Raw genomic sequence first — 70804 nt, forward strand, 5'->3', positions numbered from 1 at the left:
CCTGGTGCTCTTTTTTGGGGGCCATTAGGAACTCCTAACACAGTAATCATTTCAAGCTCAGTGTTTATTTCCTTCACATGAGTTGGACGCTAATCTCTCCAAATACTTTCAGGCCATTTGGACTCAGTTACTGGCTCGGGATTGAATGTGTCTCAGCGAGGAGGACCTGAATTTTTCACACCAGGGATAACACAATGCTGTGTGCATCGCGAATCGTTTTTAAAGGCACGTGGCTTCCCGAAGGACTAAGTGGTGCGTGGAAATAAACAAAGATCACCCGATGGGGACCAGCAGAGGCTGGATTGTACAGCCTGCTGTACAATTGTATTGCTCAGCTCTGCTGAGCTCACGGCAGCAAGGGCGCTAGCCACCGCCCCGCGCACTTGGCAGAGAAGCAAGGAAAAAAGGCGAGCAGGTCCGTGGCAAAGCTGCACAGTGGGAACGGTGGAGGCTTCGGGTGTATCCTGATTGGATGCTATCCGGGGGAAGCTGGGAGTGGGCTACCTGGAAGGGGCCATCCTGTGTCATCCGTCAGGGCATCCCATTTGGCTTTCTCCATTTGGTCCCAAATTGCAAACAAGGGTAAGAATTAGGGAAGGTGTCAGTTATGGGTCAAGTCCTGGCCATCCGGGCTCACCGTTTCCTGCAGGCCCTGGATCTGAATTCTGTTTTTATCCATGGTGCGGCCATGGTTTGTACGTTCATTCTCTCGACTGAGACACACTGAAGAGTCTCGCTTAGATCCAGCAGCATTCAAACGGCCAAGTGATACCAACACTTGGTACCTCCCGTCCAATCGGCTGGACGAGCGTTTATTTCCTGTGATTACACGATACGACTTGTCCCATGTCGATTATTATGAGGAAAGTAAAAAACCACAAAGAAGAAAATAATACCAAGTGTCCCACCCCATTTAAAAGAGAACCCCATTGACATGTTTGGAGTGTATGTTTCCACAGTCCTTTTTATATACGAGATGTACAAAAATAGAATTAAACTGGGCATAATTATTTGCAAAGTCTTTTATAACCTGCAAGACACTACCAAGTTCACAAATGTCCTCAGCCTTGCCATTTCGCGATTTTCCCTGTCACTGTTTTAATGACCGTGTTATTTTAATGACATTAACGTTGCATGTACTCTGCGGATTTGAGATTTTTTACAATATTTCTAATTTTTCACTATGATGGGAAAAATACTGCAATGAAACTTTCCTGCAGGTAAGTTTAGAGCCTCTTACCATGAGGCTTTAAACCAACAGATTATCAAAAAAAAAAGAAGCGTGTCGGTGTTGGGACTTAACCAAGAAGTAACAGCATAGAGAAGACCCGTGGAGGTGGGTGGTGTCCTGGCTGTGTGTGTCCCACAGTCCCTGTCCCCAGACCCCCTTGCTTCTCTTCCTGAGCCTCAGGTCCCCATCTGTGTGAGGGACAGGCCCCCAAGAACACAGTAACAACACTGTTTTCCAGCCCTGCATCTGCTCTTCGTGAGAGTGGGGGTGGGCCTGGTGACAGGTGCCCTTGAACTTGAACCCTGCACACCTTGGTGGAGGTAGGTGGCTGGCTGCTCTCCGCTGCCTGCTTCCTCCACCACCACCACCACCACTCTACCCTAACAGGCTCATGAAGGCATCACAGAGTTCTGGGAGCCGTTTCTGGGCCTGTAAATTTCAAAGGGTGTCGGGTGGCAGCCTACCTACCAGCCTGGGGCTGATGGAACTGAGCTCTGAGGTCACGTTCCTGCAGCGGACACACACCGACCCTCCAGGGAAACCGTAGGATTGCGCTGTTTCCCATCAGGTCCAAACGCTCAAGCACAGAGCTCCCCAGGCAGAAACCAGCCCTGCTACTATGCCAGGGAAGCATGCGCATTCAAAAGTCGTGACCGGGCTGGGTCCGGGCAGAGGTCCTGAGGCAGACCCCATTCGGGGTGCCCTTCAAGTAAGATCATATAAAATTACTAAAATTAGCTGTGTGGTGTGTGAACATCAAGGTCCCCAGAAGACCTTGGGAGACCTCTGCGTGCCACCCGGGAGCATGCAGAGGGCTGCCGTGCTGGCCACAGCGAGGAGGAGCGCCCCAGGCAGACAGAATATCGGGAACAGAAAGCAGGAAGGCACGGAAGTTTGAACCGTGTTATTTTAATGACATTAAAGTTGCATGTACTCTGCGGATTTGAGATTTTTACAATATGTCTCATTTTTCACTATGATGGGGAAAATATTGCAATGAAACTTTCCTGTAGGTAAGTTTAGAGCCTCTTACCATGAGGCTCTAAACCAACAGATTATCACCCAGAAGAACTGAAAACAGGGGCCCTAACAAATATGCATACACTCAAGTTCACAGCAGCGCAGTTCGCAGTAGCCAAAAGGTGGAAGCGACCCAAGTGCCCAGTGACAAATACGTGGCTGAACCTATGTGGTCTCCACATACAGTGCAGTACTGCCCTTAGATAGGAAAGAAATCCTGGCACCGGCTACTGCATGAGTGAATCTTGGGGACAGTATGCTAAGGGAAATACCCAGTCTCCAAGGAACAAATGCTGTGTGGTTTCACTCCTAAGAGTCCCCCCAGTAGTCAAGTTCAGTGACAGAAAGTTGGATGGTGGCTGGCAGGAGCTGGGGAAGTGGGGAGCGGGGAGTGACTGTTTATGGGGACAGAGTTTCATCACTGCCAGAGGACAAGAGCCTGGAGATGGATGGTGGGGACATACACACAGGAATGTGTGGCCGCACTTCACACTGCCGAGCTAAGCCCTCGACTCCCTTTGTCCGAATGAACGGCAGCTTGGAAAGGTGAGTTTCCATGTCAGGCGGTGCTCCCTAGGGTTACCTAAAAACAGACAGCTGCAGAGAAAGAGGGTGGGTTTGCCCCACCCCAGCACCCCTGTGGAAAGACTTCCCCCAGCCAGTGCTCAAAATGTACTTCTGTCCCCCACGTAAAGTACAGCACGGGGAATATAGTCCATAACATTATAATAACGGTGTATGGTGTCGGGGGGGTCCTAGGTCAGCTCGGGTGATCACTTCTTAAGTTATACAAGTGTCTAATCACTATGTTGTATGCCTGAACTATATAATATTGTATGATGTGAAGTGTAATTGAAAGAATTGTTTTTAATTTTTAAAGCTTATTACACACGCACATACACACACACACACACATACACACACACACGCAACTTTCCCAGCAAGGCTAAGAGGGCAAGAATTGAATGGAATAAACCTTGAACGTCAGAGGCCCTTCCCTAACGCAGGCCCATCTGGAAGCTAGTCCAAAGACCCAGCTCAGATTTCTGCTGCGGGCAGAGGGCTGGCGGGGTCTGCACCGGGAAGGCCCTGCATCCTGACTCATCACCAGGCTGCAAACGGCAGAAGGAGGGGAGGATGGTGCACTGTGTTCCTAACCCAGTTCCCCTCGGATTTTATTTTTAACGCCAGTGCTCTCGTTCTAGTTCTCAGTGGCCCAACACGGTCCTCAGTCCCCAGCTCTCCAATGACATCCGCAGACATCCGAGGTGCAGACTCAATAGCGAGGCCTGGGACGTTGTGGCTCTGAGCTGAGAAAGGCCTTTGTTTGCGAGAGAGGGGGGCCTGCCCCCACTGCTGTGGAAACCAGAGCCAGAGGAAGGGAGAGGTCAGTCAGCAGGGTGTGGAGACAAGGGGGGGAAATCCCTGGAAAGAAGCTGCCCAGCACTCCTGAAGGTGAAGGTGTGCACACACGCGCACATGTGCACAAACACACACATCTGGCTGTGAAATGGTGCACCTCTTCGCTCCCAATTACACTGTCGGCTCTATAGCTATAACGCTAGCTGAGCAAATGAAACCCAGCGTTTTTGCGAGCCGTGCAAGGGCTGGGCCTTCGACTCCTTGAAGGCATCCTCTGCGGGATCCTTCTCCTTCCCAGATGGTACCAATCAAGAGGACAACCTTCGTCCTAACAGATGTTAACCAAAGAAACCCGATCCGAGGCGGGAATGAACAGAACTAGACCCATTGACTGTACCCGAGGGCAGCAAAAGTAAATATCACATATACAGTGGGCTGATCGGGTTAACCTGAGGGGCGGGTGCTTTGAGCTGCGGCCGTGATTGGCTCCACCCTTTCCCTCGTCTTTGTAATTAGCACACCCACAGCGGAGTGTTTAAGAAGACCTGACTCTGGGAATCCTTCCGCGCACTTCATTTTTCCTCACTATTGTTGCAGAGGCAATTTCCACCTCCGAAATACTTCTCACTGCTCCTCGTGAAATGGGAAGGGTGGCTTTGTAAGATTCTAGATCAAGAATGATGAGCAATGAAGGGTGAAGCTTGCTCCGTGTTGAGATGTAATATTTTCTTTCTTGATAAGATGTTATGTATTTTTAGAGAGGGCGAGGGAGGGAGAAAAAGAGGGAGAGAAACATCGGCTCATTGCCTCCCATACACGCCCCAACAGGGGATCGAACCTGCAAACTAGGCACCTGCACAGGCAGCCTCTTCACTTCGCAGGACAACGCCCAACCCAAAGGCACCTCTCAGAGCGAGATGTGTCATGCAGTGGAAGTGACATCCCCCCTGGCACCCGGGCCCCAGACAGGTCCACTTAGAATGCCCCTGCAGAATGGGGGGCACTCCGTGGAGCCATCTCCCTGTCGGAGCCTAATATTTTCCTGAACAACAGGTGGCAGTAGAGAGACGCCTTCTGTGGGTATTAATTAAAGAGGAGGGCTTGTTCCCCCGACGCTGCAGAAAGAAAACGATTGGATAGCGAAAAAGCACAACCTGAGTCAAGTTTCTTGGCTCACGCTGCTGTTTCTACATATGTTACACCTAGCGCTCAGCTATTCTCTCTGCGCCACCTCCTTTTCTTATTTAAACCTTGGGATAAAGATAGTTTCCTTGCTGGAGAGACATGCAGCTTCTGCAATTAGCAGACCTCCAAGCACCAACTCGCATTCACAGTCTCTCTCTCTATCTCTCTCTCACACACACACACACACACACACACACACGCGCGCGCGCGCACACGAGAGCTCGTCAAAGACACAGATTCCACAGCGACAAAGCCAAGGGGTGCTTTGTGAGAGAGCTACCATATGAGGGGAACATTTGGTTTCTGAACTGCCTTAAAACGGTGACCTTTTCCCCACTGCCAAATAAACATTCTGCAAGCTGCACTCACGCAGAACAAAAGGACCATCCGCTCCCTGGGCGCTCTGATCAAAGAGGGGACTTTTAGATCCTGTCGGCATTTTGACCCGGACAGGCCCTTGCTTGAATTTTGAGCAGAGACGGGGCCTCTTTGCTCTTAATGTATACCTCACATTAAAAAAAAAAATCCTGCAGCCAATATGCAGAGAGAGAGAGAGAGAATATAAAACGCGAGTCCCAGGGAATCCACATGACCAGTTCGGTGTAAGAAATGCCTCAACTGCTCCAGCACATTATGCCTGGAAACATGAGCTCTCGGGAGCTCGGAATTGCCTGCTTCATGGCAGCGCGGCACTCCGTGCCAGCCCAGCTCAGTTCCGAGGGTGCATCCGCCCCTGGTGCCTATCCCTGCAGGTCCCCGGGCAGGACCTCACTGCCCACCCTCTCCCCAGCCTGTACCCACCCTGTGCGGCCTGAAGTCACGTAGCTATGGTCCGCTTCTATCACTACGGATCCAAATGGAAGAAAAGGGGTGCTCTGAAGTCTGGGCTGGACATGGGAGTCGCTGATAGCTCCGCCTGCCACTCTGCACGCCCTGTGTCTTGGTTACCAGAAGGCACAGGCATCTCTCTCTTCCTCAACATTCCCCAGCCCTCGGAAGTGAGCAGTTTGATGTTGTCCCAACACCCACTGCGATCGAGTCACTGTCCTCTAAAAGTGCCTATTCTGAAGGAACAAACCTGGTTCTCCTGCTGTGCCCGGTGAGGCAGGTGCCACGCCGGGAACCTACACATCTTGAATTCCTCCTTCTGCTTCTCCCCAGGGTTCTCTGCCCAGATAAGGACCAATGGCCAACCTGCTAACTAGCGAATATATCACCTGGCTAAGTACCTCATGCTCTTTCTTCCACCAAAGCATCAGTTTCTCCTGCGAGTTGACACCCCCTTCCTCCCCCGAGCCTAAATTAAACCCTGCACCAGCGTATTCCCACAATGCACCACGCCCGCCTCTATCGCAGCAAAGTCATAATTTGTTGTGATTACGACTAGCTACGAGCCTGTCTTCTCTAAGAGGCTGCGAGCTCCTTGAGGAATAATCGGATCCTTTTCCTCTCATCCCAATGTGTGCCTGCCCAGGTGTTGGTTGGATGGACGGAGGGACGGGTATGTGGGCGGAGGGACAGTGAGGTCCTGAGGAGAGGACCCTGGCTTCCCCGGTCCCTCAGCCTTGCCGAGGACACCAGTCCAGATCACATCTGTCGCGAGGACATCCTCAGCCACAGAGTTTGGATGGTCCTTAAAAATAGACTATTTTTAAAGAAAATTTAATTCACATCTAAAAACAGCCCTGGACCGTGATGGCGGATGTGTTCTCCTGAGTTCCCCCAGAACTGTCGCCCAGCCTTGCTAGTGATAGAAACGGTGGCGCCATCCAGTGTGCAGCTGCGTGGGAGGAGAACCCCCAGGGCAGTGAAGGCATCTTCCCCTAGACCTGTTCTGTCATCGTAAGGCTTTGTGACAGGGTTCAACCAACCACGCGCCAGTTTCTAGATGTCCCCCGGGCCTGCTTCCTTCTCTCTGGCTCTGAGGATGGGAGTGCTGGGTCCGGACCAGGGGACGGTGGAAGAGGTGCGGAGGGGGCATGGTTTAAGGGGGCACAGAGTCTGAGAACAGGGCCAGTGCAGAGTCAACGCCTGGGAACAGGGGCTTCCTTAAATTCTGCATCTCTGGTGTCTCATTGCTTCTCCTTAGTCCTGAGGCCGCAAATGTAGGTATTCCTCTTCCATGGGCATGAGTTTGGGAGATGAGTATCTAACTTTTCTCACAGTTACATCAAAGATATTTCTAGGTGGGAGCAATGTGGACTCACAGGGGGAAGAGATGGCAATCATCACAGCAAACGCATAGCACAGCCCCTCACCAACCAAGAGGGATACATTCATCTGAGTGAGGCCCCTTGCATGTGAACTTGCCCTTGTGCTCTTCAGCCACTCCAAGAGCACACTGGAGCGGGCGTGAGTGCCCCAGGGCTGCTGTTACCAAGCTCCACAGACTGGGCCTTCAGCGACAGACATTTAGCATCTCACAGTTCTGTGGGCCAGAAGTCTGAAATGGAGGTGCGTGCCGGCTTGGCTCCTTCCGGGGCCGCGAGACAGGCAGGGTCTTGTCCCTGGCCGCTCTCCTGGCTTCTGGTGGCCGCTGTCCACCTTCGGCATCCTCGGCTTCTTGAAACACCGCCACAAGGTGCTCCCTCTGTGTTATGTCTGTCCACAGTGTCCCTCTTCTTGTGCCACCAGGCATATCGGGTTCAGACCCACCTGGGTGACCTCACTTTAACATGGTACCCTCTAGGAAGACCCCATCTCCAAAGCAGGCCACATCCTGAGGAGCTGGGGGGTTGGGATTTCCAGGACGAAATTGCTGGGATACCGTTCAGCCCACAGGAAGGCACCTGTACACACCTGTGCACTCTCGAGGCCCCTCACATTTCATCTTTGTCTGTGAATATCCTTCTACGCCCCTTCTGACCCCAAACCAACACCTTCCTGCAATCATGTCATGAACTGTACACTCCCTGTGTGCCCCTCTCTCCCACGGAGACAGCAGAGCACACGGCAGTACACGCTGGCTCTGCCACGCCTACCACTAAATCACCACGAACAAGCCCCTAAGACACTCTCCACCCCCCTCAGTGTCCGGCAGCACCAGGTCTAAGTGAATTTCAAGGACCCTTCCTGACCCAAATGTTCATTTTCCGACTTGCTTCACTTCTAGCATCCCTTCCTGGGGTAATGGGGAGACGGAACCAAAGCAACTCAGACCCCAGGGGAACTGCCTTTCTCCCAGAAGCAAAGAGCTCAGGCTGCAGGGCTCAGAGAGAGCACCCATGTGCGCCCACGACAGGGCGGGGCCTCCCAGCAGGAGACTCGGGACAGCTGGGTGGGTCACTAGGCCCGGTCTGCAGAGGCCAACCAGAGTCCCTTCCAACCACAGTACATGTGGCATCTTATAGCAGGAATGATGACAGTGTATAAGCTTCCCAGGAGAGCAGACAGGTGTGAAGGGGGAAGGAAAGCGGGGGCACATTGGACTCCCCAAAAGTGTTGTTGGATGGAAAAGAAACAGCCAGGATAGGTTTGAAACGTCGTTCTTTCCAGAGTGGCTGTGTGATCTTGGGAGGAATAGGTAACCTCTCTGAACCTCACTGTTCCCCTTTACAAAATGGGATAATGGTAGTTGCCACAGGCTTGTTGGAATATGAACTATAAACCCTCCACCACCTGGCACGCCTATTCCAAGAGCAGTAGTTCTCAGTATGCTGTTCCCGGTCCCTCCATGGCTTCCCTGAAGGAGCGTTTGAATGAGACCCTTCTCGAGGAGATGACCCCGAGGACAGGGGTGGGGCAGCAGAAGGGCGCAGAGGTGGCGGGGTCCTGGCTGCTGTCCATGGGAGCGAGCCTGCTGGGATCAAGGGTTGGGCCTCTTGGTACAGCCAGGGCCGGCGGCCAGGATGCGAGAGGCCCCCTTCAGAGGGGCCTGGAGTGGTGCACGATTAAAGCTAAGGATGCCGAGAAGAGATCTCCGGGTTTTCGGCAAAAGATGCCACAAGGCGCCAGTGATTTCATAAACCCAGCTCGGCAGCAAGCCCGGCCGACGCTAGGTGGCGCCGCTCAGCAAGGCAGCCGGAGGCGCGGTTTCCGCGCGGGGAGGGGCGTCCTCCCAAGACCAGTTCCGCGGGGTCCCCTGCCTTTCCATTTCTGTCTGCTGGGTAAAGCACCATCTCGTTTTCTAGCCCCAACAAACACGTACGGGCAAAATTTGATGAGCACAAGACTCTGAAGCATTTATCAGTTGAAATGAGATTTGAAGCACTGGTCACCAGGAGTCCAACGGATATGAAATTATTCTCAATTTTGTGACTCTTGCCTGTGGGTAAAGTCTGGGTTCGACAATAAACATTTATAAAGTGAACATGTTTTTTAAAGAACTAGCTAAAATTTCCTCTATCACTTTCTAATGCAGTGACACAGCCCACCCTGTGAGCCAGGAATTCTGCTCCCTGGGAGGAGTGGAGAGTCCAGGAGAAGTGGACGCTGTGAGAATACTCAAGGCAGCTTCATTCACAAGAGCCCTGGGCTGGAAGTAATCCAAATGTCTATCAGCAGGACAGCGGAGGAACGAAGTGCGGCGTGCTCATAACACGGGGTGACTGTCGGCAATAAACAGGGCTGGTCCGACTGGGGCAACTGCGTGCCTTTATGTTGAGTGAGAGGAGCCAGTAACAGAGCCTAGATAGGAGTCCATTTATATCAAGTTCTAGAACAGGCGACGTAATCTATGGGGCTAGAAAGCAGATCAGTGGTTGCCTTTGGGGTCGCCACCTGCCTGGAAAGGAGCATGACGGAACTTTCCAGAATAATGGAAATGTTCTCATTCTTCATCGGAGTGGTGGCCACACTGGTGTGTATGTATGTGTACATAAGCATGTATACACTTTGACAGGTAAAATTGATGCATGTTACCATAGGGAATTATACCTCAGTTTAAAGAAAGAGACAGACAGAGGAAGGGGTGTGGAGAAAGGTGAGCCCATGCCTGCATTTCCTGTGCTGATTTCCATTTCTAAAACAGCCCTCAGGAGAAATACACCTTGGCCCTCAGTAGTGGCAGGGAAGACAGGTAAGAAGGCAGGCATTTGGGTCAGTTAGCTGGGCATCTGTGGGTGAGTGGCCCAACGTCTGTGACCTTCCTCAGCTGAGCAACAACCCACTCGCCCCCACCACACACAACCAGTGTGGGGACCGTGAGGCCAGCAGAAACTGTTCCGTGCCATGGGAACCAGGCCTCCTGACAGAAACATGTGGTTGGCATGAACCACTCTGCAATGGCAAGAGTTCAAATCATCCCCACCCTGTTCTTACATCCTTGTAAAGGGTTGCTTTGGGCACAGTTTCTTCCTCTCATGTGAAGAATATGGCCTGTTTCTGGCACCGGCTCCACCCCTCCAGTTTTTTGTTTTGTCTTGTTTCAAATAATTTAGCAAAAGTCCTCATTAGTTTTTTTTAAATGCTTATGCCTCCATCTAATGAATTGTCCAAATACCCATCATATGACTTCCGTTGCGCTCATGAGAACCGTACTTGTCAAGCAGCTGAAATGATTCTTATCGTTTATTCTAACTGCTATTAAGAAGGAGTACCAGAATTATACATAATTTATTAGTCATAAAAATAATGAGGGACAGATAAAGTTATCTTCCCTGAAGTTATCTGTGAGGCGCAGGAAGGAGCGTCTTTATGCAAGGCTGCTCCGGGCCACCCTGGCAGGGGAAGCCCATCTCGGAACCTCCACGTGCCTTTCTCATCCTCACTCTTTCCCTGCCCCCTTCAGGCACTTAAGGCTTTCAGAGATCGCCACCTGGTGCTCCCATCAAAACCCACTCTCCACGGATCTGGTGTTGGTCTCCATCTCTCCACGCCAGTGGGGCCCCCACTCGCTACTCCCTCCGCCTCTCCTTGTCAGGGACCCAAGCATTAAAAAAGACAAGAGAGCTGTCTCTCTCTCTGAACACCGGGTGCCAAGCTGGCTTTGAAGGTTAATGGGATAGAAGCAACCAGAGGACAATTAAAACGCGGGTGCAGTTAGCGTGGCTGCCACAGGAGGGCAGTCTAACACGATTCCTGCAAGAGCCGGGGATGGTCAAGGCTCACAAGTGTGAATTCCTCAGGGCTTCAACAAGACCAACATTCCCAAGCCCACCTAGTGGGCTCTACCACTGCGGAAATAATGCGAAATATGACGCTGGGGACACATCTTAAAAACAGTGATTGCAGGAGACCTGTAGGAGAGGAAAGCGGAAGGCTGTCAGAACAGCCGACGATAAAGGAATCCAAGTAAATTATGACATTACCTGAAATCCTGAGCTTGCTTTCATCAAAAACATTAAACAACAAAATGATGGGGTTTAGTTTTAAGTGCTGGGTATGAAGTGCCATGTGTGTGCATTAAGTGTATTTAAGTGTGCAATTAAAACAATTACTCTGGGGGAATAAGGGTGGAAAAGGTAAATATCATAAACCTTTGCAGTATTAAAAAATGAAGTGCATGACAAAAAAAACCTGTAATACACTGCCAGAAATGTAAGTGTAAATTAGAAGGGAAAAGTCAACCATCCAGAAAGTTTTAAACTAGCTCTTAAATTGTTCCTGGTTGCCTCAAAAGCAGAATAACATCGGAATGTTATGCTTTCCTAGATTCAAGGCAGCAAAAATATACACAGCTAAATAAGGAAAAAATGAATGACTTACATCTCATTTGAGAAGCTAAGAAAACCACCATAAAATAGACTCATGTAGCAGATGGAAGTGGAAAGTAAGTGTAAGGGCAGAAATGAAAGAAAATCAAACAGAAAAGAAGAAAACTGAGCATTGTATAGAAAAGAAAAATACAAGGTACAAAGCTTACCCCAAAAGAGGAAGNTTTTAAACTAGCTCTTAAATTGTTCCTGGTTGCCTCAAAAGCAGAATAACATCGGAATGTTATGCTTTCCTAGATTCAAGGCAGCAAAAATATACACAGCTAAATAAGGAAAAAATGAATGACTTACATCTCATTTGAGAAGCTAAGAAAAACACCATAAAATAGACTCATGTAGCAGATGGAAGTGGAAAGTAAGTGTAAGGGCAGAAATGAAAGAAAATCAAACAGAAAAAAAGAAAACTGAGCATTGTCTAGAAAAGAAAAATACAAGGTACAAAGCTGACCCCAAAAGAGGAAGAAAACACAAATAAAACAATAAAGGGGGAAAAGCAACAACAACAATAAAAGAAACAGGAAGTGATTAGAGCAGTCATGGAGACAGGAAAAGCCAGATGAGGTCAATCTCATGCCCCCACTACCAATGAATGACCTTTGTTTGCAAAGGGCTCCTCATAATGAATGATTATCTGGTTCCTTTCCTAATAGGTTCAAGAGAAAAGACCCACAAATCAACAGAATACGAGCTGACTACTTTAGATAAGAAAAGGGAAATGTTCTTTTTCTCTCTCCCATTTTTCCTTCTCTGAGTTTGCACAGACCAAGACAAGCCCCGCCCCGCCCCGCCCCTCCCCCTGCAAGACCACGTGGAGGACCACAGATCTCTGGGGAAAGTAAAAAGCGCGGATCATCATCTCAGTGAGCCAAGACAAATATCCAGACAGAATGCGTCACTTTCTTTAATGCAGCCGAAAACTTCCTCTTCTGAAGAGGCAGTGTTTGATTTAGGGAGGGAAAAAAGGAAAGAGCTATTTGGCCATTCTTGTTCAAACCGTCACACTCATGGAAGAAGAAAATAAAATGAGTGCATTGTTTACCTCTGTAGTTGCAGGATAAACTATCTCAACACGCGTGCCTAGGAAAGAAAAAAAATACCAGCGCACAGGCCAAATCACACGTTTCTGGGCTTCACAGCAGGCCCTGAGCGGGGAGTGTTAAGACATAAAAGAAATAGTGATGAGGCATGCTGTTGGCTTAGTGCGAGGATCCCAGTGATCTGGGCAATGCTAGTGTCTTGCTGCTCCGGAAGATAACCTTCAGATCACGGGTCATCGAAATAGCGACACTTCGGTTCACGGCGGTCCTTTCAAGTTTCTTTCTGCCTTCAAGTCCCCCTGGTCTACTGGCAGCTCACGGGACAGCAGGATGGGGTCACCAGTCAGCACCTGCCTTCTGCCCCATGCTCTTCTCACCCAACTCTGTGAATCCACCCCATGAAGGAGCACAACAAAAGACGATGAAGAATTTACGCAGGAGTTTACTAAACTCTTATTTAAACCCAGTGGCCACAGCAGGCCTGATTTAGTGTCTTTCTTCAAGATTCTGTGTGCTTCTCCTGCACAACCAACCGCACGTGAAGAGTCCCCACAGGGCCACCGTCTCCCCTGCATGCCTTCCGCACGCAGGGAGCGTGTTCTTAGCCATGGGAGATGCAAGTATTTCAACCTTCTTTCCTTGGCCACTTTCTACCCCAGATGACGAAAACGCAACTCCCGCACCTGAGCCGCACGGAGGAGTCTCCCCATGACCCAGTTCTGACCTGCAGAGATGCGAGCCTCTGGCAACTGAGAAGCGAATGCCAGAGAATTTTTGGAGACTCACCCTAGCTACTGCTGAGGGACTGGACCAATGCCTCCAGCTGCCCTCGTCCTAAAACATAAGGAGACCAAACTCCCTGCTTCAGTTACTTTAGGCCACAAGCCAACTGGAGACCAGAGGACACAGGCGGTGGCCACGAGGGCTGGGCTGCACGGAGTTGGTAACGTCCTACTCGAGGCAGGTGTCGAACCAATTAACTGAATAACAGAGCAGGATGTGAAAAGTAGGAAGTTGAAATCGGTGAAAGGCCGCAACACAGAAGAGGAAAGGGAAATTCCCGGTTAGCCACAGGAGCCCAGGAAAGCCGGAGGAGACCGGGGAGCCAACTCTGAAAGAGGAACAGGGGTTTTCCAGGCCACACCCGAACATGCCCCCGCCCCCCACGAGGGCCCAGTGTGCATAAAGGGACGTGGCCTAAGATGGCACCGTGGGCTCCAGAACCCTCCCTGGTGCTTGGAGAACCGGCCTGTGTTGGATGCCCACCATGCCCTTGGCTCCCGCTTGCTTGCATCCATTACCACCCAGCCCTCCCAGCCCCAGCTTCCCCACACCATGCCCTGCCTCCTCTTCCTCACTGGGCTCGTACCAGTCTGCACAGTGTGCACATTCACTCACTGCAAGACGCTAGTGCAAGTCGTTGGTGACTGTGTTCAATAATTGCTGCAGGGAAACGTAAGGATTCCTTTTAGGTGAGTGGTTCTCACCCAGAAAGGACGTCCCTGTCCATTTCCCCCTGCCTCAAGGACATCTGGTCATTTCTGCAAACATCTGTGGCTGTCACAGCTGGGGAGCGGGTGCCACTGGCCTGCGGTGGGTGGCGGCCAGGGATGCTGCCGACCCCCCTACACTGCCCAGGACGGTCCCCAGCCAAGAATGATCCATCTACACAGGCGGCAGTGCTGGGTCTGAGAAACCCTGCTCTTCCAAATAATGTGATGGTGACTCACGGGACGGCCCACACATGGCTTTGTATCACCAAATGGGTCCGTCAGAGGCCCGTGACGGACGGGCAGCAGCACCCCGAGACGATGAGGGAAGGCCCTCGGTAACAGTGGGGCAAACCACTGTGGTTTCCGCTGGAGCTGCGTCAAACCGCACTGACCACCAGCAGCACCATGAATGCCACTGAACGCTCCCGCATCTCCTTATGCCGGGACTTTCGGCCAGCGGGCGGCGAGACGTTTTAAAACACGCAGCACCTGACCGTTTGCCAGCGGCCCTGACCTCTTCTCCCCAAGACTGTCAAATAAAAAAGTGACCACCACAGGCAACACAATAGCCGTCTGGCGTGAACGAATCAGAGTTGTGCTTATTTTTTTTGGCACATCAGCAAAAACGTATTTTTTGGCGTGCCGCAGAACTGGACCCAGTAGTTTATGTGGGCCGTGAGACGGAAAGGCTGAAAATCACTGTCTCTCATACGTATGCATACACACACATTGAAATCCCTCTAATAAGACTCTCCATAAAATAAACACTTGTTTAGCCAGTGGATGAATACACAAAAGCACATCACGTAGGGTTCGAATGCATTTTTTTTTAGGGTGACGTTGGCTGGGGAGGAAGACTCTGGCTCAGCCTTTGCACGCAAGGGCTTTCCATTCAGAAAACCGTTGCCAGGTCCATATTTACGATTTCATTTCAAAGCAGCGCCACGCAAAGAATGAGAGCACCCTACGAAAGCCGACTTCTCAGAAAACTTAAAACTCATGTTGAGTCACAGTGGATGCAGCCTTTGTTGAGAGGCGCGTGCAGACCACAGATGGGCCGCGAGAAGTGTGCTAAATCACAGATGGTCTATTTTTTCCTGTATTTCACAAAACAGGCAATTTCTACCATTGTTTTTTTTTTCTTTTTACATTTTGCTCTTGGTAATCCTGGAAATTGAAAAAAAAACTAAACTAAACTGAAAGGAAACGCAGAAACATTTACTTTTAGTGCTGTTTATAATCCTATTCTTCTGTGGAGAGAAACATTGCTGAATATTTTTTGCCGTAATTTACTTTTAAAAAAACACTTCGATTGTAATTCATTTTAGGTGAGCCATTTGCTTTACGAGCTGTGTGTTTATTTGGGGTTGGGCTGTTTTGTGTGTGTGTGTGTGTTTATTGAGTGCAATAAAAACACTTCTTATCAATTGATTTGTTGTATCAGCAATGGGCTCCTTTCCAGACCCGAACATGACATCTTCCCCGAGGACGTTTCCCGGCATACTATCTCCTTACCGATGTGAACCCCGGTTCATTAGGGCCCACGGGCCCTGCCTGCGAGGACCTAATTTCTAGGATTCCGGCTTGATGGTGCCATTATCTTTTCCCGCACCGAGTGCAGGACGTGCTTATCACATGGGCTCCCTCTTTTTGATGGTTCATCGCGTCCTCAGTTTTGAATTGCACCAACTTTTATAGCAAGCTGACAAAACCGGAAGGTCAAAAGTTCACTGCCAATGCCGTGGGACAGAACATTCAGGCTATAAAGCTTACACATTCTCTAAATAGCTGGTCGCAAAGCGGGGCAGCAAGCAGAGGAATCGGGTTATTATTTGCAGGGTGTTTGGGAAAACCCTATCTCCCCAGCTGGGGGGCTCAGTTGGTTGAAGCATCGTCCTGTACATCCAAAAGGTTCAGGTTCGATCCCCAGTCAGGGCATGTGTGGGAGACCACCAATCAATGTTTCTCTCTCCTCTCTGTCCTCCTCCCCTGCTCCAAAAATCAATAAATATATCCTCAGATGAAGATTTTAAAAAACCCTAAAAGGAGAGAATTCTTAGCTCAAATGTGGATTTTGTACATACCTACGTCATACAAGCCACCTGCCTTCTAGCAGGACTGGTAGGACCAACGCTGCCCTTCGGGGCTGGGCTAACTTACCACGACCCACAGTCCCTGGCAGCTTGCAGGGTTTAATATCAGCACCCTCACGTCAGCGGGGGGTGGCGGGGGGGTGGTCACACTAATCCAAGCCTCTCCAGAGAGAAAAGATCACACTTCCAGCCCTAAATCATGCCCGGGTCAGATCTCACTGAAGCGCCTGTCCCACGTCCTGGGGCTCGTTCTTTGGCACTTTGGGGGCTGGGGGGGACACCACGCGCTCCAAGCGGGAATAGGTGGCGGGTGCGCACCGCGAGTGCAGCGCGGAGATCTCCCAGCTGTGCAGACGACGGGCGCGGGGACATCAACCCGGGAAGCGGTGTCTTTAGAAAAGTATTTCCTTTGAATCCCCCCATATCACATCTGGTGGCATCAAGCTGTCATGATGACACAGTATTTAAGATGATTTAATGGGTTATTGCAGGAGAATCTGGGAGTCGACTTCACTACGGCGCATTAAGGGAATGCAGCGATTTAAACGGTGTTCTGACAAAGCAAATAAAAAGCCATTCTTGCTGTTGAATGGCTTTATGAGATATATATATATATATATATATATATATATACTTTTTTACTGTAATCGGAATAAATACAGATATTCAGACATAAACAGAATATATAGAAAGACAAGAGTGAAAGAGTGGCTCGGTGATAAAAATTCCAAGGGAGCAGTAAATAACGAAACACAGAAAACTATTCACCCCTGAAAATTTGCGAGGTGTGCCGAGGGTGTGTGCACAGACAGGAATACCACATGCAAATGTGACGCCAACCTACTGTCCCTTGTCAGCAGATGCCCCGGCCGGGCCTCTGCCAGCTCTCCACCACTCCCCCACTTCACCGCCGCGTTTCTTGGATGTGGTCACTCCCCTCTCATCACCCAAAACTTCCCCTCTGTAGCCACCACACCCAGCTGCAAAGAGTAGGCCAGGGTGCTTCATTTGGACTCTGAGCCACCTGCCCAGGCAAAATCCCACCATTAGGAAAGAATCTGCCCTGGCCGGTGTGACTGCAGCATCATTCCCGGGTTCATTCCTGGTCAGGGCATGTGCCTGGGGTGCAGGGTTGGTCCTCAGTCGGAGCACATAGAAGAGGCCGTGGACTGATGTTTCTCTCTCACATCCATGTTTCTCTGATTCTCTCTCCCCAGGTGGGGATAAAAAAGAAAATGACATCATACCCCAAACAATATCTGCATACATATTTCCATCCTAATAGCTTTCTGAGGAGATAAGAAAAACTATTTTTGCGATCCCTAATTTTGCAATAGAGAGGTTAAGTTTTTTAAGATTTTATTTATCTTTATAAGGGAAGGGAAGGAGAAAGGGAGAGAAACATCAATGTGTGGTTGCCTCTTGTGCGTCCCCTGCTGGGAAACTGGCCTGCAACCCAGGCATGTGCCCTGACTGGGAATCGAACTGCAATCGTCTGCTTCACAGGCCCGCACTCAACCCACTGAGCTACACCAGTCAGGGAGAGGTTAGGTTTTAAGGAGGCTTCCCCTAAAGTCACGTAATAATGCACAGCAGATCCGGAATTCGGATTCGGTTGGTTCAGCAGCAACGAGGTGTTTTTTCACTCCCCTGCATGGTCACAGAATCGTCAGGAAGGAAGGGTGGGAGGGAGGGTAAAAGGGAGGGAGGAAGGAAGGAAGGGAGGAATGGAGGGAGGGAGGGAGGGAAGAGTCAGGACCTCACTGTTTTCAGGAGCAGCCGGTGAGTTATGCTCAAACTCGAGAATGACTGCATCTCTGAGCCGAGACTCTGCCCCTGCCCCAGGGTCTCAGCGCTGCCCAGAACAAGACCACCTTCTGAAGGCAGAACCTGTCTGGTCTAACCTCAGATGGCAAATGTGGGTTAAAAAGAGAGAGATAAACATAGGAGTCAGAGTGGAGCCATGCACAAAACAAATAGAATTTGGTATTTGCATTTTTAAAGAAACAAATGACAAAGGCCTTAACCATGGGCCGGCTATATTAGTTCCCTTTTGAGGGATATAAACTTGAGGAATTCACATCTGAAGGGTGACCTTGCCACTGAGTCTCCACCAGGGGCCAGCTCGCCTCAGTATCCCATCTTCTTGAACTTACCGATGCCCGTGACTGGCAGGACCCTGTGCCCCAAACGTTGGTTTGAATAGCAAATTTCCCATGAATCCAGGATCTCTGAGAAGATGGCCAAAGACTTTGAATAGCTTTGGGGGCAGAGCAGGGAGGAAAAGGGTTACAAAGCATCAAATCTCTACGTACAGATAAACAGAAAGACGGAGCAGTTACCAGGCACCAAGGCAAATGTGGAAAGAAAAAGCTAGATCAGTTGTTCTTAACTTTCCTGGGGTCACAGACCCAGAGCCTCATCACCTTTGAAAAGTGTCTGAATGCTGCAGACCTGCTCCAAAAACCATTCATTCACAAGGCAATTTTCTCGCAAGAGCTTCAGAAAACCCCTGGATCCGAGAACCTGGGCAGGACTGCTTGCCGGCTTACAAGCCCCCAGTCTCGATAATTCTCCTTTCCCTCAACACACACTCTGTGATCAGTGGTTCCGCCTTAGCCGGACTGCGGTTCCTGTTATCTGGTTTCCATGGATCCCACCCACCCTGCTGCTGGACTCAGCTTTCCTGCCTGCACCCCACTTCCATCCGCTAGAAAACCCCCAAGTCTGAAAGGAAACTGATGCCAATTTGCACGACATCTGAACTAGTGCCCAAACGGCACAGAAACTCCCAAATGGATTTCTAACCCAAGACTGGGTTAGAAAACTCCGTGAGCTCTTGAAGGGCCGTAAAAATTGCTTCTCCACTTAGAGTCGGTGCCTGCGTTTGAACCCCGGTCTGCCTTGTGGTGGGGTGCGTGTGGGTGGTTCTTTAACCTTCTCTCTCCACTACAAAGTGAATGACACCCAATTTCTAAATCAGCGGGACCCCACCAATGGTCTTGATTTCCGGATGGGTTAGGGAAAAGAACGATTCGAAGGGGAAAAAAGGACAGCAAATTCTATACTGCTGCTTGTGCACACACGTGCAGGGACTGAAAACCTCTGATCAGAGGCCTAAGAGACCCCACACTCAATAGTTCGAAGGAAAAGGGTCATGGCGTTGTTGCGACTGTGAGCCCTTCTAAACCCATTATCCTCTTGGTCGTTACGGCTGCGTTCCCTTCACCTTTTCCTGAACCCACTTGAGCAGCTGTGCCGCCATAAACTTGGCCGAGCATCCTCGCAGGAACGGGATAAACGCGGCGCTGCATCCATCAAGCCTAAGGGAATCCGAGGCCTCGTGCCGCCGCCACTGTAAAGGGAGTTTATTGCCAGTTCCTGTTTTGATTTGTAAATTGTCCTTAAGGAAAGCGCAGACCTGATGCGAAGCGAGGAAGCTGAAGGCTGGTGAGGAAGGCGCGCGGGCTGCCTTCCCCGCGGGGCGGGCGTCGGGGGCACCTCTGAACCGCCCTGCCCCTTGAACCTGGACCCTCCAGGCCACACGCCCCTGGCGCGCGGAGGAATCGATGGAGCGAAGCGCGGCTGTTTTTCACTTATCAGCGCTACGCAGAAGGACCCCACACAGTTCCAAATTTGCTCTCAGGAAGGCATTATTTAATCATGAAGCAATAAAATACAAAGTTGCAATAATAGCCCTCAAATACCACTGTACCATGGGGACTAAAAAAGTACATGCCTAAATTATAAGACAGGATAAAATATTTATAGCTAAATGGCAGCGAACACCAAACCTGTGGGTCACAACTAAGTGGGCCCTTTGAGGACAGTCCGCAGCATTAATAAACATGTTGAAAGACTGGGAATTAATGAACGGTACATTCACCCAAAGATGACTTTAAAAAAGAAAAAGAACAAACCCAAATGAGGTAGTGGAAAGAGAATAAATGTGAGAGTGAAAATTCATACTTTAAGAAACATAGAGATGAACAACAAAACCGAAATTTCATCCCTTAAATAGATGAGTACTAGTTATAAGTCTCTAGCAAGGCTGACCAAGAAAAAACAGAGAAGCCCAAATTACCGAAATAAGGAACAGAAAAGAAACATCACTACAGACGAGTTACAGGTTATCCTTACAGAAGTTACATGTAGGATAACTTAGGGATAACCATAATTAGGTAATAAGTTTATATTTTATAATGTTCCTGTGCCAGCACACTAATTCCAAGGTTTTCATCCAGAATAGCCAGTACTGTTGAAGGAGAACAAAGGTGGAGGGTTGATGTTACCCGACATCAAGAGCTACTATAAAAGCTACAGTGGTCAAAACAGTGTGGCTAGGGCGGAAGAAGAGACAGAGAGATCAACGGGACCGGAAATGGAGCAGAGAAATGGACCCATAAACACAGAGTCGCCTCATCTTTGACAGAGAGGCACAGGTGGTACAGCGAAAACACAAGACAGTCTTTTCAACCAACGGAGCTAGAACCACGGGACAGTCACATGGAAATCATCGTCACCATCCTCATCATCGTCCAGATATGGGCCCTCCATCCTCCACAAAACANAACAGAAAAGAAACATCACTACAGACGAGTTACAGGTTATCCTTACAGAAGTTACATGTAGGATAACTTAGGGATAACCATAATTAGGTAATAAGTTTATATTTTATAATGTTCCTGTGCCAGCACACTAATTCCAAGGTTTTCATCCAGAATAGCCAGTACTGTTGAAGGAGAACAAAGGTGGAGGGTTGATGTTACCCGACATCAAGAGCTACTATAAAAGCTACAGTGGTCAAAACAGTGTGGCTTGGGTGGAAGAAGAGACAGAGAGATCAACGGGACCGGAAACAGAGCAGAGAAACGGACCCACAAACACAGAGTCGCCTCATCTTTGACAGAGAGGCACAGGTGGTACAGCAAAAACACAAGACAGTCTTTTCAACCAACGGAGCTAGAACCACGGGACAGTCACATGGAAATCATCGTCACCATCCTCATCATCGTCCAGATACAGGCCCTCCACCCTCCATAAAACAGAACTCAAAATACATCACAGATCGAAGTGTAAAACACAAGCTACAAGCTCCGTAGAAGACGGGGTAGAACAGAGCTGAGATGATGGGGTGGGGGGGGGATGGGGACAGCTTTGTAGATACAGCCCCTACAATTCAACAATTCAAGAAAGAAGGTCATTGCATGCCATTAAAATGATGACCTCCCTGTCCGTGAAAGACGGGGAGAAGCAGCTGACAGAGAAGGCAGAGGCTAGCAGGACCGGTGTCAGCACCACCAAGCAGGAGCACAGGCGAGTGCGGACGTACCGCTGAACTTAGAAAGTGTTTTCCTATTGGGATACAGCCGGCTGTTGTAAGCCACCGAGTTTGACCTCAGTGGGGACAGTGGTCTCCAGGCCACACAGGTTCATCGTGCGGGTCCTGACTTGTGTGTGTGGCTTGACAAAGTTCTGAGAAAAGGAGCAGAGGCTCATGGGACCCCCCCTGGAGTCCTCAACTCAGACGTGGCGTGCCACCTCCTACAGCAAGACCCGGGGCCAGCCCAGGTCCAAGGGTGGGATGTGCACACCTCCCTAAACGGGAGAAACTGCCAAGTCACGTTAAAGGGGCATGGATACGGGGAGGGGGTGATTGAGTCACACTGGCAATCAAGCTGTCATAACGGAGCTGTCACTTAAAACAGTCCTCTCCTGAGTCCCAAATGGGCTTTGACGGAAGCCAGGACAGTCCAACACTCCAGGACAGCCCAGGAGGTGACTCAAGAGGAAAAATGAATGATGTCATTCGGACAATGAGCAGTTTGAAAAGGCAGAGGTTCAGTTTCGGGAGCTTTCCTACTTCCTGTCCCTTGGCGACAGAGAGCCCAGTGACCTTGGCAGCCCCGGGTTCATGGCCACAGTCTCCTTAGGAGATGCCCCCCACGAGCAGGGTAGGAACCAGCCAACGCCACCGAAAAGCACCCAGAGCTCCTTCGGATGATTACTGGCATTTAAAAAAAATACTTGCAAAAATGGGCCAAACATCCTTAAGGATAAATGCAACACAAACACAAGAGTGGTTAATGCCACAGAAACAACGCGGAAACGTCACTTTCTGCAAAGGCTGAATCGACCAGTGGCACTGCCGTGTGGCAGGTCCGCTGCGTGCCAGGGCTCTCTTGTGCCAGTAGAGGCCAGAGTTTTGGGCACCCGGACCAAACATTCATATTCAGGCTTGAAGGCATCTGCCTCTTGCTTGCTGCTTTCTGCTGACATAGGGCGGCACCAGGCCCTGTGCGGTTTGCCTGTCTACCGCAGCTTAGTCTCACAGTCACTCAGCGTGCAGGGCTCGCTTCCCACCGCTCTCTTCCAGTCACGCTTTCTTCCTAATTCGATCTAGCAATTGGTGATGACGGAAGGTACCAACTCCCTTCTCCGGTATTTGAACCGCGCATAGTCATCTATATGCACAGAGTGTGCCCGCGAACTTGGCTTCTGTGGAGCCCAGAGCGCAAATGCTGCCGAAGCAGATGCCTTCTCCAAAATATTTACCTGATGGACATTTGGCAGCTTCTAAGGTAAACTCACAAGTGGTTTTTTATTTTATTTATTTTTAAATTAATCCTCACCCAATAATGTATTTATTGATTTTAGAGAGAGAGGAGGGGAGAGAAAGAGAGGGAGGAAAAAAAACATCGACGAGAGAGAGAAATGCCTTCTATAAGCACCCCCAACAAGGAATGAAACCCACAACCCAGGTATGTACCCTGACCGGGGATTGAACCCGCAACCTTTTGGTATACAGTACGTCATTCCAATCAACAAAGCCACCCAGCCAGGGCTCATTAGTGGCTTATTAGATCAAGTTCCAGCAGCGGTCAGCCGGGGAGGAGCTTAAGCACTTCATAGGTGAGAGACTGTGGACAGTGGTTAGAAGCACAGCCTGTCAATCAAAAAAGTATGAATTCCCATCTCAGCCCCGCCTCTTCCTGTCTGAGCAATGATGCACAAGTTGGCCTCAGTCTCCCCATTGAGAAAACTCCATCTAAAATACTAACTATCCCTCGGGGTTCTTTGGAGACTAGAATGTAACGATATATGTAATACACTTAGTCCAGAGCTTGCAACATAGGAAGCACTGAATGCTCAGTATTACCACTTTTAGTATCACTGCTAACAGTTTAACATGCAGGCGGCTTCCAGGGCCGGGACAGCGAAGCCCAGCAGTACATGGCTCGAGGAGTCCCAATAGCAGAGCTAATGCTGGTCCAGGCAGGACTCGGACCAGTCCCCAAGGACAGTCACTTGAAAAGGTGGCTCAAAGTCCAAAGTCCATCTCTGGACTCTGTCACGTCTCAACTTCTTGCTCCATCTGGGTCGAACCTCCAATAGCAGAAGCCAAGACGGTCTTCAGAAGGAAGGAGGCAAGAACTGAGCTCCAGGCCCCGGCAGATGCTGGAGTCGGGGACCAGAGACAAAAGAGCTGGAAGGGCCGCAGCCTGATGCTCAGGAGAGACTGCACTGGTGGGGGCTGAGGAAGTCTCCGCCAGAAGGAGCCGGCTCCCACTGGGTGGCCAAGGCAACACTGGACTGAAGCTGTCCCTTGACTGTGGGGACACTACCATCTCCCTCTCTGAGCTAAAGGGAGGAATGACACCCTGGTGAAGGGACAGCCCGGAGCCCACAGTGCCCACTGGCACCGAGCAGAGCAGAGTTAGAACCTAAAACGGCGGCTAACACCTGGAGCGTGCTGTTGAGGATGCTCCGGCCCTCAGGTGACACACAGGCAAAGGATCCCAGGTTCAGAATCATCAGCAGAACCTTTTAGGGCCATGCCACTCCCAGTGGTTTTCAGGGAGGGAGACAGAACCCACCACTGGTGCGACCTCATGTTGGTGCGTTCAAACCTATCTGCTCTTTCAAGTTCAGGGGTGCTGAAGGGTTGAAGAATCCCTCATTTCAGAAACTATAGCAGTCTCTTCGTGGTCTGGCAGAGACTTTTGGCTCATGAGAATGTCCCTAGATTGGGAGTCAGTCAACAAACATTTGCTGAGCGCGTAGTGTGTACTGAACTCTGTGACAGGGACCAGAGGGAACAACAATGATGAGAACAAGTTCTGAGTTCCAAGTGTAGGTGACAGACAATATGTAAATAGGTATATAAGGCCCGGATGTGGCATAATGAAAAAGTGCCAAGTGAGCGCACCCTGGAAGCTATTCCAGGTAAATAAAATGGTCAGAGAAGAACAGCCATTTCTGAACTTGAGCCAGGGCTCGGTTTGTGGACTTTTCTACTTTCCTCTTTGAGAGGAGATAAGAAAACTTTGAACTTGTAAAGCCTTGTGACAGCTCCCTGTTAATTGCCTAAACGCAGAGAACAACGGAACAACCTTTACTTGGGGATCCTTAGAGAGAAAAGAAATAGCGACCGCACGCAAGATTTTACACCCCGGTGGGAGATTAATGGTTCTTTAACAGCACGCAAACTCGGACTTTTTATAAGGGACGACTGAACGGGGCTAGAAACCGAGGACCTGTTGGTGGAGATGGGAAGGAAGATGAAACAAGAAAAGGAGACCGAGAACGGGAAAAGAAGTGTGGGCGTGAGCAAGTCATGAAAACAACTGGAAATCGTCGCGGCCTATGATACTGAAGTAGGGCAGAAACTTGCATGGCAGGTGCGGTGCAGAAACTGATTCATCACACGACCTTATTTAGAGAGGCTGTCACCCAGCGGGAGAACCACAGCCCTAATTCCCACCTTAAGAAAGAGTGGGAACTCGGAAACTCTGGAGAAGAGGGTCTCTGGAAGCTGGAGGTTCGGGCGTCCATCTTGCCCACTTAGTTCAGGTTCCGAGGTATTCGGCCCCCAAATCTCACAAGGAAATGCTGCTGGGCTCCATTTCCCTGCACATTTATTTCCCCTGGAGCACGGCAGATGTAATCATAAACACTGCCGGTTCAGCCACAACTTCTTGTTCTTGGACGAACCCAGTGACTCCCCGCGAAGGATCCCCACGCTGCCAAAAACCCCGCCCCCGTTCGTAACCATAGGAACGGTGACACGCCAAGACGGGGATTCCCGGTTCCGCCCCCTCCCTCCCGAAGATTGTTTCCCCACTGTCTGTCCACATGGGCGCACCGCCTCACTATTGGTCAGTGTCCCAGCACTGTGCCTCGCTCCAGCCAATAAGCGGCCTGTGCACGTGCACAGTTGCGTATCCCGATAGGTCACCACTACCTGATCACGCACTGCCTACCTGCCACAGCCGTTTCAAGGGTCTCCAATGAAGTGACTCAGTAGCGACTTACAACCAATCGGCACCAGCCAGGGCTCGCGTCCGACCTATGGGCGCGCGCCGGGGGTGGGCTGTCCCAGCCCGGTTACACTCCCAGCGGGGTTTGTTAAAGCGACAGGAGCCACGGCGCGCTAGGGTTCCTCTGGCCACCGCACAGCTGGCACTGCGGCCCTCCATGTGCGGCTGGTGCCTTTGACAGCGGCGCCCCTTTGCTTCCGACCCCCGATCCGGGCGCTGCCCACCTATCTGGCGCGGGTGCGGCAGCGTCGCCCGGCGGGATGGGCGGCGAGGCGAGGTCCGCGGAGGCCGTGGGCTCCGAGGGTCGCGTGAAGAGCCTGGGTCTGGTGTTTGAGGACGAGCGCAAGGGCTGCTACTCGAGCGGCGAGACAGTGGCGGGGCATGTGTTGCTGGAGGCGGCCGAGCCGGTGGCCCTCCGCGCGCTGCGCCTGGAGGCCCGGGGATGCGCCACTGCCGCCTGGGGCCCCGGCGCCGGCTCCGCGGCCCCGGCCTGCGTCTCGGAGGTGGAGTACCTGAATGTGCGCCTGAACCTGCGCGAGGCCCCGCCCGGTGAGCGCGGCGACAGCGCCGGTGTCCCCTCCCGGCTGCAGGCATCTCCAAGGAGGGGGACGGGGGTGGGGGCGGCCGGAAGATGCCCACCTGCCAGGTGTGCGGCTGCGGGCGTCCGGGGGTGGGGTCCGCCCGCCGGGTGGCCAGAGTCTCAGTTAGGTCGCTGGTGACGCACGGGTAACAATGCCTGCGCCCCCACCTCACAGCTCGGTGGGGGGGGGGGGTGGGGGGGGCAGGGACAGCGTGCAAGTTGGGTGCATGCCTCTTCCCGGGACTTTCCAGGACCGCTCGGGGAGGGAGCCGTTGTCATGGAAACCTATGAGGAACGGTCAGGAATCCAGCCCCTGGGGATCCCGGTCTTGTCCCATCTGGCCAGAGGGACGGAGGGCGGAACCAGAGTCTGAGGGTCCTTGCTCTGGTGCCCCGTGTTTCACGGGCCTCCCCTTCTTCCCGCCCTGAATCTAGAGGCTCCTCCTCGGCTCCTGATGAATTAGCAAAACCTCTGGAAGACGCTAGTGGGTCCGGAGGGGTAGCAGTTCAAAGGAAGTGCTTCTTGACCATCACCCTTGCTGTCCTTTCTCTGGGGAGCACAGGGAACTGAAGGATTCTGCCTCTACCTTACATTCTTTTTATGTGTTATTTTTGCTGCTCTTTCCTTTTCACCCAACCCCCCTCCACCCATAGGCCTTTCCAGACACATGGTGTCTGGGGGAAAGGTCACCGTTCCTTTCCACTCTTGCGAGGGCCAGTGAGTGGTGTAGGGTTCCAGAAGTCTCCACGTGGGGACCCACGGTGTGGGTGTACCACTGAGTGCGTACACTGATTGCCACTAATCATCAGATCAGTAGGAATGTTGAGTCCTGGTCTTCCTGTAGTGGGTGGACCCGATCCTGCCTTTCTGCCTCCTGAGCCCAAGAGTAAAATGCACTGTATCTTTAACCCTTGCTGTGCCTTACACAAAATCAACAGAATGTGTAGCTTTGCCTGGTCCTACTGTGGACAAGGAGGCTGTCCACAAATCAACAGAATGTGTAGTTTTGCCTGGTCCTACCGTGGACAAGGAGGCAGTCCACAGTTCAGGGCTCAAGGGATGGGAGAATAGAGCCATGCCCACAATTGCAGTGAGGAGAGATGCTCTTGGAACCCAAGCCCAGCATTGGAATACCAAGTGTGGGGCGCCAGGGACCCTTGTTACCTGCCTGTGTGCACCTTCATCAGCAATATGGCTCCCAGGCCCAGTCAACTCACACCTGCCCCCAGAGGAAACAGACCACACCGATTTTTGGAGGGCTGCCTGGAGGAAGGGGCCAGGGAGGCAGAAATAAACTGGCTTGTGTCCAGGACTTTGGACTCTGTCTCGGGGCCCAGGGCTACTGAGTAAATAAATGTAAGAGTAATAGCAGTTAGACCTGCTTAGCAAAAAAGTAGCAAAAAAACCCCAAAAACAAAAAAACCTGTTTTGCGAAAATCTGGGCTAACAACTAGCATTTTGATCCACAAGTCCGATCCTGTGTTTTCATTCCAATGGAACAGAATGTCCAAACCTAGACCCCTTGAATGGCTTGCTTTTTCAGAATGGATCGTGACAAATACTGTTTGACAATATTCGTCAAAACTAATGTTTCACTTCAAAGTCCTGGTTTTCATTGATTTCACACAGAGGACGGAAAAAAAGATCACTCCTGTTATCTGTAGCTTGGAAGAAGCAGTAAGTTTAAACAGTTGTAGATTCTCGGGGCCGTTTAATTCCCAAACCTGAGTTTTAATCACCTGAAGAAATGTTCAGGATGCTGAGAGTTCAGGGGAAGGGCAGCTTGGGGATCTGTTCTCAGGTGCCTCTGTGGATCACGCTTTGGCCTTGCTAATCTAATCCCACTGTTTGCTGTCATTGGGATTGAATTGTGGTAGAGAGACCAGGCAGACCAGAGAGTTGGCTTCCGTCCTCGGGCGGCCACCAGCAGTGTGACAGTGCCCAGGAGCCCCTCTCTCCTCCTGAGCCCACCCCTAACTGTGCGGTGGTCTCCCAGCCCCCCAGGAGCGCAGGACCCTGAGCTGATGAACCATCTCCCTGTGACAGGTGGTCCTCAGTACAGAACAAAAGGACACTCGATCCGTCTGGGAGATCCTTCTAAGTGAATAGATGAGAAAGGGAAAGGAAGAAAACAGCCCTGATTCCAAATACTATGACCCAGATGTGTCAACCTTCCCCACTGTTTTTCCTGTTTGTATTTTGCGGTGATCGAAAAGCTCATTTTAAATGTCATAGGCCCCATGTTGATTTGTCTTGTCTGTGAGGCTGGAACCTCCTCGCTCCCTGACCCTCTCTCAGTGTCCTGAGTCACTCTCTCCCCTGCATTGGGCTGTCATGCCCTGCCTCATGCCATTCTGCCATGGCCATGCCAGCCCTGACACCCACCCCTGTCCTCAGGGCGCCCATCCCCACCCCCACGGGCTCCAGGCCTCTTTGGCCCCTGCTTATGCACAAGGGTCCAGCCTCACCACCCCCCACGGCTCTGTTTGAGGCCTGGAGTTACTGATCCTTCTGCCCAGAGTGCCTGACGCCCACGTACCCCATGTGCTGACCCCCAAGGGAGTCTGCAGTTTCTGTCGGCCTGCGCCCAGGGTCTGGCTCTCGCGCTGCCGTCCCCCGTAGGCTCACACCTCGGTGGCCTGTTCCCTCTGCCTCCCGGTCCCCCACCCGTGGACTGGTCCTGTTTGAATGACCTTGAGTGGCAAATCCTTTGTTTCCCCCAGTGTATCATACAGCAAAAACTGGGGACCGACTGGGAAGACAGTGAGCCCGTGAGGTGTGCCAGCTTTCCTGAAAGTACGAGGTTCAAATGCTCACCGAGGTGGTAAAGGTCTTAGGATTCCAGGATTTAGGTGAAAGAAATGCCCCGTTTCACTGGGGATTGCTGCCTCTTAATTCTGTAAATGAATGTATGCAGTGGGCATCTTCATTTGGTACCAAGTGACCAGGCAAACCTCACAGGGAGTGCTCAGTCCACACCGCCCTTTCTCCACCTTCACCATCCCGCCACGAGGGACTTCCACTGTCAACCTGAGTCTGTGGGCACCAGACGAAGGGCAGGTTTACAGGTGTCTCTGTACAGCTCCCCGGGCAGCACTGCAGTGGGGAGCTGGCCCTGGGTCCGAGCAGCACGCAGGGCCTCTGGCCTGGCCGGGTCCTGCCACACCTGGCCACCCAGCCTCCTCACCATCACGGGGATAAGCCACTGTGGGAAAGCAAGCGGAGCTGGCAGACCCAGGGCGGGAGGAAGGGGTCGTGGCCACGCTTGGCCAAGCTCTCTGCATCTGAGTTAACCGCGAAGAGACCCCACACATCCCGAAGACCTTGAGTGGAGTAACTCTTGCTCGTGACTTGCCTGTTGGTTGGCTGTTCAGTATTGTGCTCAGTACGCGCAATATTCGATGTAAAGTTTCACCTCCTTGTCCCCCTGTGCCCAAGGTACATGCAGTCTGGTTTTTAGGGTATATTTGAAAGGAGTAGAACGATTTTTTTTACTTAGCTTTCAGTCAAATTTAATACTGGTGTCTGATGTCAGTATAATAGTGTACTCATCATACTAGTGTGAGAGTGGAATAAACATGTTTGTGTACATGTACATACAGGTGTATGCATGTATTTGTGTACATGGGGGCTCTGCACTCTGACACTTTATGGTAGTTACTTGTGTCATTGTTTGAAGACAGAAGCCTATATACGTGTATATGTGTGTGTGTGTGTATATATAGTGAAACTTGGTACAAACGAATTCAAAGTTTCATTCCCTCAATCTCAGTTTACTGAACTTTTTTGGAGTAGACTAGATGTTATAGCCAGGAAAACCTTGAAAAACACCTGGTTCAGGTGACAAAGGTCTCGACCTAGTGCTAACCTTAGTTAAATAACATGTATTCTCTTTTTTAGGTGAGGGCACCCTCTCGTTACCGCCTGGAAAACACGAATTCCCTTTTAGCTTTCAACTTCCATCTGAGTAAGTGACACCCCTGTAACCGCTGCGATTGCCTCTCCTGCCCCGCGCCCCCCCCCACACACACACACATACACGTATGGGTGCGAGTCTCTTCTGACTCTCGGGCGCGCGTGTTCACCCTGCAGGGCCCCAATACACCAACGTCACTCACACTCGTTTTCCTGTTCACCAAACCAACGAGTTAACAGCCTTTCCCGGTTTTGATGAGCTGACAAGTAAACTTAGGAATTCTTTTCTATGGCTTTGTTCAGGCTGTTAGTCACCTCGTTCACCGGGAAATACGGAAGGATCCAGTACTGCGTGAGAGCGGTTTTGGAGCGGCCCGGGCTCCCCGCCCAGAGCGTGCAGCGGGAACTCCAGGTGGTCAGCCACGTCGATGTCAACACTCCAGCTCTGCTAGTAAGTTTCCCTCCTTCCTGCCCTTCTTCCTGCCCTCTCTTCCTCTTCCTTTTCAGCGCTGGTGCATGAATTTGCATTGGGCCCATTTAGAGCTAGTCTGTCCTGTTCTCTCCGATACAATCTTGTAACCCATAGGCATTCCCTCTCAACGTGTGATTCTGGGTTGAGCAAATGACAGATCACGTGTGTTCATGCTATTGATCGCGTCCCGGCTGTTCTGGGCTGCTTCTGCCAAAAAGTTACACAGGCTGGAGACGCATTAATCAGGCTTAATAATAATGATGCTCACATGCAGAGAGTGGTTACTTTTACCAGAGCGGCCACACTCCCGGGGGCTGTGGGTATTCTAAAGTCTTCACTAATAGCAGGTTGAGGAGCAGTAATTACGGGAGAGTGTTAATCATGCCCAGCCTGCCATTGAGGCTCGGGCCATTATGCTGTGTGTCCTTCCATTCCACCCGTCATTTTAGAACATTAAGTAAGTGCACGCAGCTGTCTCGGGGCCCCTCTCACTGATCATTTCCTTATGACAGATTTGGCCACATGAAAGCATTGAACTTCTAATAATCCCCAGAAATACTGTAGACTGGGCAGAAAGATGAGGCTTTAAGTAACAACAGAATAGGCAAGATGGGAGCTAATGAGTGAGATTCTTTTATCTCAACCCATATTATCAAAATAATATAAAATTATACCTTATACTTTCATGATAGCTACTGGGACCTAATGGTTCTTCATTTAAATATGAATGAATGTGGGGTGTGTTTTTTTTAAACTTCCTAGAAAATGCTGAGGTAATTTGAACTTTCCATGAGGACGCCGATGTTTAAAAAGACGGATTTTTCGTGTCAGAGGTTTCTTTTTCTAGCCAGTGATTTTAAAGATAAGGAAGGGGAAAAGCCTCGAGTTAAAAATTGCTTAGCTCTATTTTCGCATGAGAATGGAAGAGAATGGACCATGATGTTTACCTTTAGGTTATAAAAATATATCAAATAGGCCCTGTTGGCGCATCTGTGGCCCAAACCGTAAAACAGCCGGCACCCAACTGACCTGGTTTCTAGCCGTGACCTGCTTAACACTGGTTTTGACGTTTGACGAGGCCAAGTGTCTTGCATTTTTAAACACTTCTTAGAATTGGGAGGTTAGCTATGACTAAACTCTTGAGGAGGCCACTGTGACAAAGGATTTAAAGAAATTTCTTTTTTGCCAAAAAGAGATACACGATTTATCCTTCACTACCCTTTCTTTAAATAAAAGAGAAAAAAATGGTGACTTTGGATTTGACGATGAACTGTGGTTTGTCACCTGGGAATGTAAAACCTGGTGCCGTTCGGTTTGAGGCTGTGGCACGGAGGGAGGAGGTACTTGCTGTCCTCTTTTGTATCCGTGACGCTGTGTATGCTGTGCCTTCCCTTACACGAAACCCAAAATCCACTCTGAATTGAAGACAGTTGAACTATATGCCTAATGATGCCTTTTGAAATAAGCAAAAAATAATAATAATGTATTTTAAGGTAAGCAAAAAAAATGGGGGGGTCTATTCCACATTTTTAAAATGCTGAAACAAATAGCATGTTCTGATGATTGACTTTTAAGCCAGTTCTCCTTTGACTGGATCTAAATACAGTCTTAAAATAGTGTCTGACACCGTAATTGGCACTACCAGAGGTTTTGATTGCTTTTGTAAAAAAACGGTCTGTCATTTCCCAGAAACACAATGAGCGTAGGGTAAAACTGGGTGGCGTCACCCTATTTGAATCTGATAATTCACCTCAGTTGTCCTAATAAGGGAAGGACTTTGAGTGCACTGTGTTTCAGTAAATATTTCACCCAATGTGTCACATGAAAAAAGAAATGCCTTAACTTGTTTTTTTTAAACATTTCTTCATGGAGAATAACATCATTTCGAGTTTTATGGATTCTTCTAGACTGGTTTAATTGACGTTGTCTTCTTCTTTGAACTTTTCAAGACCCCTGTATTGAAAACCCAAGAGAAGATGGTCGGCTGCTGGTTTTTCACTTCCGGTCCAGTCTCTCTGAGCGCCAAAATCGAGAGAAAGGGCTATTGCAATGGTAAGCAAGCACAGTGTCCTCAGAGTTCAGATGCAGTTCATTAATATCGCTAGTTAACTGTGAGTGACTTCCAGTGGTGTGTTTTGTCAGCGATGCAGTATATATTATGTGAAAGCGCAAACAAATGCTTCTGTTCTCAATATAAATCCCTGATGTGTGGGTAGCTTTGAGTGGATCGGTCCATTCTGGTGAAACCCCCGGCGTTGCGACTTCCATCCCGTTCCCTGAGTGACGAAGGTGGAAACTGGCTGAGTGGGAAACGCCAGAGCCTCACGGGCATGGGCACGGGCACGGGCACGCTGTGAAAGAACGTCCAGGTCAATGCCACTCAGAGGAGAGTGCTCGCCGCAGGACAACCCTGCTGGGCATGCTCACCGCAGGCCGGGAGTGCGGCCTACGGGGCTGGGATGGGAACACTGCCACGGTTAGGCTGATGTTAGAACTACCGTGGGGGGAAGGCCCCATTCTGTTCCGTGGACCTGGGTCCTGGCTCACTGGAAGTGAACGGGACCGGTGGGATGGTGGGTGTGAACCTTGCCCACGCCATCCATGGCTTCCTTTGTCCTTACCACCCAGTCTTTGAGAGCAAAGGCTCGTTCTGCTGTTGGCCCGGTGTTAATAGGGTGGGCACTAACGTGTTGGTAGTGACCTTTGGTACTCAGCAGGATACTCTACCATTTCTTGCATGTCCTACCTTAATTTTTAAAGGTGCTGGTAACTTGCATCACTTTAGAATTGGGAATCTAACGTTGCTGCATCGGGAAAGTGGGCAACGCAGCAATTAGGAACCAGCGTCTGCCCCAAACTGCAGACCTCACCTCTCCAACTTGGATTTACAGGTTCTCTCCATCAGGGCTCCTCGGCTGTTACCGCGCTGTTGCCCACCTTCCAGCTTGACCTCCTGACAGCTCTGTTGCGCTGTGGTGAGAACCTTCTGGAACGTCTCCAAAGGCTTTTTGTTCTCTTTTTAGGAGAAGCTATTCCAATCTATGCAGAAATAGAAAACTGTTCCTCCCGACTGGTGGTTCCCAAAGCCGCCATTTTCCAGACCCAGACGTACCTAGCCAGTGGGAAGACCAAGACCGTCCGGCACGTGGTGGCGCAGGTGCGCGGGAACCACATCGCCTCCGGCAGCACGGACACCTGGAACGGGAAGATGCTGAAGATCCCGCCCGTCGCGCCGTCCATCCTGGACTGCTGCATCATCAGAGTGGACTACTCCTTAGCGGTAAGCGCGGCTCTCCACGCAGGGAAGAGTGTGCAGGATGCGGCGGCACGGGCCTGGGGCAGGAGCGTTGGGCACCTGGGGAAATGTCCTTCCTGGTCCATGGCATCACAGCGGACGGCGGGCCAGACGGAAGTTGGCCTTTGTCTTTAATCACAAACTAGCCCCTGTGGGATTTCATGACCTGGTGTAAGAGAAGCAGGTGCCTTCCGGGTGCTGGTTGTGTGGGAGATGCTCTTCACTTGCTCTAGTCACTGTGTGGGCCACACCTGCTCACAGCGAGGTGCGTTCAGGCCACGCTCCCCATCACTCAGTGTGCCCGGTCCTTTGTGGGCTGTCCCTGGGGTCTGCCCTCATTTGATCAGGCCTGGACAGTGCACAGCTGTTGGGGGGGGGGGCGGGTGACAGAGACCCTTCTTTCTACGAAAAATCATCAATCAGCTCTTCTTACTACGAGGTTTAACTTTTTGTGGGCTTCTCTGTGTCTGTCTGTCTCTTCCCGGCCTGTCAGGTGTATATTCATATTCCCGGTGCCAAAAAGCTGCTGCTGGAGCTGCCACTGGTGATCGGCACGATCCCGTACCACGGCTTTGCCAGCAGGAACTGCAGTGTGGCCAGCCAGTTCAGCGTGGACATGAGCTGGTGGGCCCTGGCGCTGCCCGAGCAGCCTGAAGGTAGAGGTCTGGGGTTCTTCCAGGACGGGCTGTGCACACAAAGAACCTACTAAGTGTTCAGATGTCATCCCACTGCTATTGTAACTGTCCTCATTCCCAGTGCCCAACACCCTCGATCACCCCCCCCAGATGGGCCTCTGGTGGTTGAGGTCATCCCAACCTCGAGGCTGCGGGTGCCAGACCCAGGAGGAAAAACCGCGCTTCCCGGCTGTGATTTACGCTAGTGAGACAACAGTCGGGATCCACGTACAGTGTCCTGCATGTTCTGTAGCCACCGTTCAGTGATTTTTTTCATGTCTCAGAGAGCAGACCATAATCACTGCTGGTAGTTTCGCCAAAGCACACTCTACTAAACAGGCGGGGACACTCACTGGTCAGAGGGAAGACTGCCGTCGTTTTACCATGAACTTGAGAGCTGCCCTAGTTCTCTAGGGTTCGGAGGGGTCAGGGCGGTTGGGTGTTGCGTGGATTTCTCAGCCCGAGCCCCCTCCCTGTTGCAGCCCCCCCGGAATACTCAGACGTGGTGTCCGAGGAGGCGCTGTCCAGGCACGGCCCGCCCCACCCCGCGCTGCCCAGCTGGGGGGCGGCGGAGGCACACTGCCCCGCCTTTGCCTGCATTCCGGACTTCCGCCTCCAGCCTCCTCCTCTTTACTCAGAGGTAAGCAAGGCGGAGGGACATCAATCCCACTTGCATTGTGCTGTGGGTGAATAATCCTTTGTGTCTGTGGCTAATAATCCTAACCAGTAGGGGATGCATGCTTTAAAACAACCTCTTACGGCGATGACAGATTATCACTGTGTCATTCACCGCCGTTTCTGCACCTTCCTTGTCACCTGCGGCCTGCTGTAGCATGGATTGCCGCCTGGGTGTCTGATGAAGCCGTGTGGCACCTGGAGACTGGGAGCGGCCTCCTGGGGCTTAGCAGTGACCCCAGGCTCTGAGCAACTCTGTGCACACCCAGCATGGAATCCAAGATAGAGTCGTTTCTAGGAAGCAGGCGAGGCTGGGGTGCCTGTGGCGGGGATCGGGGACCCACTAGTAATCCGGCCTGCTCTCTCTTTCAGGTGGATCCGCATCCTACCAACGCAGAAGAGACCCAGCCTGTCTCCTTCATTCTGTGAATGTATCTCGGGAATCACTGTGATCGTCCGTCCCCCGGGGGAACCTCGGCTCTTTTCCTCTGCCTTCGGGGCACAAAGGAGGGAAGATTCGCTTAGGAACCCAAGTGAACATCACCAAGAAATTAAAAGAGTACGTGAGCTGACCAGCAGGCTGGCGGGATTGTTGCCTGAATTTGTGGTGGGGCTGTGTGTCTCCTTTGAAGAATGGAAGTGCATGGAAGTCACAGAGTGTCGTGGGAGCCCCGACAGTGACGGAATAAGAGGAGGGGCCTGTGCTGACCACGCTCTGTGTGACCAGGAGAGGCACTATGCAAGGGTCCTCAGAGCGGAGCAGAGGCCACCCGGGCGCCCTGCAGTGGGGGGACCTGACTATGGAGAAGTCTGAGTCCAAATGCTGACTGAGACCCCCAGGGGCCGGGGTCCTCCGACCCCTTCCCTCGCATGTCCCGTAGGCCTGCGGTTCGTGGAAGACCTGTTCCTGAGACTGTGGCGGCCGGAGGCCCTAAGAAAGGGATTCGGCTTCCACTCTTTCTGGGCCCATTTGAAACATAGTTGATACATTGGCAGTCGAGTATTAGGAACCCAAGAAAGAGTCCCTTGAAAGGCATGTGAGTGCGAAGGGGAAAGATGAATTCCCACGCGGGGACACCTTCTGTCCGAGGCTGTGGTTTCTACCCTCTTTAGTACTTGAACAGGACTCGTGTGTGGTTTTTCTCACGTCCTGTTTACCTAAGAGCGTACCAGACAGAGAAGGGGAAAGGTGCACCCTTAGGGCGTCACGGTACCCACACAAGAAGGGGATACAAGGGCTCCTTCTAACCTACCTCCAGTGGGCGATCAGGTGTTTGCAAACTCGGCCCGACGGGTCTCGGCAGAGCCTGGCCCCCGGCAGGGGCGCCTCAGCTCGCCTGTCACGGCACCTCGAACCGGACCGGGAAGCCCCTACAGGGTTAGCATCAGGTGGGCGTTAAGGCAGGTAAACCAAAGGGTACTTCAAAAGAAATGCAAGGCTGAAAGAGGGTAGAAATGCCATTTTTTGAAACAGCGCGGACTGGGTTCCTGCCAGGAGACGCGCACCCCCTGAGGGCAGGCACTGCCTGGTACCTTGTCCATCCAATTCCTTAGTGATTCTCTGGAAACTGTGATTTTATTGTTCTGGTGCAATATTTTATTAGCATTTAACCTCAGGCTGTTGAGACCAACGGGATTACGTTGCTGCCGAACATCCTCCGCCCTCCCGAGCAGAGGGGCTTTGGCCGCCGCCCTGCTGGCGTGAGAGCTGAGAGCGCTTCTGTGTGGGAGCCGGAGAAGCCGGGGTGCCTGTGGCGGGGATCGGGGACCCACTGAGGTTTTCGTTTGACGGAGAAATCCTGGCGCTTCCCATGGGGAACACTGTGCTTCGCTGAACAGAACGGTACATTCGGCGAGAAGGAGGAAAATTCTGCCAAGGTTAAATGTTGTAGTTAAAAATTAGTTGGCCATTAGGCGATCCAATGATCAGGGGTTTTTCTCAGAACAGGAGGTAAGGGGGGGTGCCTCAACCCTCTGGACACACCTATCTCCTCTGCACTGTGTTAGCATCACACCTGTTTCTCGGCATAAGCCACCGTTTAAAGTCGATACTGATGCTCGTGGTACTGAAACTGCCACCCAACTGTTCCCTGCCTTGGTTTTTGATTTTGGTGGTTCTGGTGTGTGTTTTAAAACAGGTGTGGGTACTGAAGTTCCGTCCAAACCGTTTTTCCTTTTAAAAAGACCGTCTTCTGCTGTTGGCTGACTTCTGATTTGTTTGTATGGCTCACGAGACACCGTCCATCCCCAGGACGGGAAGTCAGAGTGAGGGGTTGTGGCGGAACAGTGTGGGGGTTGGGGGGGGAGGAAGTCTGTTCAGCTCCCGGTAGAGAAGCCACTACTTCCTACCGCCCTTCACTGGGCTGGCTCCCTCCCCTTTATCAGTGAGGTCGTGAAGTGAACAGACCCTGGAAGCAAAGCTGATGGACGTGGTAGCTTCTAAGAGAACAGCCAAGTGCAGGTTGCCTTACTGAATTCCCATCGGTGTATCTGACCTCCAGCAGCGGGCTGGAACCCCACCCCTTTTCTCAGTGAAGAAGTCATTTCATGAATGCAGCCAAATCTGCATGAGGACAGAATACTTGGAAATGAAGGCAAAAAATCTAGCTGCTGCGTTTGCTTGCATAGCCCATTGTGTGGTTTGCGAAGAAACCGTGGCCTTAGAACTTCCTTTTCGATGCAAAAATGCCGCGATTAAAACTGTGCAGCTTTGGGCGCACAAAACCCTTCTGTGGGCAGAACCCTGATTTTCGTTTCGTTTTGCACAGTAACAAACTCAGTAGGCAGGGGTTATGTTTTCCGTAAGTTGACCATGAATGCTTTTTTTAAAATTTCTTTTTTTTTACTGAAAATGTAACAACCCACAGGGGGGAAAAAAAGATTGTATTTTGTACTCTTGTTTGAACCCTATGGGTTCCTTTTATCAATAAACCGATCACACTGAGGCCAGGAGTTGCTCGTTTTGTTTCCTGTCGGTGGGACTGCGGCTTAAATTGTTACAGACGGAGGGGAAATCGATACCGTACCAAAAGCCTTACGGCTGGACAGACGCTTTCCTGTCTGGTGCTGTCCCGAGGCCAGACCTCGGGGCTCTGGGCCAGTTGGCTAGGGGGCTCAGTCTCCCCAACATCATCAGCTTTTGGCACCCCATGAAGAAAAAAGTTAGGATGAGTGAATACGCTTAATTAAGCTCTGCTGGTGCTTGGGAGAGTGTTATCCGCTTTTATTCCCAAAGAATCGTGGCCACTTTTTAGTTTCTGGAGTTTTCGTGGTGTTGGACCAGAACCTTTCTGGAGCTGATTTAGTCGGGCCAGTGGGACCTCACTAGCCCGAATAAACCTCTCCTCTCGCCCTGAGCACGCGCACGGCATGTGTGCTTTATACAAGGAATTCGAAAACCACCCAGATCTTCTGTCCTGGGGAAAATTAACCATAACTAACTGTTTAAAACAAAAAGCCCAGTAATGTACTCTCCCGGTGTTTATAACATGAGATCGTGCTAAGTAATAAGAGGTGTTCGCATCTGCACTTGGAATGAACGTGAATTGAGGTAAGTATCTCATGCAGTGGGTATTGAGGTGAAATTCAAGCTTCTGTAGTTCATCCTGTGAAGTTGGGTGGATTATAAAATTTAGAACCAGGCAGGCCGTTATGGGGAATCGAGGCCAAAGCCCTCTTCTGGCCCAGGAAGACCCCAGAGCCCAGAGGTGCACCCTGGAAGTCTGGCCTGCCTGCCCCTGTGAGGGCCTTGCTCACGCCCACACTTCCCGATTCCACGGCTTTGACAGGAGCTACGAGGCAGCGATAGCTTTGCCCAGTGGGAGCCTCGCAGACCCGGACACGAAGCAGGGCCACTCAACGACGTTGAGATCTAAAAGCCCTGACTCCTGAAAGGATGCCCGACTGACCAGATTGCTTCCTAAGTGTGTTTAACTAGTAGCTGGAACCTTTTCTTCAGCAGATTTTGAAAGAATTACAGACTCTGAAGAAGCGGCCTTTTACTAGAGCGATCCTGTGGACCATCACCCAGTCTCCTCCGCAGGTAACGCCTCACTCCACCAGCACATTCTCAACGTCAGGAAATCGATGTGGACACAGTGCCTGCAATCAGCCCGAGCTCGGGGGCTTGCCTGGGTATCCCTTGGTTTTGAATGTGCTCAGAGTTCTGGGCTGTGCCTATGTGTCTAGTTCTATGGCATTTTATCACACGTCTGGGTTTGTATCATCCCCACAATCAAGATACGGGACTCCATCCCCACCGGGAAACGCCCGTGGCCCTGTGCAGTCACACCCTCCCCTGCCCCAGCCCCTCGGCCCACCTGTCCTCCCCCCTGTAATGTCACCCGGAGGACACTAGGTGATAGGGGTCATTCGGTGCGTGCCTCTTTGGTGGGCTTCCCCACTCAGATCTAACAACGTTCAGATCCAGCCGAGTTATCAAGAGTCTGTGCTTTTGTGTTTCAGCTGAGACATTTTAAAAGACACAAACTGACGTCCAAAATTTCATTTTACAACTTGCACTTGCAAAGAAAATGTGTTCACAGTTATGTGCACACGATACCTTTGTCAATAGTTCGGTTTTGAATCCGGGAACTACTTTTCATGTTGAATATGTAAAAAGGCAGATCGCTACAAACTTAGGGGCTTGCCGGGAGCTTGTCTAAGCGCTCTAAGGAATCTTCCTTAAATAGCGAGCTACTGTATGATAAGGAGCAAAATACACTCGTATGCATATGCAAGTATAGACCAAGGAGAAACTGCCTTGGATGGTTGACCCTATCAAGCTCCTGAATAGGGTGAGTTTAATGCAGCTTTCACAGGAGAGAAATTACATTTACCTTTGTGTCTTTTGCACTAAATTCTGTTCCTTTTCTTTGCTGTCTGTTCTTTGAGTCCCTTCTTCCCCGTACCACGTCCTAATACCTGCAGTGAGAAGCCCCCTTGAGAGCTGAGAAAAATGAACTGGAAAGCACACCCTGAGTGTTAAGGAAACAATACTGTGAAACACAGACCTGCTCCTTAACAGTACGCAGCTTTTCCAGGCAGGAGAAATCACTTTACAGAGGCCCTTAACGTACGCATGTAGGGAGTGTTGCTCTCCCACATGACGTGAATCTCAGCCACGGAATGAGGCAGCAACAAACGCTCAGTGAGTGGGGGAGGGCAGACAGAAAGCGGTGATGAGAGCCCGTGCCCAGAATGTCACTGTCACTGAGTCCTAGAAAAATGCTGCCCAGGTAGAGTGCCTCTGTGTGTCCCGCTGGGGGCGGTTCTCCCCAACTCACAGTGTCAAGAAAGCAAGATGCCCTGCATGGGCAGGGCGTGACGCCTGGGGAAGCACCTCTGGGTGAGAATCAGTGAAAACGGAGCGGGTCCTCATACACTGGCAAACGCCCCCGCCCACCCTGTACACTCACACACAGGCACACACACTCAGGCGCCCCAATCGCCAACCTCTCGTCTCACCTTGACCTTCACACCTGGGTCTACTGGTTCACAGAGGAATGTGAGTCCCGTCACACGAGGCAGAAACAGGCGACAGCTCCCTGCTTCCTCGGGGACTGGTGGCCAGCACCCCGTGCCTGTCTCCCCCCCGACATACAAGCCTAGTAGGGGAGTCAGGGAGATTGTGCCGTGCCGGATGAACAAATCGGGGGTAGTGGATGCCAGGAGTTGCTCTTTAAAGAGAAAGTGACACCACGGTCACTGACCCACGCTGCCCGCAGCCCCCTCTCTGTGCAGTAACTGCAGGATGCAGAAGTCCCACACAAAGTAACAGTGCTCATGCAGGCCACATTCAGTGTGCCATGCACACACACACTTCGCCAGACCGTAGGCGCCATCCCAGAGTCCACGTGAGAAACCTTCGAGGTTTGATCACTCGCGGGTATTCATGTCACTCACTGCAGACACTCACATCTGCCCTCACCTGCCTGCACCAGTGTGCCCAGTGGACTCAAGGACAGGACAGAGGTTTGTGGCCCGTAGTTCGTTAGCTTCCTTCAAACCCCGCACAAAGCCACAGACGCTTTGCCTGTCGCGTGGAGACTTCACCCCACAGGCGAGATGGCTCGCCAAACGCCGCTCTGCTCACACAGCGGGGGACTCCAGAGGGGGCACGTGATCGTCACGGATTCGCTCCACTACTAGGGGGAAAACCCCACAAAGCATGTGCCCGATATTTGGGCTAATGGGTGGGGTACTGGTGGGCAGCGAACAGACGAAGGGCACGGAGGCTCTCCTGTATTTCACACAGCCCTGGTCACTGCAGGCCGGGATTCTAAAGCAAAACCCTGGAAGTAAAATGCAGTGGTCCGTGGTGTAACCGGGGGGGCGGAGCCCGCAGGGGTCAGTGGGAGGAGCCTCACTGCGAGGTCGCTCTGGGAGAGCTTTGCTTCCGGGGCATCAGCAGTTCCGAGGGAGCCGAAATGACTTACGGGGTAACAGCTCAGAGGCCCAGCACTTTTCTCCCGCTCTTCTCCTGGCCAACCGAAAGCAAGCTGAGGAAGCGTGGGCGTGCCTACCAGCAGGAGGACAGTGGCACTGAGAAAAAGCCTCCAGGCTCCTCTGTCTTCCTCAAGGGAAGATGAAGTCAGAGATGCCTGGCGAACCTCCGAAGAGAACCCATTCGCCAGAGCGGGGCCTGAAAGCAAACCTCAGCTATTCAACGGCCTTTTCAAGAAATGCAGAAAGTTGGCACCAGAGGAAACCGTAGCGGCCAACACCTAGTTTTATCTCACCCGGCAGAACAGAAAACCTAGGTGAAGGTGTCAGAAGATAGCTTATCTCCAGAGAGTGGCAGGGTCTCCTCGGGTAAGCGGGGCTTCCGTAGCAAAATCGATGGCGCTGCACCCAAACCTGCTTTCCGGCCACCAGCTCCAGCCCTGTCCTCCTGCAAACAAAATGAAGCAAAACGACCTCCCCCTGCCCACGGGAAGATGCCCGACGCGGTGTCTACATGGGATTTTCTGATGGCCCCAGCTCTGCTTCTGGTCGCAACACAGAAGCCTCCTGGGGAAGCACTGAGTAGGTGGGCGGGGGCCTAGCAAACTGCAGGTTAACCTTCCTCGTCCCGCCTCCCCCAGCTGTGTGCACGGGGGCTTCAGCTTCCCCCTGGCCGGTGCAAGGCAAACAGCCCTTCAGCCTCTCCAAGGCCGACGCTGGAGGGAGCTGGTAGGGCACTCCCGGCCCAAGCCCAGTCTGAGCCTGGGCCCCCCAGCGCCCGCCTTGCTCAGCCACTGCCTTCCGCTGTCTTCGCAGGAAGCACTGAGCACATGCTCCCCACTCCACAAGACACCCCCCTGCAACCATTTCCCAAGTGGCTGCATCTGTTAGTGAGCCCTGGTTCAGGGTCAAGCCGGGGTCCCTCTGTCTGCATCACCGTGGGCAGAGTCACAGAAAAGTAGGGCATGTCACAGCGTGACGGAAGCAGGGAGCTCTGGTGACACACTGGGCCGAGGGGCACACCAGGCCTCTGTCAAGTCCGCACGAACCTGTCTTTCTGAGATACCCAAACCCTGTAGGGAGGAAGGAGGGAGAGCCTCTGAGCTCATGGTTCTGACCACAAGGTCAGGGCCAGGATGCCTGCAGGCCACTAAGGAGAAGCACAAGGTCACCCGTCTGGGTGTCTATAGGAAGGAACTGGGCACCGATGCACCCACGCACGGCCTTGCCTTGCACTTCACCTTGGTTCTCACTGCCTGCTCCACAGCAGGCTGGGCTCACGGGGANGCTCCCCACTCCACAAGACACCCCCCTGCAACCATTTCCCAAGTGGCTGCATCTGTTAGTGAGCCCCGGTTCAGGGTCAAGCCCAGGTCCCTCTGTCTGCATCACCGTGGGCAGAGTCACAGAAAAGTAGGGCATGTCACAGCGTGACGGAAGCAGGGAGCTCTGGTGACACACTGGGCCGAGGGGCACACCAGGCCTCTGTCAAGTCCGCACGAACCTGTCTTTCTGAGATACCCAAACCCCGTAGGGAGGAAGGAGGGAGAGCCTCTGAGCTCATGGTTCTGACCACAAGGTCAGGGCCAGGATGCCTGCAGGCCACTAAGGAGAAGCACAAGGTCACCCACCCGGTGCCCCTGCCTGGGGAGAACGATGCCTGGAAGATGGCTGACGTAACTTGGCGTCTGTCTTCTCCTCGCCTGTTTGGCTGGGGTGGGGGGTTCAATCTCTCGCAGAGTTTCTCTTACAAAAGGCCTCCCTGGGCGCTTCGCACAGACTCAGACGTGCGGGGGATTTTTATATTTATTACAGAGAGAGGCAAGCATCCGTTCTGCCTGTTTCCATAAACACAGACTGGCAATTAATGTGTTTGGTTCAAAAGCCTTCAAACATTTGTACATCCATTTGCACGTTTAAATGGCTCTGCAGAACAGTCAGGCAGGTGGTTAACTATATGTATATTAAATTCATAGAGAAACTGGTAATTTTCAATTATAATTGTCAGTTCACAGTTTACATGGTAAGGATTTTTTGAATAGACCCATTAGCCGATTTAGTTAGTTGGGGTTTTTATAAATCACGGTTTATTTGCTTATGCCACTTACGAAGGCGGAATTTTCAGCGCTCTCTCGTGAATCAATAAATGTTTACTTTGGTCTTTATTCTGCCCAAGCGCCAGTTTGACAACAGATGAAATATCGTCAGGTTTTTGTTAAGTAGCTGTTTGAATGTAGCTGGTTTATTAGCCGCGTTCTTTAGTATTATTACTCAGACAACGGTTGAAAAGTCTATTCATTGGCTATTAATGTGTTTTTATAAATAAAGTCGAACCAGGGCTGGATCGTAGCCCCTTGGAATTCTGCAAAGTATCTTCCTTCCCTGGTAATATCTTCCGGCAATAGAAACTTCGGAGCCAGTGAAGATCGGTCCCCTTTTTCTAAATGATATCCTTGAAAAGCAAAACTCGCAAATGGATGGCCCTGGCTTGCGCATAATAAAACTGGATGGTTCTTTCGCCGCGGATGGTATTTCCCTTTCCTAGGCGAGAGAAACCATCTACCAGCCTCTCGTTTGGCTTTTACAGCCCAGAGGCAACATGAGGCGGAGCCGTGGGGAGAGCAGGCTCTGGGGACCAGGAGCGGGGAGCCACCGGCCACTTGGCTCCGCCCTCCCCGCTGGGCACTCCGGCAAGCTGTTACTGGATTTCTCCTTTCGACAGGATCAGGAGGCACTTCCCAATCCCAAGGCACATCAAGGGGGCTGGTGGACCACTTTCTGCTAGTTTCCAAATGCCTGGAGCCCCCGACGGTCTCCTCCTAGCTCCCTAGCTCACTGTGTCTGTGACTGAGTGCCCCTCATTGACATCCCCCTCCTCGGTCCCCAGCCACCTGGGCGGGACCCCTGGAACAATATGAGAAACAGGAGGCCCTTACCCTGCTTCCTGTGGCCCCGACAGACGGTTTCCGAACCAAACAGATGGACCATGTGGTGACAGACCCCCTCGAGAGGGCACTCGGGGGCACGCCCCAGAGTTACTCAGCCACGGGGGGGACAGGCAATGGCAGACGGCCCCACAAACAAGTGTCGGTCTCAAGTCTCGGGACGTCGGGGACCATGGATACCCCCCGTGCTGCCCTCTAGTTTGAGCAAACACGCGTGGGGAGTCTCCTTTCAAAGTGAACGCCCCATGGCTCCCTCCTGCTGGCACCCGAACGAAGCGCTGACCCCACTCGCCAAGGTCGGCGATCCAGAGGTCTCTCTCCACTCGTGTCCACGGAGATTCCCAAGTGGGAAGTCACAGTAGGAAAAGGGTGATGCTCTACTCAAAAGACAGGCTTTCGGGCAGAGCACAGCGGCCACGTCAGAGGGTCTCCTAAGGGGGAGAAGACCCCCCACATCAGAGACTGGGACGTGCCTGCTGGCTCTGCAAGGAGGGGAGGGCCTCGGGCTGCTGGGCTAAGCAGTGGGGGACCGGACGCAGTGTCACGGTGCCCAGGGGGCCAGCACAGACCTCGTACGTGCGGAGGGAGCCCCGTGGGCGCGCAGCAAACACCAAGTCAATCTGGAAAAGTCACGTCATGCGCTCGCTTCAACCAAGAGGAGGGTGGAGTTGGACGCCAGGAAATTTTAACATCCAGGCGTCTCCTCCTCTGCTTTTCCCAGAACTGCCCCCCAAACTACCTTCTCTTCTTCTCCCTCAGCTGTTCTGGGGGGTGGGGGGCAGCGTCGCCATCATGGAGGAGCCTGGTGGCCGACTTCTCCCGGGGCGGAACCACTCAGGGGAGAGGGGGCAGGGGCAGACCTGGGGAGAGCTGCTGTTTATGCTTCTGTAGAAGACTGCAGCTCCAAGGGCGCAGCCATTATCAGCAACTGATAGCCTGTCTGGGTCGGGTAGAGAGTGAGAAAAGAAATAACGCAAAGGTCGCCTTCCATGAGGAAGTACGTCTGCGCTAAAAGATCAAAGCTTTTGAAATAATATTGTAATACAGTATCTGGACTCTCAGGCCCTTGTAGGCGCAATTCCCCTGCTGCCACCCATCCGAGCATATTGCTGGAACATTCCGGAAACAGACATCTGGGCGCAGCTTGGACTTTGGGCAGGCTGGTACCTGAACACAGAGGTTCGGGACATCCAGCTGGAAGAGAACTCGTGAGCAAACATCACTCCACTTTGGGGGCCAACAGCTGATATATTTTATCTCCCTTTAGCCTTAAGACAACGTTGCTGAGTGACTAAGACACGTGTCCTTTCCCACATGAGAAACTCAAAGGGCGAGAGCTTGGGAAACGGCTTTGAGGTTCTCAGAGGTGGTCACTGCTGGAATTTCACGGAAATGCCAGGCTGCGCTGACCTCACCGCTGTGGGCCTTTGCACACCCTAAGGCAGTGCCTCCAGAGGGGACGAGGGTCCGGGAGAGACGTGCCTGGAGAGTGCGGAGCCTTCTGCTGCCCGGCACTCGGGAGTCACCAGGGAGGGAAGGTGGTCCGAGGGCGAGGGGCTCGAGGCCAGCCAACAGGTGCGGACAGTGGCACACAGGTGGCTGTCCCCCAGTGCTCTGGAGGAGGGAGGCAAGCTGCCTGGGGCAGAGTGGCGGCGCCTGGGACAGCCTGCAGGTCTGTCCCGTGAGAAGCCGAGCAGCTGTCCAGGGGCCTCTGCTCCTTAACCTGGGGAAACAAGCTGAGCAACAGCAAAGCACAGATGCGACACACATGTGCACTGGGGAGAGGGCCCGTCTGACTCCAGTTCACCGTGGAAACGTGCTGCGTGGGCGTGTGGGTGAAGGAGGGAAAAAACAAACACAGACGTGCGACTCCAGGAAACCACCCCCGGGGAAGGTCACTTTGGCAGCCAGGAAGCCAGATAAGGCCGCTATGTTTTCCTTTCTCACACCTGTGTGCCTGCCCGTGTTTGCACTGGGGACGGGGCAGAAGAGGTCACGACCGTCACCTTCTGTCTGTCATGACAGTGCCGGGCCTCTTCCTGGGTGTTCTCCCTGCATCAAACATTGGTCCCCTCTCTCTCCTGTCGGGGGCTGGCGGAGAAGGGGCCCGAGAGCCAACGGATGCAGATTTACCCATGAATAGGGAGGACAGCCAGGCTGGAGACGGTTAGGCATCTGCCAAGGTCACGCCCTCCCATCTGGCCCTTCCCACTGCTGAGAGCGAGCTGACCTTTCGCTGTCAGAGCTGCGACACTGGGCGCCAGACCTGGAGGGGAAGGAAGCCAAGGGGCATGGCTGCCTCACAGCACGCGCCCTGATTTTATCGGGAGACCCTGCTAAAGGACGGGAGCTGGAGAGGTGAGGGGTGGACACTCGGACAGACCGAAGGGCAGGAAACGTGCGATGAGCCTTGGCGTCTGTTCGGGAGCAGTTGGGAGATGACCAGGCCCCCGAGTTCCTTGTCTCGGCTGGCCTTGACACAGCGGCCGGGGGACACCCTTGCCCTTTGCAGATGGAGCTCAGAGAGCTGCCAGCACATGCAAAGCCCAGGTGGCCACATGGGTGACCCCAGAGCTCGAGTCCGGGTCTCTGCCGTCTCCCTGGCCCTTTGTCCCCTGTCGCTGTCCCCACGGTGCCCGCGGTGTCCACACGGATCCCTCTCTGGGACCTGAGGACGCTGCTGCTGCCAGGGTACCCTCTCGGTCTTCGCATGTAAAACACCCTCTGACGCCTTACAACCTACGACGTGAGCTTTTCAAAAGTCAAGCACGGGTGTCTGGCAGGCAAAGCATTCAAAAAGAAATCATAGGACAGAGCCATTTCCGGTCAAGTCCAAAGCCAGAGAAGGCTTGAAGGCTTCCAAGGACAGCAATGGAGCGATCTCGTTTGGTGAGGTTATGACCCACTCTTTCAGTCCAAAGAGATTCTTAACTTGATGACATCATGGAGGAGGGCGCGGCGGCGGTGGGGGGTCAGCCCATCCACTGAGAGGAAGGCAGGCACTGGAAGTTTTAGACACTGTTTTTTCCCCTCCCTCACGCTGTCCTGCACAGAGGAGCCTCAGCGATGGCCCTCAGGACCCAGGCGTCCTCCGTCCACGCTTGTATGGACACGGCGTCTCCACGAAGCCCGGGCCATGCCTGGCTTTCCAAGAGCCGGTTTCCACGGCCGAAAGTAGTGTGTGTCCATGGGTGGCTCATCAGAAGTGCTTGCCACCTCGGCCGTTGCTCAAGGGTGAGTTTTAAGAGAAGACATGGACTGAACTTTCGATCTCCCCACAGTGCAACAGGTCAACAGGAACAGAAAGGGCAACCCCCAAACAGGCGGACACAACTCAGCGCACCAGGACTGGCCTCTGGCCTCTGCCTGGCCAGCTGCTGAGGCGTTTCTCCTGTTGCCTGTGCTGATAACTGCCGTGTACCTTTCTTTCTGGGTGCACCACTCCTGTCCCGGGGGGCCACACGGTCTTCCAGGAACCCGAACCATCTCAGGTTTGGGAGGGACGCGCCCTGCTCTCGACTGCCTTTTCTCTGGCTGCCAGGATTCGGTCCAGTTTCTATCACTCCGTCTTCCTACCACCAGCGACCGGATTTCAGCTTCGGTTTCCTCCAGGGACCGTGGCACCAACGTTGGAACGGGGTCACCCTCTGACGTAAATCACCTGTTGTCCTGATGGGAAAGGTGAGCAGCCTGGCTCTCACAGCCGAAGTGCCAAGTCAGGACGCCCGAGCCGTGTCCCCACGGCTCGGGGCCCTGGGAGACGGGCACACTGCACAGAGCAGCAGGCAACAGGACAGCAGCGGCAGGGGCACAGCGGGGTCCAGGGACGCGGGGATTCCCGCGGGCCCGCAGGCACGGCTCACAAAGGGTTTCGCAAGCCCTGCCTCGGACGTGCTTGCAGAGGCAGAGACTGGCCGTGAGAGCAAGTGGCGGAGTCCCAGCAGAGAGCCGCCCTGCCTGCTGAGGCATTACTCAGCTGAATCCTCCTCCACCAGACTGGGCTCCGCCCCAGGACTGGCGGTTTCGGAAAGCTGAAGTGTGAGGGCTCGCTGGCCTGCCAGCAATTCCACCGGGGGACCTTCTGGGAACGGCCCCCCCCCCCACTGTGCTCTGGGCACCCCGCCCAGGGCCGCTCTGGGGAAGAGAGACAGACTCCCGGCACCTAATGAAACCCCAGAGGCAGCCGGGAAATTCCCGGGAAGAAACTCTGACCAGAGCGGCCTCTTACTGTTTCGTTTGGGCAGAAAACGCCTCCACTTCTCTAAGGTAAAGCTTCCTTACATCTGGCGAAAACAAACTCTTCCACAAAACACTGGGGTGGAGGGATGTAAGTGCCGGCTACTCTGAGCGGCTTGTGTGGGCACCAAAACTTGTCAGCCGGGGCCCTGGTGCAGGAAAGCTACACACAGCACACGCCAGGCTGTGTCCCGGCGACCACCCCACTGTGCAGGGACGCCACACAGCATCCACGGGCTGCAGAGAGACAGTGACGAAGGGTGGCCCCGACACCTGTGCAGGAGGGTGCGGGCACCGCCAGGCCCAGTTCCAAAGGGCCGCTCAGGTCTGAGCGGTGGGTGTTAGACCCCACTGGGCCCGGCCTGCACCTCGATGGAGGAGAAACAAAACAGCGTTTCCTCCGGTTTTTCCCTGGAACGCCCGGTGGGAGCGTGAAGGCAGGCTCAGGAAAAAGGCCGCAAAGCCGTGGTGCTGAGGCTCACTCCAACCCGCCCCCCTTGGCCCATGGTGAGAACCTGCATTGGGGCTGCCTCCGGAAGGCCAAAGAGGCGCGACCCGCTGGGAAGCCCCACTCCCACCTGCTGTCTTCCCCGCCCCTGTCTCCGGCCGGTCGCCTGTCGTTCCAAGACAGGGTAAATGTGGGTAGGTGGTGTCCACATCGGGAAATGAATCACAAGCCCAGCTCCCCCTGACCTGTGGCAGTCTGCACCCCGTCCTGACAACAAGGGAGTGGCAAGGATGGGACTAATTAGCGTAATTATCTAAGGGGGCGAGTCATGAGAGAGTGTCACCCCTCCGTCATCTGTCCCCAGGACAGACCTCACCTCGGAGCCCGGCTGCCCGGGAGTTAAAAATGAGTGTGTGCACGTGTGTGCACGTGTATCTGTGTGCGAGTGTCTCGAGGACACAAGCAGGGCTTCCTCTCGACCTCCGGGGTGGGCTGCGGGCTGGTGGGGGCAGGGGGTACTGCTGCTCCCAGGGACCCTTGCTAAGGAGGCCCGAGAACCCAGTCGCTCTGGGCCGCTCCCTGGGTCCCAAGGCAGCTCCTCACTTGCAATCGGCTGGGAGCACCCGACAGAAGGAGGAAGGGGGGGTGAGGGGCAACAGCAGGGACGAAGGATCTCCGAGATGAGGCTGCTGACCACAGGGTGGACAGAAGGCACAGAAGACCACGGAGCCTACGGGCGGAGCAACAGAAAACCATCTCTCAATAGCCCTCTGGGCAGAGGACTCAAGTTCAAGTGCTTTGCTCCTACTCTAGAAAAAACAAGGTTATTCTCCCTTCACTGTGCTCAGGCCGGGCTCTGTGTTCTCGAGGGACGTCCTCAAAGGTCTGACACCTGCACCCCAGCTCCTGCCCCACTGGGACTTGTCACGAGATCCAGGGCTGTGCCGGCGGGTGGGAAAGACTTGCTGACTCGATCGGATCGGGATGTGGGCCCAGGGCCACAGGAGGCAGAAAGCAGTTCAGATCCACAGAAGGCGTGCGTGGAGCATCTACTAGGCATCGGGCCTGCGCAGGGTGTTGGGTACACAAGACAAGGGCCCTGCCCAAGGAGATTTTACAGGTTCGTCCAGAGCGGAAGCAGGGGGGACTACACCCAGGGTGCTGGGGACTAACCCCTGGAGAGCAGCACGCCTGAGTTCATTCCTGACACATGAGTAAGGACCTGCCTCCTAAGGGCAGGGGGCGGGGCGCTCACTGGGGAGAGCAGGGCGTGGGGCAATCCCGACAACCTACCTGCTCCTGTGGGCGGGAACTGCAGCAGGGGGGCTGAACCGAGGCGAAGGGGAAAGAAGGCCCGGCAGGGCACTGGGGGGACACGCAGGTGGCAAAGGTAGCAGGTCGACTCAGGCTCACCTGGGTACAAGCCACAGAGGACGCCTCCGCGTGCCAGCCTCCCGGTGTGCGGGGTCGGCGGTTAATTAGCTACATCTCGGCTGCCGCACAGGGGGGCCGCCCCGCTCAGCGGTCACTCGGGGCCTCTCGCTGTCCCTTCCTGCCAGCCTACCTAGGGGACGAACCTGTCCTTTGAGGGGCTCCTTAAAAAAAGCCTAAAAATTTTTTGTTCAAAAGCTTTATTTTAAGGTAGACTTTCTGAAAACTCAGCCTCCGCGGGCCAGCACGGTACGGCAGGTGCGCCTGCCGTTCTGGTATTTTCTCCCACAAACCGCCTACCTGTGTATATCATTTACCTGTTTCTCCAGCAAGATCAGCTGCTTGTTAATCTCGGTTTCTAAGTGCTCTCTATTATGTTGTGTGCATACCTAATGCAAACATCTTCAAGGGTCATCTCCATCTGTGGTTTTCTTTCCCCTTTTCTTCGACTGGATTTGAAAACACAGCCTTTTTTAAACAATATTAAGTGAAATGGATGGATCATCTTTATGTTTATCTTCTTCGTAGCTTAAAAAAATGAAGCCCTGCGCTTTCACAGGGTCATAAAGATACGTGCTTCTGTGTTTTTATTTAAGGAAGAGGACGTTTTTATTTTCGGACGCCATGTCTGTATTCTGCTTGAGGTGGATTCTTGTATATGGTGTGAGGTCAGGGTAGCTCATCTTTTCCTTGACAGACAGACAGACAGACAGCTGCTCCGAGACCACCTGCTGCGTGGGGCACCCTGTGACCCCGACGGCAGTTCGGCCCCCTCCTGCACCAACTTCTGCCTGATGCAACTTTAACCATCCATCAGGCCAGAGAGGGGGTCGTTCTCCCCTCCAAGGACGCACGTGGGGACAAAGTAGATGGTCAATCAGAGCTGTCGGCCAAACGAAGAATAAGGGGTTCCTTTGGTGCCCGTGTACCCGGGCAGGCAGGCCCCCATCCTGCCTCCCAGCAGACACGTCATGGACACCCTCTGCCCTCAAGACTGCAGTCCAGTTGGCAAAGGGGCCCTGACCGGTGTGGCTCAGCTGGTTGGGCCCCGTCCTGCAAAGTGAAAGGTCGCAGGTTCGATTCCTGGTCAGGGCATGTGCCTGGGTTGCAGGTTGGGTCCCCGGTTAAGGTATGTAGGGAAGGCAACCAATCAGCATCTCTCTCCCTCTCTTCCCCTCTCTCTAGAAGTAAATAAGTAAAATATGTCATTTTCCCCAAAATTAAAGGCCCAGGGGAGCTGGCTGTGCAGCCTCAGCGTTCATCCCTGGCCGAGGGTCCCGCGTCTGTCTTCCTGTGGCCAGGAAGGAGAAATAGGCTGGCTTTGCCCACTTCTGATGCTCACTGCCGTTTGTACTTCCTGCCTGAACGTTTCCAAAATCCCAACGGTTTCTCTCTGCCTGTCACTTGCCCCTGCCTTGGAGTTCCTGAGTGGATTTCGTCCTGATGTACCCCGTGTGTTTTGGACGCCTCCTTGAAGCCCGTTTCGAATTCGGCGAGGGATGAATAAACCTAAGTACTGTCTTGGGCGCCCCCTCTGCGCCCCCCCCAAGTTTAGACTCTGCTGCTGCTTTGGGCCGAAGCCTAGGGGCACACCACTTAGTGAATCACTGCGTCCACGTCTCCTGAGGATGATGGAGCCTCGGAAGCTGTGGATCGGACCACCAGAGGGCTGTGCACACACGAGGAAAATCCAGCCTGACACCTTCTTCCGAATCTGTACTTTCGTTCATGGCTTAGGAAGCACCTTGGGGCCCTTTGGGGGAAGAAAGGCTGCATGAATCTGAGCAAATATTATCACACAGATGACTTGGCGGTTGCTAAAGAGTGTGAGGCCCTCTGGAGAGCCACCGGAGGAGAATGAATTATTTTCTGCAATCTGCACCACTTGTGATCGTAAGAGTCCCTCATTGAACCCCTGGCACTGCCCTAATAGTGCCCGCTAATCCTGTTGCTATGGTTACAACAATTAATTACATGCTTAACTAGCCAGACTAGTACACTGCGGCAGTTCAATTAAAACCTGATTTCATTCTGCCTGGCTTTTCGAGGCTTTTCCTGGGCCTCCAGCTCCGACAACTGCCCACAGCACAGGTGAAAGGGTCCCAGACATCTCTCGATCTACCCAACACTATCCCTGAAGGTGGCCAGAACCGCCCATTGCTGTCTGGCTCCCCTGGGGGCCCTGCGGTCCCTGGCACTGCAGGGGGGAGTGTTTGTTCCCGTAAGCTCAATGACCTTCATCATGCCCCGGTGTTGTCCTCGGCCACTGCGATGTCACAGAGGAGCCCCAGAGTCTCACATTTCCTTCTCACAAACTGATGCTTCCATGTGGGTGGGCTGAACCTCACCAACTGCACTGAAAGAGAATTAGACGAGGAACATGTCCCAGGGACAGCTGTACCTCATGCAATCACCATGGCAACGCTGCCACCACAGGGTGATCTGGCTGGGCCAAAGCAGAGCAGAACACAGGGTGGCCATGGTGGGCGTGTGCCTGCAGCCCCCTCCGCCCCCATGCCGGCCGCTGCAGCAGCCTGTCACCACAGGCGGATGGAGACTAGAGTGCTTTCTTGCAGGCTCGAAGCACCTCCTATTGCTCCCCAGCCAGCTCTCTGAGCACCAGGTCGCATCTTATCTGGGCCCCTGGCTCCCTCCAGCTCTTCACTAGGAGGGATCCTGTGCTGGTGACAGCTGTAGGCACCTGTGTCCCCTGGCAACAGGCAGGCAGGTCCATCCTGTGACCCAGAATGCCCCTCAGGAGCTGCAGGTCAGAAGCTGACCCTACGATGCATCCGATCTCTTCTCTGTGGGTCAGGAGCCACAGGCTGTGGTCCCCTGGCTCTGAGGGTTTTAGAAAGTGGGTCGTCCTCCCTTCAGCCTTCTCTCTCTTTATACAGCCCCCATTCCCCCAGGTGCTGGGGGTGCTCCCAGCTTGAGTCCCCGCCCACCCACACTCCATGACCTGCCTCCTGGGGTCAGTCAGCCTGTGTCTCGCCACTCTGCCTCTCAAGTTACGGGTCCTTTCTTTTAAAATTTTTTTAAATTACATTCATTGGAGGTAACACCGGTTAATCACATATGCTGTGTAGGTGTAGATTTTGTAACCCATCATCTGTGTATTGCCTCACGTGCTTCTGCACGGCCAAAGAAACCAGCAACCAAAGGGCTTCGCTGGCTACTAGCAAATGCAAACCCAAGCCACATGGGATGCCAGCCCACACCTGTTAGGATGACCACTGTCAGTGAGACAAGAAGTACCATGTGTTTCTTGGTACTTCTTGGGAGGAGGCGGCGAAGAAGGCCCCCTCGAGCGCTGATGGAGGGAAGGGATGCTGGGACGGCCCCTGCAGAAGCAGTCTGCAGGGGCCTCAAAGAATTAAGAGCAGAGCTACCCTACGACCCCGCAGTCCCTCTGCTGGGTCCCTGCCGTAAAATTTGAAAACACTTACTTGTAAAGGCACACGCGTATGCCGACGTTCACGGCACTGTTATTCAGAACAGCCGAGCTTTGGGTTCTTTCTCGGGAAGCTCCCAGGTCTTTGTGTAATTAACTGCCCCAGAGCCATCTCGTCGTCTCTTCCTCCCCTGGACCTGTTGAGTCCTTAAGAGAGTATATTTTTGTTACTCCTGACTCAAAGCAAAACTCATCAAAGCAAAGTCCCGTGGCTGGGTGACCTGCGGGAACTTCTGGGTGTTATAGGAAGAGCCGCCCCCTGAGCCTCACGCCTCACAGGCTGGGGCGTCAGCGGCACCCGCTGGTCGGAGGAGAGATTCTGCGTAGACTGAATCAGTCGCATCTCGCCCAGATTCTGACGCAGAGGCCAACCCCAGGGTAACCGTCCCCGGAGTAAGGAAGTCTTTCAGGCTGGATGGGTCTTAAGGGCGGAGCCCTGCCTCTGGGAGGATCGGGGTCCCTAGGACAACAGACACGGGGGCCATCTCCCCTCTGGGCCCTGACAGGATGCAGCTGGAAGGCAGGCTTGTCTGCAAGGGGAGAAGAGAGGCCTCACGTGGAAGTGGGCAGGGCAGCACCCTACCCTTGGACGCCTCGCTGGGCAGCCACTACAACAATGACTGGAACGGACAGTAACAAATCTCGTCTTACGTCTGATCCTCGGGGAAATGCGTTCCACGTCGCACCAGAACGTAAAGTGTTTGCTATGGAGTTTCTGTGCTATAACCTCACACTGTAAGGAGGTGTTTCTTGTTTTGTTTTGGTTTTGTTTTTTCTATCACTTGTTTGCTGAGCCTTATTAGATTTTATCAGATGTTGATTCTGGGCCCATTGAGATCATCACATCATTTTGTGTCTTTATTCTGTCCATGTGATTGATTTCCCCACGTAAAAATGAGTCTTATATTCCTGGAATCAACCCAAATTCAAGGTGACGCGTTGTCTTTTTTTATATATGGCTGGATTTATTTCACTAAGATTTGATTTAAAATCTCTATATCTATGTCCTTGAGAAGGATCTAGAATTTTTCTTCCTTGTAAATGTTCATGTCACGTTTTGGCTTCAGTGTAAAGCTGACCTCAAAAGGCAAGGGGGACGTGTAAGTTGGTACGTGGTGTTTTGCTTTAATCTTTTGGAGAAGTTACTCGTGCTCGCTATTATTTCTCTTTTCAATACCTGCAGGAGCTCACCAGTGAGCTGACCGGCTATGCCCCCCGGACTCCTGGTGGGAATTTTGTTAATTACGGACCCAATCAACACAGAATCATTTGGATTTCAGAAACTTCCTTTGTGTTCTGTTCCGTCCCGCGGAACAGTCAACGAGGGTCCCGAGTCTACCTGAAACGGATGTATAGGGATGGGACAAGAGGCGCGAAGAATGGCAGCAAGACAAAGGATTCTGATCAAGCTGCAAATTTTATTTTGAGCGGGGCTGTTATATAGGGGCAGGGAAAAAGGGGACGTGGTTCTAATAGGTTGTCCTGTGCATGCTCACTGCATGCTCTTAGCGATGGTTGGTAGGTGGGCGCGTGATCAGCATCTTGATTGGTAGTTAGTACTCGTGATCCAGGGATGCCCCCAAGGGTGGGGCCACCTGGCTTGGCTGCAATATCCTGTTTGGGGCTGCCTCAGCCAAGCTCTCCTGGTGCGATCTTCTTGGTAGATTGCATCCGCCGTCTTTAGGCCCCGACAGTGGTATTTTAAAATTCTATTGACATTAAGTTGTTCACCATAGCCTCTTCTTGTTCTTTAAACATCTGTAGAACCTGTGGTAATTACTTTTATACTCCTGATATTGGTCATATGTCTTTTTCTCTTCATCGCTCTTCCTAAGGATTTAATTTTTCAAAGAACTGACTGAGTTTCACCGCTTTTCTGATGTATATTTGTTCTACATTTGACAAATTTTTGCTATCAGCATTCTTACCATTTTTCTTCTTTCTTTGGGTTTAACTTGATAGACTTCTTAAATTTCTGCTCTGGAAACAATCAAGAAAATCAACAGATGATTGACTTTCCGCTTGTCTTCTTTTCTGCTACCCTTTTAAGGATGGTTTTAACTGCCTCTCACCCATTTTAGTGTATCTCATTTTTATTTTCATATAATTAAAATAACTTTTCTTTTTCATTATGATTCCATCCTCGTTCATGGATTATGTAGACACGTATTAATTCTCAAATGTCCGGTGGTTTGCTAGTAACTGTCATACTTGATTTCTAGCTTTATTTCAGGACACTAATTCAACACATGGGATTTTGTGGGGGCGCGATGATGGCCCGTAGGCAGCCAGTTTGGCTGGCCGCATCCACGCCCTCCCCAAACTCACGAACGCTCGGAAGCTGGGGGGCTGCTCAGCCGGTAAACCAGGTCTCTCGGATTTTACCTCGAATGCCTTGTTTCTGCTTGCTCGTTCCAGCAGTTATGGAGACCGTGCCCAAATCAACCACTATGGCTGCGCCGAGATCCTTTTTTTTTCCTTTCAAATCACAAGTTTTGCTTTCCGTATTGTAATGCTGCATTACCGAGTGCATATAATTGAGAAGGGTGGCGTCTTTTGGGCGGATTGATCGCTTGTCACCATGGGAACGCCTGCCGCCTCCAAGTCCGTCTTGTCAGGCAGGATTAGGTTCCTTTTTGTTACTGTCTGTACTTTGTTCATTTTGTCCTAACAGCTTTGTTTTACGTGGTTTCAGAAATTTTTTTAATTTAGTCCATTTACATTTAATATAATTGCTGATATATTTGGGGTATTACCTCCTATCTGTTGCTTGTCATAAGTGGCCTACCTTCCCTTACATGTCCTTCTCGAAATGTTTTTAAATAGGGTATTTAAACATTATTTTCGAGTTCCTTCTTCCCTACTTGGTTAGGTAGAATAACTTTTATTTTCCTTTAGTGGTTACAGAGTGACTAGAACAAACATCCCTGGTTCGTTAGTCCATTATAAATCTGGACTTGCGTCACTGCCCCGGTAACGCGAGAACTTCACTACATTTAAATCGATAATCTCACCGCCACCTCTTGTGTGCTGTTTTATATGTGTGTTGTCCGTGCATTTCACGCCATTCTGTGTAGTCAGCCTTCATTGAGACTTAAGCTACATAGTCCTCTTTTCATTCTCTCTTTATCTCTTTCTCCATGTCCACATTTCCCCCCGAGGTAACTTACCCTGGTTCCCCTTTAGGAAATGTTTTAGCCCTTCTTTTACTCTGTGCTTGAAGGCGACACCTTGTTTCAGTTTTTCTGAAAATGTTATTCCCCCCCGCCCCGCGCCGCGTTTTCAAACGATGTTTTTCCTGGATAGACTTCTGGCTGGCAGTTATAGTTACAAAATCTACTCAGAACGACGTATCTGGGAACTACAGTTTATCTATCCCAAATCTGCTTTGGCGGAGTTTTTCCACGCTCAGGAAAGTCATGGCAACAAGTTTAAAATAAAAAGAAGAGCGAGATGCGCGGAGATACGAATTGCGTCATTATTCGCAAAAGTGAAACGCAGGAAACAGCGTGAAACCCAACCTCTGGCCGCGCTTAGGTAAAGGGCGGCGCGCCCATACAGTGGGGTGTGGTGGGGGTACTCAGATGGCGTTGATGGAGAGTACTTAGTGACGTGAAACGTGCATGTTATTGTTGCATGTGGGGCAATCGAGATGCAAACGTCCACACAGTGTGGGATTTGGGCTAAATAAGAAAGTTACTCAAAAGAAATCTCAAAGGATAGACGTATAACTCAGTGAACTCTCTTTGTTGATAGGTAAATGGGTTATGGGTGGTTAGTTCTCTGTAGTGGAAATAAATGATTTCCGTATGCGGCTTCCTCTTCTTTTCCTGTTCCACTTAAGTTTAGAACTAGGATGGGTGGTGGAAACGGCAGCTCAGTGAAGGACGTTCACTGAAGAGGTTGGGGTTGTCGTAATCGTCTCCCAGGCACAGGACCTCCCATAAAGGAAAACATGGAAATGGACCCAAGAGGCCCAGTTACGCTGTCGTCGATTGTTCCAAGTCTGCGAGCACGCACGGAAATGCTCCTCGCCCAAGTGGCCGGCAGCACCCGATCCTTAGGTAAACCTCCGCGTTGGAAACCGCACCCCACACGCAGTTCCTCTGCAGGCAGAGGATTGCGCCCACCTTCCTCCATCCGCCGTTGCCAGTCGCCCCCGAAACCTCACTAGAGGTGGTAACAGTGCTTCCCCAACAGGAATTAATTGTGTGCTAATCACACATGTCGGCGCCTCCGACAGCCGCTCCACAGGAGCAAGGGCTTTGCAAATCAGTCGCTCTCTTATTTGGGGAAAGTGTGGGGTGGCCCAGAAGCGAAAGCCTCATCACCGGGACTCAGGTAATGTTTCCGGACTTGTTCATTAGCCTCAGGGTTAAGTTCTGACGGCTGGGGCCACAGGAAGTCCTGGGGTCATCAGTTCTGACTCAGCTGATTAACTCAGGGCTTGTCAAATCCTCAGCAAGGCCAAAGAACTGTGTCCTGTGTTCCTCCTGAAGCTAAAATTAGCCGTCATAAAACACTTCCGAGAGACATTCCAGGAGTCTCTTCCCGGAACCGGGGCATCTCTGACCTTGAACCCTTGCTGCCTGCTCTGTGCCGCATGGCCCTGGGACAGGGCTTTTCTTTGTGAATCTAAGGTTCCTTTCCTGGGAGGATGGGAAGAAAAGGCCTCCCCCACGGGGAGGGACAAAGCCCACACTCCCTGAGTTTAAAGACCAGTGAGGAAGGAAGACCGTAAGCAAACCAGACCAGAAAGTGACATGTGCTATCCAGTGCACAGCGAGGGTCCGAGACATCTTCACTTCCTCAGCTCTCCCCTCAACACTTCCTGGAAAATCTTGGCTATTGGGAAGGACTGAGAGAGATTCCATGTCTGAACTAACCGGGCATTTTTGACGCCCCACAGACTAACTGTAGAATGGGATGAGGACAGCGGCGCCAGGAATGGCGACGGATACTCAGGATTCAGGCAAAGCACAAAAACCTTTAAAAAAAAAAGTCCAACAAAGAGATGGTGTGTGTTCTTTTTATTTATTCGAGTAACTGCCGTTTACCGAGCCCTTCCTGTGGGATGGGCACGGTGTGTTTCAGAGCACACGGTGGGGAGCAAGGTGAGGCCCCCATTCTTCAGAGCTCACACCCGCCTGGGGCCCCAGGGGCGGAGGCACAGCAGTGTGGCCTGTGGCCTGTGGGATGCTCTGTGGGCCCGTATGACCTGGAGGGTCTTGGCTTGGAAGAACTTTGGAGGGAAAAAAAAAAGGAATCAACTGTTTCTTTTCTGGGACAGGAGAAAGCTGGCTTCGCCTTGCCCTGCCTCTCCCACGGTGCAAAGCAGGAAATCAGACACATCTTTCCGGCCTGCAGAGAGCTCGGGGAACGTGTCCTGCAGTTTCTGGTCTTTTTGCTGTGGTCAGAGTTCTCCATTTTCCAGTGAAATCCTCCCGGCTATTTTCGGGCTGACCACAAACAAATACGGGAAGAGACTACTGTGTTTTCCCAATAATGTCTTCTAGAATCACCATGACATTTCACTGCAATGCACGTTTAAAATTCTTTCTGGTTAATCCGTACAAAAAGGCAAGCCCACAGCTTTGAGAGAGGCAAAGCTGCTGCCCCCCCAAACGCAGGCTTCAGAAGGTCAAAGTAGGGGTGCTATGATGCAAGAATCACGGAGTTGGAACGGTGGGGGCTAGGGGAGGGTTTTTAAACTTCCATCCCAGGGCCGGGGGAGGGGCAGGAGCACCCACCCGCACCTTGGTGGCAATGGCATCACCCCGCGGAAGGTGACAGGAGCCACGGTGAAGTGTTCCTTACAGTGAGGTGTTCATTTCTCCTTGCCTTCCCATCCCCACCACCCACCCCCCGTTAGCCAGGCTTGTTCACACCCCCCAGGAAGGAACTGGGCAGGGTGAAGGCAGGGTCTCCCTGCGGGGGCCCCTGGCATTCCTCACCCGAGGGAGCCTGGGAGAGTCAGAAATCGCCACACCTTGACCAGAAATGTAAAGGCACACAGGGAGAATTTTCTGGAAACTGGTGGGCGGGGGGGGGGGGCGGGGGGAGAGCATTGTTTGTGTTCTGAGCAGCACGGGCCAGAGAAAGAGGGGCTGAGGGTCCACATGGGCACACAGGCCCAGGGTTCGGAGGGGCTGGCTTGGAAGGGCAGGGGCTCTGGGCCCCAGGGGCAGGCAGTCCGTGGGAGCCAGAGGCTCCAGCACCTCTTGAGAAGGGAGAACCCTGAGAGGTGCTCGGAGGAGGGGCAGCAGGGAAGTTTCCGTTTTTCCCTGGCCGAGTAAAGCATCATTCCCATGCACCAAGGCTGTGGATCCAGCCCCTGGTCTGGACACACACAAGAATCAGCCAATGAATGCATCAGTAAGTGCAACAACACATCAGTGGTTCTCTCTTTCTCTCTCACATCAGTCACCCAATAATAATAATAATAATAATAATAATAATAAAGGAATTTCTATTTTCAAAAATGCAGTGGTGCCTGGCATCGCCCTGGGTTTGCAGCCTGCAGCTCACTGCGCCCACCGGCCCTGACGGCATCGGTGACTGGGTCACACCGCCCGCAGGCAGAAGTGTCCACAGCCACGTGGGACTCCTCACCCACATGGGTCACTGCAGCACCGATGGCCCTGCTTTTAGGCCAAGGGGACTCTCAGACACAGCCTGTCTTGGAGAGCTCCGCAGAGGCGGGCACAGGGCAGCGCACGGAGGCGCAGGCAGAGGGATGTCTCTCGGACAGCATGCTCAGGGTCCCCTTGCACATCCACCCGTCTGCACCCGTGTGGGGAAATCGCCTTCCTGGGCTCCCAGAGCGAGGTCTGCACGTGCAAGGCGAGAGGGCCCTGCCTTGGAGGCTGGAGGACATACCACCACGGAAAATGAGGACTGTGCGGCTGCACCGCTGCCACTCACTCACCCTGCGGCCTGCCCACGGGGGCCCGCGCCCCTTCATTCTGAGGGCGGCCCTGCAGCTTCCTCCCTGCTCTTCTCCCGCTTCGTGCCCCCTTCTTTCTGCATCTGACTCGGTGCCACGGTTTACAGAACTGCTTCTCCACATTGGGGGGCCTCCCTTTCTCTGCAGACTGACGCGGGGAGGCAGGCACAAGGTATAGGAATCACTTGGCCGAAGTGAACAACAGCGGGCCCAGATCACTCCCCTCGGAGAGGCCCCCAGCGCCCACCGCGGCAGCACCCCGGGCCGGTCCTTTGGCAGAAGAGCAAGGCTTTGTGTCCTCCGTGGTGAGTAGTGAGTTACTGGAAGCTTCCATGGCAGAGGCGGCTTCCGAGAACCCGGCTGCCGTGACCCACAGACAGCAGGCAGAATGGCAAGGCCCCCATCCCCCGCACCTGCGGCCCGTGACTCTGATGATGACCATGCCGAATCATGCTAACTGGGCCTACTTTGGAGTTTACAGAAATGGCCTTGGACTTCACCACAGAGCGGGTTCTGACGGTCACCAAAAAGGGAGATAAGGCTGCCCCACGAGAAACATGGGAAACGGGGCTTCAGAGAGTGATTTTTCTCAGATTGTACAGCCAGCAAGGTGCGAAGACACATGCCCCGCAAATTCCCCTGGGATGAGGTGGCCCGGGCAGCAAGGTGTGCGCACACACTTGCCCCACACCCCACACCCCCTGAAAGCCAGCCCGGGGCTCCCTTTCTGCCCGACTCACTGGAAATCACAGCGGGCCAGAAAAAGGACACCAAGCAACTCGGGACGTGCAAACCACCACAGCTAGACACCTGTGGCTTCACTGTTTTTGTTTAACTCCTTCTTGGACCCACAGAGGCGAGTGTGGGAGGCGCAGCCCCGGGCAGGCCTGGCTGGGCCCAGGCTCTCAGCCTCCAGACCGAGCAGCCAGTCGCCCCCCACCCACCAAGAGGAACCTGGGAAGAGTCAGGCTCCAGCAGGCACCTTGGTCCACTAACAGGCACAAACGCCACACCCGTCAGGCCACAGCCCGGAGAGCTGCGGGGGATTCTGGGAACGAAGAGCCACACGGAATGCCAGGGATGCCTCGGACCCCCTGCGGAGCACCCCCACGGGAGTTTTGCTCTATTCTAGCCACGGCTCTGAGTTCACATAAACAGGCAGCTGCCATTCGTTCAGTGTCCCCATTTTCAGGGTGACCCCATTCTCACGATGGCCTGCGGTGCCCGTGTGAAAGAGGAAAACCACAGGAAGGTTACTCGATATGCCCAAGTGTGGGGGCGACTTTCCTTGAAAGGCCCCCTGGTCTCCACGGATGAGTGTGAACATGACAGAGACATGATGTGATCTGCTTGGGGAGGAGAGGTGGCCAGTTTCCCAGAGGAAAAAGGCCATGAGCAGTGGCCAGTTACTCAGGGGAAAACAGCCTTGAGCCCCTTCCTCCAAGGCCTTTTATTGGGTTGTAATACACAGGAATACAGAGCGCCAAGGATCAAACAGTAGATAACATTTCAAAGAAATCTGAGGGCTTAGTGTGAGTCAGAGTGTGTCAGGAACAGTGTTTTAGGGTTTCCTGCTTGAACCCTTAACATATGAATGAAAACACTCAGCAGAGCAGATTTCACAGGTTTATCAGGAAGTCTTTGTGATGCCAGATTTTTCCCCAGGACACGCTCTAGCAAGGCAAGGAGCTGCACCCCTCCCCAACAGGTATTCAGGCTTAAGGGGATTAAAGCCAGGAAGTGCTTCTCCCAGAGGACATGGGGACTCGGGCTTTGTCAAAGCCAGAGGGCAAGAGTCCATTGCTCTTTGTTGCAGCCCCCCGAGTCCTTCCATGAAGGTCTCGCAAGGGATCGTGTCTGGCCTAGGTTGCTACACCTCTGAGGGGTCTTACCCATCAAGGACTTCCAACCATGCTTTGGAGGCAGGGAGGAAACTGAGGCAACATTTGCTACCAGAGACAAGCTTTGTCTCCTGCTTCTCCCATTCCAGAGGTCACTGACTCCTCCTTAGCCACAGGGGGTAGAGTTACAATTCCTAAAACCAGGCAGAGCGGTCCACAACACCCAAGGTCATCCAGCCAAGAGGTGCCAGGGCTTCTGGCGTCGGGTCCAGAGTTGTGTCTACTAGTTGCCAAATACCGACACCTCTCCACCAAGCCTCCTGCAGCTCCCTCCATGGGCCCAGACACAGACGTGGCCTTTACTGGCTTGTGAGACCCCCAAATTGGCAAAGTGACACAGTATGTTACATGGGACATCTCCAAGAGGGAAGATAGAAATCCAGGTGTTCTTCCTAGCGGAGGTGTTCCGCTAACACAGCTAGGAGTCTTGGAATTGGATCACGTGGGGGGACCATGCAGACGCGAGGAAGTCTGCAGTCTTCCCACCAAGCCCAATGTTTTCTGTGCACTTGGTGTGAAGCTCTGCTTTACAGACGAGTTCCCCCGAGGGTGGTTCTGATCTCCCCGGAGATCTGTAGTTAGAGCAGGCTGCAGCGACCGCCTCACGCACGGAGGGCACGGTGCCAGCTGCAACACCCCGGCTTCACTCAGCAGCGCAGCAGACGCAGCGACAGGGGGGAGTGGCAGGAGCCGCACCGAGTGGGCACCGAACGCTCCTCGCCAGGCTTCACGCATCAGAACGGCGGTCTCCGCACGTCTAGGGGCAAAACAGTCCCCGCAAGAACAGCCACTGCATGCGAAGCTGGGGTCGGGGGCTCACAAGTGTGGGAGAGCAAATCACTGTACTGCCCACTGCAAGGGACTCACGGGTGACCACGGGTGTCTGTGATCGGCTGCAGTGCACCTGGGGGCAGGGGGAGCACCCTCAGAACCCCTCCAGCACCGCACAGCACACTGGGAACTCTGCAGGGGGCAGGGAGGTGGGTTCAGGTCTCTGTTCTGGACAACAGAGCCCACCTCCAGAATGACAGCAGTTCCTCGTGCAGAAGAGGCCAGTGACAGCACCCGGAGGCATCAGACGTCTGTGTCCTTCGGCCTGAGACGGAGGATCACCGGGTAAACTAAACGTGATGTCTTCTTCGATGATGCACCATCTGCTTCGGGTGTGGTGGGGATGAAGGTACAAGAAGGAAGGAAGGGAGCTAAAACGTCCGATGCTGGGATGAATCTCACAAGCACAATGCACAGCAAATGCAGCCAGGTGCAAAACGCTACGTGTCGTAAGGTGGCATTTGATACAGCATCTGGCAAAGACAAAGCAAGGGGACAGAAAACAGGGCAGCGGCCACTGGCTGCTGGGGACGGGAGAAAGGGGTTGCCTGCGAAGGAGGCAAGAAGGACCACGTGGGGGACGCAGCGACGGCTGGGCAGCTGAACTGACTGCACCAGACTGACCACCACAAAGGAGGGGCTTTACTCCTGTAAGTCGCTCCTGAACAAATGTGACATCTTAAGTTTATATGGGAAGCCCTAGTGGCTGTGTAAACTCTGTTTTCTGAAGAGAGTAAAAGGGTAATAAGAATAAAAATACTTAGGCAATTCTGCCACCTCGTCCCTGGGAACGTGCCCAGCCACCTCCCTCCAAGGTCACTACACAGAATCTGCAGATTTGGATGGGCCCAGGTTCAAGTTTGGCGCTGACAGGCAAGAGCATTTATCATTATCCATCCCAAAGGCTGAGTGACAATGTTATCTTTCCCCATCAGCAGAGAGACTTCAAGTTCAAACAGGATCTTAACCAGACAGACACCCCTCTCTCCGACCCGGCTGTGAAGAGGCCCCATCGAGGTGTGAGGACACGGGAAGGTTAGAGTCGGTCACGGGGACGACGGCACAGGGCGTGGACGCAGACCCCAAAGAGGATGCAACAGGCACACGTTTGACAACCTTGTCCCCTACCCTGACGATCATGAGCTCCATGGGATAGTTCTATTTGGACTCTCTAGGTTATGCATAGCACGATACAAAACAATAAATTTTAAACAATCCAGTGGAATGATGTCCACTTTTAAAATAGCAGTTTGAAAACACACAGCGGCCCATGCAGATGCCCTGCGAAACTACTTTGCCTTCAGTAACCCCCCACCCCAGCCCCTCTAGGTGGTTACTCGGACGGCTGAAGTGCCCAGCGTGTGGCCTGCCTCAGTCCTGCCGGGTGGGCCGGGAGAAGAACGGGCAGGTGATGCGTGATCGTGTCTACATTAGGGTGCGCACCGCGTCTCTCTCTGGCCCAGTGAGGTTCCACTGTACGGATGCAGGGAACCCGAGGAGGTGGCAGGCCCAAGCCGGGTCTCCGCCTCACTGGTGCCGTTGTGGTGAGAAGCCTGGTGTCACCCCTCACAGTGGGAACGGAAGAAATAATTTAATATTCTCAGACAGATTCCCCGAGCCCATTCCCACCCTGGAAGGGATAAATCTGCACACGAAGCACGAAAGGTGACCCCTCTGGTACGGGTGTGGCATTGGCCTCCTGACTGTGAACCACGTGAAAGTTTAAAGCTGAGGAAGACGAGGAGGAGGAAGAAGAAAAGGGAAAAGAAGCAGTGGTCGTTGCTGACATTGGTATTAAAAGCCACGATCTCATGGCTCTTTCGGAAACGCCGCCCTGGAACGCAGCAGTCTTTCCCCGGCTGGGGGGAGGGGAGGGGGACTGGAACGCCGAGGGGCCTTGAGGTCCATCCCGTCCCAAACCCCCGCCCACGGAACTCAACCTCCGGGTGACCCCAGGGACCAGAGCTGGTCTTTATTCCCCGGAAGAAAGAAGAGGCAGACTCTAAAACCGTGGGTCGGGGAGAGCCCGAGGGAATGGCCGGACAGGCCCAGAGGTACGTGTGGTTCCCGCACGTGCCACTGAAACGGGAGAAGAGGAAGCCACCGGGGAGAAGAGAGGGTGGGTGAGGGCTGCGGCCGCCCCGCAGAGCCCTGGCACCTTGCACAGAAGTGCAGTCACCCGAGCGGGGAGGGGCTCCCCGATCCTCAGATGAAGGGCCTGCGGACCCCGGGGCCCAGCCAACCCCATCGGCCACTGCCACCCTGGGCCCCTGCGAGGTTTAAGGGACTGTTGCAGATAGCGGGAGTGGGGGGGGGGGGCTTGGGATGCAGTCCCAGCTGTGAGCAGCACAGCGGGGGAGGCTGGCTGGATGGGTGGGAGGAGCGTTAGCCCCTGAAGACGCCGAGGCCCCACCTTCACCAACCCGCAGACATGGCCAGGAGGACCAACCCTAGGCACGGGCTTCCCACCTCCAAACACTTTTCTCGGTATCTGACCGTTTTTTTTTTTTTTATTTTGTTAGTATTATGGAGAGTGTCGTGACGGGTCAGGCACGGGTGCACAGAGGAGGTGGCCATTCGGAGCACTGACGCCGTGTGCCTTAGAGTTACAATCTCCCAACCCCACTCAGGGGTCCCTCTCACTTCTTGGCAGGGCTGACAAGAAAAGAAAACTCACAGCGTAGACTTATGCAGTCCTAGGCTGCAAAAAGAGAAGACAGCACAAAGTAGATCAATATTAGCCAGGAGATAGGTCAACGCATCCCTAAACCTGGGCTCTAACTGGGCCCAGACAAAATCTGGCCAAGCTGAAGATGTCTCTCTTGAGAAAAGGGTCTTTTATTGTCTAAAACCACAACACACACACACACAGTACAAAGGAAGATGTAATAAGCACGCATGTTCTCTCCATTCACAAATAAGTGAGTATTGTTTTCCTCTAAAAACAACAGGTTTGCTGGCTCCCCATGGGAGAGAGGCCTTTCCAGAGATGTTTTCGATGGCGCCACCTGGTGGGTGCATCCTACAAGTGCTGTCTGCTCTCCCTCGCAGTTAAAGGACCTGAGCAGACACTCAGCCTCCTCCCACCCACCCCCACGATCCACGGGCCCTTGAAATTCCCCCCCTTCATTTCACGGCCATGCCGCCACGTCAGAGCCACTGTAGGGCAAGACGTACAGCGACGTCAGGAGTAAGAGAAAAATGCTGTGGAATAGCCGTGACGACATTGTAAACTGGCAGTAAAGTTGGCCTGACTGCGCGTCTGGTATGCGCGCAGGCTGCCTGTTCCGGCTTTACCCGCTCACGACCCACTGCTTGCACCCCATCCACTGAGCTCCGCGAGACCCTGCCCTTGCCCCCCTGCCCCTCCTCCTCCTCCACCCCCAGGGTTTGCCAAACCAGATACCAGGTGGAGGAACGTTGCACCAAAACTCTCATGCCCACTACAGGGTACATGTGAATCCAAGCACACGCGTTCACATCAGAAATAAGTGAAGGGGATGTTCAAAGAGCTACGAACTGTCCACCACTGTGGGGACGGCCTCAGAGCCACGGGGAGTGGGAGCGCTTCCTACATGATGGGCTCCGACACGGTACGAGCTGCGCATTTTACATTTGTCATCTCTGATCCTCGCCACGGCTCGGCCAGGTCGGCTGAGCCCATCACCGCTCACCTCTGCGGCTTCAGCGAAGGACTCCGTCAGCGTCTCGTGAGAAGCTGGCCTGTCACCCATTCAGGGACGTGGTGAGAATCTCAAGGAACAGCACGAATGGCGAAGGTTCACCAAGTCCTTACTCTGTGCAGTGTCCTTATGGGAACTCTTCACACATTCATTCACTTCATACGGCCACCCCCACCTACGAAGATGATCAATATGCCCAGTCCCCCAAAGCATGCTGGGATGCAAGGAAGTGAAGTGACCAGCCAGGGGCCCCAGGTAGGAAGTCCCGAAGCCTGGGTGTGACTCCGACAGTCACTCTCCAGAGTACCATGTTCCTTCAGCAACTCTCGTGACTGCTGTTTTCACAACTGATTAAAAAATATTGATGGGTGAGGTCAGCATACATGTTAAAGCAACAAAGACTTCCAAAGACTTCTCTTCCCCGTAGAAGAAATGAGAAAGTTGACAATATTAACAGTGTTAACTTTTTCCAAAGCTGGAAAATTCGTCTAAGGCTTAGAGTCACTGGGAAAGCATGTATATATTTTTTTTTGAAAAGCTGAGAACAGGGAGCTTGGTGGTATTTAACTTGCATTAGTTCCATAGCACACTCTCCACTCTGTAGCAGCCTTGAGAAATGTCAGCCCAGCTTCCCAGCACAGCCTCGGAGACACCAGAGGGCGCACAGGGGATGGGAACTCTTTCAACACCTCATTCTCCAAGCATTACCTCAGTGGACTGGTCAGACCTGTCTGGGGATTTTCTGGAAGAGTCCACTTGCAAGGCTGTTTGTATTTCATCTGCTTTAGAGATTTACTGGCCCCAGGCACTTAAGGAAATCTCTTGTCCAATCAGCTGACCACGGAGCAAATCACGTGACTTCAGTGGCCAGAAGACTGACAGCTGATTTCTCATCAGAAGCCACATGGACCAGAAGACATTGGATGATATAATCAAAGTGCCAACAGGAAAAAAATGTCGGCCAAAAGTTCTATATCCAGCAAAATTATCCTTTGAAAATTAAAAGAAATTGGGGCATTCTTTTGCAGGCAAAAATTGAATTCATTGCTAGACTTGCTCTACAAAGGATCCTTCAGACTGAAATGCAAAGACACTGGAAAATGATCCTTTATCCCCAGGTGAGAAAATAAAGCGTAGTAGGACAGGCAGCGATGGACTGACCTCGGAGATATCGCAGCATGGGTTGCAGACCATCGTGAGGATGTGAGCACCACAGTGAAGCAAGTCACAGACATTTTGGGCTCCCGGCGCACAGAACACTTCTGTTTATACTGTAGTACCACGGTGTGCTAGAGTGTGCAACCGCATTTCAAACAACAACACACACCCAGTAATTTAAAAACCAGGTGGTCACTATAACACTCCTACCAGCATCTGAGCCACCGGCACGACATCTTTTCTCCAGCCGAAGGTCTTGCCTCCGTGTGGATGAGAACCCAGAATCTGAAAAGCACCGTAAAAGCTGCCGCAGGCCTGGGTCAGCCCCAGGGGGCACGGCCTGGACCGGGCGCGACACTCCCAGCCTCCTCCGTGTGGCGTCTCCAACAACCACCCCCCCACCCCCGCCCCGCCACCAGCTCCTTGGAGTCTGTTGGCTCCCGAGCTGGATGCAGCACAGAGGAGTTTGTCGAGCGTTACGTGAGATGAAATTCCAGGCCACATTTGAAATAAAAGGGCTCAGCCTGGAGCAGATGGACGCCGTGGGCCAGGTCTCCTGCTCAGGAGCGAAAGCCGGACTAGAAGGTCTGAGCTAGGGAATGGTGGGCCAGGGAGCCTGGCCCACCCTTTCTGCGAGGAAAGCGCCGGGGGTCGTGGAGGGCCTCGGTCTGAACGTGAGGGGCCGTACTGGACGTGCCTTTCGAAGCTGGGATGAATTAGCAGCATCTATGGGGGCCAGCAGTGAATCCTCTAATGGACTCCATAGTATTCCCTCTCTCATTAGCGTTCTCTACCCGGCTTGTGGCCTCGGCGTTTTAAGAGCAATGTCAAGACCTAGAGAAGGTCCAGGGAAAAGTAATAAAAATGATGACAAGGTGGGGGCATCAGCCTCAGAACAGGCCAGTGGAGTGTTGGAGACTCCCCAGGACAAGGCCACAGGGAACCCCGACCATGGCCTTTGTTGGAACAGAAAACTCCACGCCCCTCACCCCTGACCCCGCCGTGGGCTCCAATGGAACGAAATGTCGGGGTATTTTGAAAGGGCCTCTTTTAAAGCCCTTTTTGTTGTGTTTTTTTTTTTTTCCTTCCCTTTTTACCCAGCCGGTGTTGTGTGAAGCCAGCTCGAGTCTGAATCCAGTGCAGACGTTTGCCTCCTGGGAGTGATCGCCACCGTGTGTTGGCCCCTGGTTTGGGGTTTCACCAACCGCCATGAACACGGGGACCGGTTGGGCCCTAAAATTTTAGACGCAAAGAGGGTGAGCGAGACATGGGAATTCCCAGACTGGGTAGAGAAGGTGAGACAAAGGAGGCGGGGGAGGGGAAGAGGCCACAGCGTGGTCCCTCAGCTCTGGGCAATGCCTCGGGTGGGCGGGGGCCCAGGGATGCGTGTTCCGGGTGAGCTCAGAGACCCGTCCTGGAACGGCGTCTACCATCAGGTGGCATGCAGGCCACAGTGACCGAGGGGTCCTCTCCGAGGCGGCTGCCCGGTCCCCAGGGCCCTCGGTGCGTGGAGTGTCCTCCAGGCCCTCACGGGGACAGTCAGGTGGTGTACATTCTGTATACAGGGGTCTTCAGTGTGGGTAGTGGGTTCATAGAAGCTGGAACTTTAAGGGAGACGAGGTACAATACAATGAAACCAATTCTTGGGTAATGAACAAGAGTTAAGTTTCTACACCACATTTCTGGCCACAAAAGCACCACCAAAGCTCTCGGTAAAGACCCCAGACACTTCCAACATGACACATGGAAGGAAATGGGAGTGGTGCACACATTTCAGTGAGATGAATTAAAACAAGTAAGACGATGATTTTTCCACCCGCTTATTCCAGTTCAGGGTCTCTGGAGGCGGGGGACCATGCTGGCAGTGCAGGGCACAAGGAGGGACCCCGCATGGCTGGGCACCCTTCCTTCCCGGGGCCGCCGGCAACCACACCACCCAGCCTGGGGCCATCTTCCGGGGACAGAGCTCAAGAAGTCTTGTGGACTTTTGTGACCTTGGCCCTGGAGGCAACAAGCAGCCGAGGAGAAGTCCAGCTACAGGGGGCCAGCCTACAGGGAGGGAGCCCCAGCCAGAGGCTCGGGGAAAGTGGCCGTGAGGAGCTGCTGGTATCAGACCAGCTGGGGGCTCGTGGGAGTGAGGGACTGGGGACCTGCGCTCAGTGGGACCTGAGGAAGGGCTGAGGGGTCCGGCAGACAGCGGGGGGGAAAACGCCCCCGGACGGACTGGCCGCCTCAGCCACCTCCAACCATCTGAACCAAACCAACTCCGGACCTGCCCGCCCCCACCCCCGGGGAGCAGAGTGACTGCCCTGCTACGCACTG

The 70804-nt window shown here is 52.8% G+C and overlaps 1 protein-coding gene across 2 annotated transcripts; it reads left to right on the forward strand.

Annotated features, from left to right (window-relative positions):
• Positions 1–25444: 25444 nt before the first annotated feature.
• On the forward strand, positions 25445–45251 carry ARRDC4 (arrestin domain containing 4). Of its 2 annotated transcripts, XR_005067526.1 has the most exons (9): positions 25445–25943; positions 29875–29941; positions 30193–30340; positions 32311–32413; positions 33385–33641; positions 34150–34312; positions 34813–34970; positions 35378–35819; positions 45240–45251. XR_005067526.1 is itself a non-coding variant. In XM_037053708.1 (8 exons), exons 1-8 carry the CDS (start codon positions 25655–25657, stop codon positions 35432–35434), a joined length of 1242 nt encoding a protein of 413 aa, XP_036909603.1. In that variant the 5' UTR covers positions 25445–25654; the 3' UTR covers positions 35435–37950. The 2 variants fall into 2 exon arrangements, 1 of the variants encoding a protein (XP_036909603.1); XM_037053708.1 differs by lacking the exon at positions 45240–45251 and having other exon boundaries at positions 35378–37950.
• Positions 45252–70804: the final 25553 nt, after the last annotated feature.

Source organism: Sturnira hondurensis, unplaced genomic scaffold (assembly GCF_014824575.4).
Source record: "Sturnira hondurensis isolate 20B ecotype Veracruz unplaced genomic scaffold, ASM1482457v3 Scaffold0007865, whole genome shotgun sequence".
NCBI lineage: Eukaryota > Metazoa > Chordata > Mammalia > Chiroptera > Phyllostomidae > Sturnira > Sturnira hondurensis.

Excerpts from the sequence above, each read along its gene's own strand:
- ARRDC4 (XM_037053708.1), top strand. The coding sequence starts at position 25,655 with ATGGGCGGCGAGGCGAGGTCCGCGGAGGCCGTGGGCTCCGAGGGTCGC. Across the intron at positions 32,414-33,384 it reads GAGAAAGGGCTATTGCAATG|GAGAAGCTATTCCAATCTAT; the intron begins GTAAGCAAGCAC and ends TTCTCTTTTTAG. Across the intron at positions 34,313-34,812 it reads GCTGCCCGAGCAGCCTGAAG|CCCCCCCGGAATACTCAGAC; the intron begins GTAGAGGTCTGG and ends TCCCTGTTGCAG.